Source organism: Pagrus pagrus (assembly GCF_965226575.1).
Source record: "Pagrus pagrus genome assembly, chromosome: 1".
NCBI classification, from domain to species: Eukaryota; Metazoa; Chordata; class Actinopteri; order Spariformes; family Sparidae; genus Pagrus; species Pagrus pagrus.
The window spans coordinates 18,798,374-18,856,573 of NC_140185.1; the positions used below are offsets into that span (position 1 = coordinate 18,798,374).

General features: G+C 40.0%; 5 protein-coding genes across 12 annotated transcripts; 1 reads left to right on the plus strand and 4 right to left on the minus strand.

Moving 5' to 3' along the window:
• Window positions 1-4,916: 4,916 nt before the first annotated feature.
• Window positions 4,917-13,951, plus strand: nkpd1 (NTPase, KAP family P-loop domain containing 1; the record flags this gene model as incomplete). The annotated part of the gene is made up of 4 exons (XM_084359758.1): window positions 4,917-5,055; window positions 8,272-8,600; window positions 9,226-10,611; window positions 10,984-13,951. The coding sequence occupies 4 exons, from the start codon at window positions 4,917-4,919 to the stop codon at window positions 11,269-11,271; spliced, it is 2,142 nt and encodes a 713-aa protein (XP_084215884.1). The 3' UTR covers window positions 11,272-13,951.
• On the minus strand, window positions 13,782-24,343 carry lims1 (LIM and senescent cell antigen-like domains 1). Of its 4 annotated transcripts, none has more exons than XM_084359725.1 (11): window positions 24,113-24,343; window positions 20,558-20,714; window positions 20,334-20,400; window positions 18,915-19,035; window positions 18,552-18,701; window positions 18,282-18,432; window positions 16,693-16,785; window positions 16,472-16,520; window positions 16,271-16,346; window positions 15,912-16,087; window positions 13,782-15,258 (listed from the first exon to the last, which is right to left on the minus strand). In XM_084359725.1, the coding sequence occupies exons 1-10, from the start codon at window positions 24,271-24,273 to the stop codon at window positions 15,949-15,951; spliced, it is 1,164 nt and encodes a 387-aa protein (XP_084215851.1). In that variant the 5' UTR covers window positions 24,274-24,343; the 3' UTR covers window positions 13,782-15,258; window positions 15,912-15,948. The 4 variants fall into 4 exon arrangements, with proteins under 4 accessions (XP_084215851.1, XP_084215853.1, XP_084215852.1 ...); XM_084359727.1 differs by lacking the exon at window positions 24,113-24,343 and adding an exon at window positions 21,733-21,936; XM_084359726.1 differs by lacking the exon at window positions 15,912-16,087 and having other exon boundaries at window positions 24,113-24,335.
• A 1,193-nt stretch (window positions 24,344-25,536) lies between these two features.
• On the minus strand, window positions 25,537-35,181 carry LOC311249115 (F-box/LRR-repeat protein 3-like). Of its 2 annotated transcripts, XM_084339866.1 has the most exons (7): window positions 34,788-35,180; window positions 34,284-34,677; window positions 32,143-32,347; window positions 31,383-31,547; window positions 31,150-31,272; window positions 30,071-30,242; window positions 25,537-29,374 (listed from the first exon to the last, which is right to left on the minus strand). In XM_084339866.1, exons 3-7 carry the CDS (start codon window positions 32,344-32,346, stop codon window positions 28,734-28,736), a joined length of 1,305 nt encoding a protein of 434 aa, XP_084195992.1. In that variant the 5' UTR covers window position 32,347; window positions 34,284-34,677; window positions 34,788-35,180; the 3' UTR covers window positions 25,537-28,733. The 2 variants fall into 2 exon arrangements, with proteins under 2 accessions (XP_084195992.1, XP_084195993.1); XM_084339867.1 differs by having other exon boundaries at window positions 34,507-35,181.
• Window positions 35,182-35,984: 803 nt separating this feature from the next.
• LOC311268795 (uncharacterized protein) lies at window positions 35,985-42,550 on the minus strand. The gene is made up of 5 exons (XM_084372654.1): window positions 42,403-42,550; window positions 41,850-41,882; window positions 40,838-40,870; window positions 38,368-40,625; window positions 35,985-37,080 (listed from the first exon to the last, which is right to left on the minus strand). Exons 1-5 carry the CDS (start codon window positions 42,429-42,431, stop codon window positions 36,125-36,127), a joined length of 3,309 nt encoding a protein of 1,102 aa, XP_084228780.1. The 5' UTR covers window positions 42,432-42,550; the 3' UTR covers window positions 35,985-36,124.
• A 1,213-nt stretch (window positions 42,551-43,763) lies between these two features.
• On the minus strand, window positions 43,764-57,131 carry tgfbrap1 (transforming growth factor, beta receptor associated protein 1). 4 transcript variants are annotated; one of them, XM_084358709.1, is made up of 13 exons: window positions 56,894-57,131; window positions 54,862-55,572; window positions 53,844-54,038; window positions 52,764-52,918; window positions 52,264-52,346; window positions 51,190-51,370; window positions 50,927-51,087; window positions 50,284-50,341; window positions 50,054-50,197; window positions 49,587-49,730; window positions 48,144-48,303; window positions 47,345-47,796; window positions 43,764-47,117 (listed from the first exon to the last, which is right to left on the minus strand). In XM_084358709.1, exons 2-13 carry the CDS (start codon window positions 55,556-55,558, stop codon window positions 46,929-46,931), a joined length of 2,619 nt encoding a protein of 872 aa, XP_084214835.1. In that variant the 5' UTR covers window positions 55,559-55,572; window positions 56,894-57,131; the 3' UTR covers window positions 43,764-46,928. The 4 variants fall into 4 exon arrangements, with proteins under 4 accessions (XP_084214835.1, XP_084214834.1, XP_084214836.1 ...); XM_084358708.1 differs by having other exon boundaries at window positions 54,862-55,577; XM_084358710.1 differs by having other exon boundaries at window positions 54,862-55,577; window positions 56,890-57,131.
• Between the last annotated feature and the right edge of the window lie 1,069 nt (window positions 57,132-58,200).

A 58,200-nucleotide genomic window follows, 5' to 3' on the forward strand; every position in this document is an offset into this window, starting at 1 on the left:
TTTTTCCATGGACTGAAAAAAGTTGGACAGTGAATGCCAGAAGCTATAGCAAGAATGGGGATTTTTCTACCTCGTAATGCTTTCAGGAACTACCCACTTCACTCCGATGCTGTGAATAGAGAGAAGATTGGGAGCAGGAGTACGGGGGTAACGGATTGGAAAAGGAGAATGGACGACATGTACAGCTCCATCTCTCAGAAATAATTTCGTCTTGAATGTGACTTCACTTCCTGAAAAGTGTCCAGCCTACATAGCCTCCAGTTATCAGGTGCCTTTTTTACCCTCCTCTCTTATCAGTGTTATAAAGTTTTATGGCACTGAGGTCTAGGGGGGGTAAAAGGTTCACCACACCTTGGCTGCAGCTGCACGGTCCTGTCTGTTTCCTGGATCCGTTAAAATTAAAATTCACGATGAGTCGAAAAAAAAGATCAGGACTGACATTTGGAGCATAACCAGGTAAGCTTCTTTCATCATTAACACACTTCTATCCAAGAAAAACACATCATTATTTTATGGCAGCTTATGGCATCATTACAGAAGTTTTACGGTTAGTATCCTTTTGTACACACTGATCAAAGGTCCTTCTGCCAAAGTTAAACATAAACTTTAAATTAAATAAAAGTCTGTGACTCTTTATACCTCTGCTACACTGTCTGTGAAGCTATTAAGCGTGTGCAGACAAGAACACAAAGAGCAAATATGTTGCCAGAAGGGAAAGACGGTAGTGAAAGCTGATCCCTGACACAGCGAAAAAAAGTTGACATTCCTGTTCTCATAACAGATGCCTGACCTCTGGAAGGGTGCACAATCAAACATGAATGTCAGGATATCATTTTAAAACAACTCACTTTAACTCATGTCAATCAACATTGAGAAAAAGACAAACAATCACTCATGTGTTGTGAATTTCTGTTTTTGCGATGTAAGCACTCTCAAGGACATTGGTGCCACACTGGGAACTTTCATTTTAGCTAAGAGGTGTGTAGTTAAAGAACAAACACCGAGTCATCAAGTTGAACCAGGTTTACTGAATCAGTGCTGTCAAATCAGTTGGAGCTCAGAAATATAGGCCTGTAGTTTGTTTTTTGGGGGGGGTTTCAGCTACACTAACTCTGCCAAGCTTTCTAAAGCCTTCACTAGTGTACTTTTACAACTTTGTCTACTTCTCTCTCAGGTTATTTACTGTAGAGATAGATCCAAAAAGGCTTAGTTGCAGCTACTATATTAGTGCTTTATCAGGTGGCCCATGTTTGTTCTTTAAAGTCTGTGTGAAATGGAAGGTGGAGTGTTATTTGCTTCCACATAATAACGTGTTTCCTGTAAAAATGGCAGCCCAATCGCCAGAATAAATGTTAGCTAAGTACGTTTCTGCAAGTTCAAACTGAGCCTTTCTTTCTTCTCTTTTCTTTCTGAACTTTACGTTTGTTTTGGTTGAATTTTCTATTTCCCTCTTGTCACAATGCGCTCTGGTTAGGTTTACGCTCAACAACCACTTAGTTGAGGTGAGGAAAAGATCATGGTTGGGCTTAAAATACCAGCTTTGGTCGCCATGATCACGGATTGAGATGATCCGACTCCCAGTGAACACCACAGAAAGGGCTGGAAATCAGCAGGCGGCTTATAACGCCACCTCTGTCCCTCCTGACGTCCTGAAAGTCAGCTAATAAACATTTAGTGTGAACGTTATATGCCATGTTTGCCACACATGGACGTATCTGTGGTTTACAGAAACTTAAAACTTGATCAGGCAGGAAGGGTCTTAAACTTTCATTAGCGTTTATTGTGCAGAATGTGAGTTTTGCCCCCGTCATGCAGCTACATGTCATTTAGCTGACTCTGTCTGACTGGGAGCTCCCAGTGAAGACGGCCGATTAAGTGATTCGAGGGCTCGCGTAGGTGAAAACCTAGCCTCTTGGCTAATTCTGGCATATTTACAGTATTGTTCATTAATATGCACATTCCCTGAGAAATAAACTGGATTTAAAAAAAGGAAGTAAATAAACAATCTCAGGAAACTCTGTAAATCACCAAGGGTTCAGGCAGACCATGCAGCCAGAGGACATTAGAGGGAAAACCAAAAAACATTGTCTCTATAAAATGTGATCCGTATCAGTGAACAAACCGAATCACTGAACACTCAGACAGCTTTCTGACATGAAATCTTAGCTCTGCTCTCTCTTGCTCGGATCGATTAATGGATTGATGGCGTCATATTATTGGTTGAAATTGGTGTGCACAAGCTTACATAAGCACATGTGACATTTTGTTTTACAGGAAGAAGGCGTGACTGGATTTGATAGCCTATAAAAATACAAAGAAATATACTGGCAAATGTTGGCATATATTGTTAAATAGGTGCAGAACATGACAGTAGATGTGATGTAAATGGCCAAAAAGTTGTTTTTCAATTCAGCTCAACTTTAAAACTGCTACTTAAGTGTTTCTACACCTTATCGTAGCCTGTGTTTGCTCCCTCCCTACACTGGGAAAGACAAACAGACGTGGCATGTCAGGAGTAATGACGCCTGCAGCTTTTGGGTATTGTGATTCCTCCACCCTCATCCTTCACACTGGCATGAGGAAGAGATGTGAAGGAAGAAGGAAAGAGAAACTTGTTGCTAAGCAGAAAGCACACGCGCACACACACACACACACACACACAAATACACGCACAGACCATCACTGCCTGCGCTAAGGTCCCTGCTGTTCCCTATTCTCTACAGGTCAGAGGGATTTTCTGTCAAAGCTTCAGGCCCACGACACAGTCATCATGTCTCAGTCAACAAAAGGTAAGTTATAGGTTAGCTGCGGATAATAATGAGAGGTTTGAAGGGCTCAGTTTTCACTTTCAGTTTCACAATGTGAGTGAAGGCATTAGAACTTGTCTGTGAACATTAACCTGAACTGAGTGTGAACGCTTATATTGTCTAAGGCAGAGACTTGCACATAATGTCTCCGTCCTCTGTTCCTTTGGCTGAATCATCTTCAGCGTCGGTGTTAATGATTCGTTTCTTTGAAAAACACCAACAATCTTTTTTCATCTATTGCTGGTCTTTATCATGATGCAGATGATTCAGCAAGCAGCCATGGTCACCTGCTTTAAGACTGTTTTGATTTCAATTAGCTTTCATTAATCAGTTAGCATAGAGCGTACCTACATGGAGGATTTCAGCATGTTTGGGTATGGTAAGAATGTTGAAACCTTTCAATGTGAATACAGATTTGGGTAGATGTTCAGTGTTTTAAAAATTTCAAAAGGATAAGTTCACCCAAAAATGAAAATTCAGTCATTATCTTCTCACCCTCATGCAGATGGAAAGTCCGCTGAAGTTTTGTAGTTCACAAAGCATTTCTCAAGCTTTACAGCAAAACAGAGCGGCGGCATTCTCCTGAACAACTGAAGTAGACGGACACTTGTTTTAAAACTTTTTAAAAAACAACAGACAAGACAAGATCACAAATATATTTACATCCTTTTAAAAGCTGAAATCTTCACTGTAGCTGTGAAGCTAAAAGCGCTACGGTGACCAGATGAGGATGAGTGAAATTTGGGACAGGGGAGTTGGGGATGGGTGTGGTCACCTGTTCACGGTGGCAATGAACAGTAAAACACATGAGAGTCGACACACATATAAAAATCTCTAGTTTATCAAGGCAGCAGTCATCCACAGGTGTTTCCCTCCCCACTCCTCCCAGTATACCTGCAGGACATTTTTGCCTTTTGGCTGGATGTTCACCACGTCATGGTACACAGGGCTCTATGTCAGCAATGGATTGTTTAATTTCCTCATAATTTTTTTTTTTTAATTCAACATCTTCATAACATCGATCTCGCAGTAGCTATTTGTTTTATTTGCTGCACTACTGTACACAGCTAAAAGAAAACCAGCTATAATTCATGTAGGATACGAACTGCTGTACGCGATGCAGAGCCAGCTGCAGGGTAACACTAAAAAAGTGTTCAACAATGATCAGTTTTTAATGTTTTATTAAGCTATAACTAACTCAAAACTGGTTTAGTCTAACTTCCGAGACAGTAGGACAGCAGTCAGGATTTGGGACAACTGCTTGTAATTCGGGACTGTCCTGAGTTTCAAATCCATTTGGGATCTCGGGGCTTCCGGAAACCTGGATTACACCAGACGGGCTGTATGGAGTCATTTAATATATTTTCTTCAGTTGTTTAGGAGAATGCTGCAATGCTTGTTTTGCTGTGAACCTCCATGAATGTTTTGTGGACTACGAAACATTTTTATTTCTGGGTGAACGTGTCCATTAACACTGCATTTTGCTGTTCTTGACTGTGGATCATCAAAGTCTCATACCTTTATGCTGAAGAGACATTTAGCTACTATATCACTGTTAAACTGAGTAATGACAAGGGTATAATTAAAACGGATAAAGTAGCTGTTTTTCTTCTACCCATTTTAATCCACATTGGCCTGTGAGTTCTTTTATTTTTAAATAACTCGACTGTCATTAACTTAAAAGACAAATGTTGCAAAAATGAACCAACCTTACGGCTTGAGGTTTTAGTATAATGGAGCCATCAGCCTGTAAAGTAAACATCATTGTGCACATTTGAATATTACGTGTATAGTGGCTTCTGCACACCAGGTCAAGGGCTCCATTTAACTTCCTTTTTTTCTGAGTGAATGCTATGAATGCTCACTTTGTTAATGCATAAATGAACATGTCATGTACCTGCACTGTCACTTCAGTTTAGTTCAGCATTACTGAGCTATAAGAACATTGTCGGTTTAAATTAGTCCTGTGAGCGTGTCGACCGGAGATCCAGTTCTCTCAGTTTTAACGGCAGAAATTCTTTGAATAGGTGTGTCAGATAATCTTTCAACTTAAGTTACCTCTAATGTGTTGTTCTATCAAGTTGATGTGAATACAAAGTGAAGTGTGAAATGAAAAATGTTGATCTTTCAGATGAAATTTATGCATCTGCGCTGGCCAAGACCCTGACAAAGGTTTCATCACCTGCAACTGTAGGACTCTACTCCGCATGTCAGAATCGACTCAACATGATCCTCGGACAGCTGGAAGGTTTGTAAACACTCTATCTGAACCCTAACATGTGGTCTCTTCGTCTGCTGGACGCTTTCCTTGAAGCCCTGTTCTTTAACCGTATCTACAGTATGTGGGTAGGGACTGTATGAGTTTATAAGGTCTTAAAAAATGTGTATTTTGGCGTCAAACATAAAAACTAAACTTGAAATGATTTGGATGCAAATTGTTTTTATGTAAGAGTATTTCTGTGTTCACTGTAAACGTGACTGCAAGGGCTGAAACTATGGTGCGTCGACTGTAGAAACTGCATGATAAAAATGTTGTTGCAGCATAGTATCATTAAAAACTGTAAACATACATATTTAATGCTTGCATTGACTTAGCCACTGCAGTCAGAAAATCAGTGAGCTACTTCTGAATGATCTGTGTACCACCTCAGAGCTGATTCATGCTTGAATGACTTCTTAACAACAGACTGATTGAAAGGTTTGTTGTATTTCTGCTCTGCAGGCCTGTAGAGGATCTCTTTGTTCTTAAATACACATCCCATAATCCTCCTAAACACTGTGCATGGCAAATAGAGTTGCACAATAATGTGTGCCCTCATTACACACTCCCAACACCATAATACCCTAAAAGTAATTAGTACTTACAGTTACAAAACACTGGTATACGCAATCTTAATCACTACAAATACTTTGGTGCAATCCCCTCTTAGATATATTCATAAAAGATTATATGATAATATGATAGTATGAAGGCTGATATTTTATATACTGTGCATTTTAACAGGACTCAACGAAAGCAGTGACACATATGTGGCTCAACCTATCCAGGTGTTTCACCACTAACAGAGCAAATGATCTGCAATCTGACATAAATCACAGACTACATATTACCCCAGAGAGACGCAATAAATTAGCTTAGATCCATCAAAGTTTTAGAGCAACACTAGTGAAAAAGAGCACTTAATGACCAGAAAGACTAAACAAAAAATTTATTTTAAAAAAGATTTAGAAAGGTTAAACAAACATTACACTGTGGACATTCTTGGCTTAAAGAAATCAATGATGTTGTCAAGGTTTGCTTCTTTCCTGTTTTATTTTGTAGATTATATCCTCACGTGTCATGTTGCACTTCCCACTTCCTGTCTTTGTCTGTTTTCCCGCTCTATTTCTGAGTACACCTGTGTCTCATTAGTTGATCACTTCCTGTGCATTCAAGACTTTCACTCTTTGTTTGTTCTTCTGTCGTCATCTTGTTTTCATCTTGCGTTCTTGTGTCTCTTCCCGGTCCTCGTGTGCTCCCTGTGTTCTGCATACGTTCCCCATGGCTTTACGGTTTGTCCTCCATTTTTGTTTTGCTGTGTAGTTTTCTGGATTGTCTTTGTTGCCGTCTTTTTTGGTGCCTGCCTTTTTTGTTAATCACATTTTGAATTTATTTAATTTTGGTTATCTGCTTTCATTAAAGCTCGCTTTCTGTTGTCTGCAGTTGGGTCCTTTTCTGTAAACCTGACAGATGTAATTGGTCAAACAGTTAAAACATTTCTCCTTCCCTTATGCATGCTTGGTATAAGTAATCTTAAAGTATCCCTCCAAACCCATTAAAACTCAATTTTGTTAAAGTGCTTGTTAGAGGAAACCCCTAATATTCGTGTTCCCTCCCCCTTTCGAAGCTCTGACCCTTTATTTAATAGAGGAACCTTTATAGTTTTACAGTGTTTGAAGTCTTATTTTCTGCCAGTGCTCTGTGGTCTGGCGTGGGGATAGTAGATGTGTTATTCTAAATGTATTGTGCTTTTATATGCATATCTTGTGCTGTAATGAGCCATTTTATCTGTCAGTTTTGATAAAGAAAATAGGCTAAATAAACAAAAAAGGATCCTGATAACAGGTGGTTGCCTTTAAAAGACAGTGTGCCCTTTCAGAGTCTGTACATAACAATCTCCTCAGTGTTGATCTTAACGCAACAAATGTAAACAAAGCAAACAGCATTTATTTACAGATGAAGTCTGCAAAAAACAGATCAACAGGAGCTTTAATGTTAAGAAGCACATTTTTGTTTTTGTTAAGAAACACAAATAAAGACAAAACCCATTAAATCACATTTTAAGAGACATCAAGATGTATCAAGTAAGTAAGAGTCTTCTTGCACATGAAATCTGTGAAACTACAGATTCTCATTTTATAGACAAGCGACATTGAACAGATTGAATAGAGCATGTGCTTTATTCAATGGAGGTCTCCAATGGAAAAAACAAGGTTAAGGTTGTTTTTTGTGAGAACCCAGAAGGTCTTGCAGTACAGGGCTGTCATAGTGATTATATATATATATATATATATATTTATTTTTTTTGTTTGTTTTTTTTTATTTATTTTTTTTTTTTCCACTGGTCATTCTCACAAAATCCTTCAAAGATTTCAAGCTTTGAACATTTTTAAAAAGACATAAAGAAGGCCATTATCCCTGAAACATACGCAAGGTCTAGGATAACCGTGCATCTTCACCTTAAGAGATATATTGACAATATATCACAATTTTATTCATAGTTCACAAAAAAAAATCCTTGAAAAATCTTGTTACTGCAACTGTCCAAAATCAATAATTATTGACAGGCCTGAAAAGAGTTACTTGAAACTTTGGGGGGGAAGGTTTTGTAACATGAATACTGTACATTAACTTCATTTTACTGATTTATCTCATTACTGCAACAATCTTCTTTATACAAATTGAAGCAAAATATTATTTTTTTTAATTAATTAATTTATCTCCCAATTGGCATGTGTTTCAGTAATGATATGCATGTTTCAGAGATAGATGGTTTCATTAGTGAGAATTAGTGATTAATGTCCACACAATATTATATCTTAGAAATGTTGCAAGACAGCTGAGAAACACTGCTATTCACCAACTCTATATCTGACTTTTTTGTTGAGCGTCTTGTCTCGATGTGAACAAATGAAAAAGCTCAATCATTTGCATATAATTATGTTTTTCTGCCGAGAAGTCTGATTATTTTCCCTGGAATAGGTGTTGGGTGTACTGCCATGATCAAAAACGTGTTGCTTTAATATTCCACATAACGTTCTGAAAACTTTCTATTCATTATCCCCCTTACATCCAAGCCAACCACCCAACATGTTGTTCCTGTCTTCCTATCTCTGCTTTGATTGATACTGTTTGTCCTTACATGTGCCCCAACCGGCTAAATGATTGATCCTAAATGTAATAATATGTCTTGTGTCTCTTCAGCGGACATGAAGGTGGAGACTTCAAGGATTGAGGAGGAATACAAGGGAAGATCACGTCCTCGCTCGGTTAACCCTTCATTCACGGGCTTTCTAGCTCTCATTGGCCGACTGCTCTTCTACAGGCCCATTTGGAATAAGGAGAACCAGCAGCACCATAACGTCAGGTTCATTTTTGTGCACTTTAGTGCCTGGCATTTTGCAGGTAGTGACCTGCTGTGGGCCGGGATAGCTATACGGCTGTTTCAGGCCATGCAGATGAGCTTCGGGAAATTACAGCTTGTGCTCTACCGTGTGGGTCAACATGATGAAGAAGAGGAAGTCAAGACGAAGGTGTGTGAATTATCTCAACTTCTTGTAGTTATTAAACAAGTCTACAGCTTGCCAGTGGCTGCGTGTGGCTGTACTCTGGTACAGCTGTGCTTTAAACTAAATGCATACTAACATGCTCACAGTGACAATGTTCACATGATAATGTGCAGCAGGTTCATCGTCTTAGTTTGCACAATCTGATATCGCCGTGTTGGTGTTGTTCCTGCAGCATCATTGCAACTAACCAATCATGTTTTAGTAATGTCATAGCGTAGCGACCCGAGGAAAAACACAGGAAAATACGTACATAGAAGAAGTTGACTTTAAATTCTCTATTTTTAGCCTTTAGCTAAACTGAATTGTAAATTTCCTAATTTCGTTCTTAGCAATTCCCAATACTTCCCGCAGTTACCGTTAAACTGCAAATTTTCAATGATTAAAAAACATTTTGTTGCCTAATTTTGATTCATGAACAGTTACTCACGAAATGATTAATTTTGAACGGGCACCCTGTGAAAGGGTATATTTTAACCCAAAGCATGCTTTCCTAAACCCTACAAAGTATTTTTGTTGTTTTAACCTGACCAAAGAGCTGCAGAAATGTAAGCTTCACACTTGTTCTGTGTTTTGTTTTTAAACATTTTAGATAGTGGAGGATGGTACTAACCATTGGAGGTCCAAAAAGGTTTGCTGCTGCCCTCTGTGGTTTCTCGTCCTGTCCATTCTTGTGGTACCGACTATCTTCCTGATATTCCTGTTTGCTTTTGGCCTTCCCAGCCCTGAGATTGAAGCTAGCCAGGCAGTGAATGGAACATCAGGCCAGGTGGGTGTGTTTGAGGGCCTGATCATCGCTGCGTTAGGAGTACCGGCAGCAAGCGCATTGAGGTTCATCTTTCTGATGGGTAAGAACCTCATCTTCAGCCAGGATCTGAACATTAGGAGGGGGATGGACAATGAGCGGATCAGCAGCCAACTGGGCTTCATGAACGAAGTGAGGAAGGAAATGTGGTTTCTTTCTTGCTTCATCCAGTTTATGGAGGTGTTTGAGAGGAGACGGATCCGAGTGGTACTGAAGATCACCAATCTGGACCGATGCTCCCCAAAGAAAATTGTCACAGTTCTTGACGCTATTAACATTCTGCTCTCAGATGAGGAAAGCCCGTTTATTTCCATTCTGGCCGTCAACCCAGATGTTCTTGTGCAGAAAGTGAACTTTGCAGATGGCTGCTTCAGCAAAGAGGACAGAGCGTATGCACTGTTAAACAGCATCGTGACTCTGGCCTTCACAGTCCCGCCGCTGTGCGACGATTCGAAGGGCCGTTTATTTTATGACCTCACTAGCAAGTCAAAAATCAAAAAACAGAGAACTGGAAGCCCCAAAATGAGATCTTCCTCGAATGCGTTTTCAGTGGTGACAAAAGAGTCAGATCTATTGCTCGTTGAAAAGGAGGAGGAGGTAGAGGAGTTGGTGAAAGATGAAAGGAATCTCTACAAGTACATGTTAGATGACACCATGTCGATGAGAAGAGTGATTAACTCCATCCGAGTGACTGTGATAATCATGAAGGACTTGGAGCTTTGTCCACCAGAACACATTGCAGCATGGGTGGTCTTGGCCAATCAGTGGCCCTGCCGCCTCAGCTGGATCATCCAGTGTGTAGAAGACGCTCAGCAGAGAGCAGACATTGATCGTGGGAATGTGGCCAAAATTGATGATTCAAAGACTTTATGGGAAGTCTTCAGTGAGTCCAGGGCTGAGCTGTATGTGATGAGTGCACAGATCGAGGACCTCCTCGAGCAGGATGGAGATCCTGAGATGTTTGAAATATTTCTCAAAGTAGATTTCAAATTCACCGTGAAGGACTTGAAGACATTTGAAGTGGCGACGGTGAACCTGGATCATTCAGTTAGGAAGGAGCTGGCTCGGATCAGAGGGACATCAAGACTGAAAGATTCTGGTTGGATGAGGAACCTAGCTCCTCTGCCAATCACAACTATCATCAATATGAATACAGAGGATGTTTGTGAAGAGGTAATACATTCATTTTAACTTAATCTTTAAGATTTCAAAATAAATGCTACAGAAAATACTTCTTGAGCAGCTCCTTATCAGAAATACAACTGAAGATCTTGTGTTCTCATGGCATGAGTAGTTTTCTGCACAGCAGAAGGACACAGCAGATGCAGTTACCCTGAGTTAGAGTTGTGCAGCCTGTCGCCTCCTCTAAAAGCTCACTGTAGCTGCTCCATGTTCCTGTACTCCCTGCAATATATAATATAAATACACTGCATTTCCTGTGAATCCCTTGTGCATAGGTAGGCAATTTTAATCAAGCACAGGATTAATAAGGAGCTTAATATTATTCCTGTGTGTTTATGATGCTGAACTTCTTCTTTTTCCTAGTTGGAGAGGATGGAGTTCCCCATTAAGTGTGTTGATATCATCAGAAGCAATGGCCTCAGTGGTTCTGCACTGGTCTTTGGTGATCCAGATGACCTTAAAGACCTCCTAGATATGACCTTCGGCGAATGGGCAACTTTCAGACTGCACTTCCTGGGCTTACCATCACACCTCCGACCACAATACAAGAACATGTCACCGTCACATACTCATTCTCAGAACCAGCTGCCTAGATTTCCTCTACATGTTGCCCATCACGTCTCTTCTAATCCCAACATGATAAACAGCTGAATGTAGGGAATCCATTCATTTCCAGTAGGTCTGATATCCTTAAAATTACGATCTGCATGCGTAGTATTGAAGTCACGATACACTAAAGACTTCATGGAAAATGTGTCAGTGTGTTACTAATAGATTTTTAAAGGTATAGTTCAACATTTTGGGAAATTTGCTTACTTGTTTCCTTGTCAAGAGTTAGATGAAATGATAATTACCACCCTCATGGTCTGTTTTTTTTTCTAGTGTTTTCTGATATTCACATTGACATGTGCTGTGTCTGTTTGATCTTGTTATTACTACGCCATTTTAATTTGTATTTTTTGTGGTTTAAGTGTTAACAAGGACCCCAAGAAGAATATACCTCTCTGTGGGAAGCTAGTGGGGCTCCTTTCTAAAGATAAAACATCAAGTCTATATGCTTAATATGAAGCTTCAGCCACCAACAGGTAAATATGGTAGGGATGCTACCAACACATCTAAAGGCTCAGTGATCAATGCATTATATCAGTGTGCCCTGCCACTGGTTTCCAGGAGTACAACAAGTGATTCCTAGTGAATACCTGACATTTTGATCCATTTTCTTTATGCATGGATTAAAAAAGCAAAGCACAACATGTTAGTCTGCCTTTCAGTGCGTTTTCTCCTGCTCCCAGTCTCAATGTTTAGCTAAGCTAAGCTATGCTAAGCTAATTGCCTCCTGGCTCCAGGTCCATTTAGCACACACACACACATGAAAGTGGTATCAATCTTCTTACCTAACTCTTGACAAGACCGCAAGTAAATGTATTTCCCAAAATAATGAAAAATTATTTCAAGTCGCTATTAGCGCACCTTGTTGTTTAACACTAATTTGGCTCAAACATGAATCACTATAGTTTGTCTTTAAATTAACTTTAAACCAGTTCAGTGGAAATAAGATTCCTGCTCAGCAGCACTGTTCTCAATTTCTCCTCCGACCGATGTCTCATGATTATGATGAAGCCAGCGCAACTTTTAAAATACAAAACCTGAGTGCTTTACTTCTCAGTCTGGGAAAGCCAGCGTCTCACTTGTCACTGCTAATGTATTGTTTAAATGTCTAAGTGCGTTCTCCTTTGCTCCCTCTGCCACTCCAACATATGGCCTCGTCACAACAAACCCTTTGAGGCATTTCAATTGATCACTCCATCCGTTCTCACCACGGGGGCCGATGAGTCATTGAGCCTTGATGCCAAATTGAATTGCATTCTGTCTGGTTTCAAATATTTATTTGTAATGAGTTGCCTGAACGGTTTTGGTTTATCGCCCTCTCCTCAAGACCCCAATTTTCCCAGCAAGCATTCAGTTATTCTTTTGAAGGCATTATGGTTTAGTCATGTATATTTGTGAATACACAGACAAAAATTAAGTATAGCTGTGGAGGTGATGGAAACTCAACAAGTCGAGTACTTGCATGGAGAGAAAAATCTGATATTGTTTTGCCAAATGCACTTCTCAGCTTTTGTCAACACAAGTGGTTTATGGTTAATTTCAAGACATTTTGATTAATATCAAAATTAATGAACTGGACAGTAAAATAACACTGAATTGATTTGGCTACAGGAGCTTATGCTGAACTGCTGTTGGCAAAAACGTAGTTGCTTAGAAACTATGTCCAATCATTTGTAATTACATTTTTGTTAACTTGAGGGAACAAGAGGTCTTTTATCATGGACTACATATTCCTATTATAGACATTTTTTTACAGCAGATATTTCAACATTTCACAGCAGGAACAGCAATTTCACAGCTTTAGTTTCAGGGCCTTGGTATTATGCATGCTCGCCCACTGTGACAGTTGAATATAGCCACTGTTAATGTGAGTAGCAACACCTGTGCTTTTATGTCCGCTTTTTCCTTTTATGAGACGACACTTGTTTTGTGTGCGTGTGTGTCAATGTGTTATAGAAGTAAACCGGCAAATGGAAAAAGGGTTTGGGTTGTTAAAAAGCTGTGAAACACATTACCTCAACACAACATACAGACCTATGGATCGTGCAACCTTTCGTGGGAAAATAAGAAGCTCCAGGTGTTATATTCACTCTGATTTACCGCTCTAGTAAACGTGTGATATGCATGTAAAGATGTTTATCTTAATTGAGGGGTTTTTCCATCATTAATTTAGGCTGAAAGGGGTACGATGTAGAGGGCTAACGGGAAGATGATTTGATTTGATTTGCAACTTGAAGTTTGACACATTCAACCTTGTTTACCTTTTTCTATTTTATTTGTACTGTGACTTTAACTGTAAGTTTATCTTTGAATCAGTGAATGTTTTTAACAAGGTCTGTGACGTGCCTATGCTAGACATCGTGAATGAATGCTACTTGTTTCAAAAAGCTAAACTTTGCTAAACAAAGTCGAAGTCAGAAAACATTAACTGAACATTTGTGTTGTTGTGGCGATCCTCTGATGCGCACACATATAGCATGTTTGCATGTATTTCAGCCTGAACATGTGTTACAAAGGAACATTTAGTGTTTCATCGATGGAAATTCACTATGACGTGTTTCAGAATACTTTATTGATCATTAAGCAGAAAATCAAATACAGTGTATGTGCTGCAGTTAACTGTAATTCTCCATTTCTCGCAAATCAATCAAATGTAAACTCTGGCAAATAAAATGCATGATGGAAAAGTCTTCCATAATAAAAATGCACATTCAAGCAGTTATTATTTTTTGTTGTGTGGCATTTCTCACAGCCCAAGCAATGTGCTGACTCAATGAGATTTGAATATCAAAGCGTTCTCATGTTAAATAATCAGCTGATGGTTAATTTCATCTGAATTCGTTTGAACCGTTTCCCTCAGAGAGTTGCAAACCTGGCTAAACATATCAGACTAACAAACCCAAGGCATTTACAGTACAAGCAGTACCTTCACACCAACATAAACACTGAAAGCATACAGTACATACTTACAGTCTTTACGACAATAGCTTACTTTAAAGACTCAGATTTGTATTTTTTGCCAACTCACTGTTGCTTTGAAACAGTCATGGATTAAACCTTTAAATTAAATAGTTACCCGTCAGGTTAAGCTGATAGAAAAGTGACAGGAGGCACCAGAAACCTAACAAGTCCCAAACATTAGATACCAACTTCTAATGTACATTTAAAATCACCTGTCAATATGTATTAGAGCAAACATATCCGAGGGGGGATTCCTCAAAACTTAGTAGTTCGTACATAAGTGTTACTCCCAAGTACTATCACATTTTAAGATTTTCTTGACATGTGATGTACTTTTTCCTGTTAGCAAGAAGAGACATCATTATATTATCGTAAAGAACACAGTGGTTGTTTTGTAAGTACTCACACTGAGGTATAAAAGCTGAACAGGTCAGAAGTTCAGATAGATATTTTGTCTAATTAAGATTCATTTATCGAGGCATAACTATATCATAACTGTATGCAAGTTGCATTTAAACCATTATTTGCATTTTAAGACACATAGTTTATATATTCAAGGCACACGTGTAATTCAAAATAATGCCAAACAACAATCTTTTCAAATTCCACAGTTTTAGACACAGCAGTTGGCAATACGGTCGTGGTAAAGTCAGAATAACTGGGACACCACGTGTTCCGTCTTGGGAAGAGTAACAAATTTGGACATTTTAGGAATGTAACAAAAAACAAAAAAACATTTGCGTATAAAAAAAAACTGCAAGAACATAAAACTTTCTCCTTACGCTCCTAGGCACATTTATGACAACACCACAGTGATATATATATTTATATTTTCAAATTCCAGATTTAAATGACTAATATTGATGTACTAGTATAATGCAGCAGTTCTCCTGGATATTTTACCATCACAGACAAGGTAGGAATACTTCCAGGTGGTTTTTGCTGGACGTAGCTCACTTGCGTCCCAAGGACTCAGCCAGCTTCTTGAGCCTTTTCTTCAGCTCCAGAGGAAACTTCTCATAACACTTTTTACAAACAGGCTTCATGTCAAACTCAACAAACTTGTTCCTGCAAAGAAAGAAAGACAGACCACGTCAGTATGTAAAATATGAATTACTTGGCTGTAGTCAACATTTACTTTGCAGATTTCTTTCCTACATGAATAATGTTAACTAATTATTGTTATATTTAGCAATTCTGTATTTGGTTGTGTTTTCTGCTGTCAAATCGATAAAGTTTTTTGTCTTTATTTTCTTGCTTTTGTCTCTTTTGGATGCATTTTCTTAAAATTGTTGAGTTTTCAGGGTACAAATATCTGCTCCTTCAGTTTTTTTCTGTTTCATCACTTTAGACTGAATCTTTGTGTTTTAGCCTGTTGATTGAACACAACGAGAACTGGCCCTGGACTCTGGAATGATTTGTTTGATTTTTACTATTTTCCAACATTTAATAGACCAAACAACTAATTGATTAATCACAAGATTAATTGGTAATTATAACCATTAGTCACAGGCCTACTCACAAGCATCAACTAAGCCAAACTCATGTTCAATATGCATGTATATTTCAGTGGTTTTGCACAAACACCATATACACAAAACAACTGCAGGGGGTTTCTTTTAACTATAGTGAATGAAAGAATGAGAGCATGCCATACTATAAAGTTTACTGAGTAAACAAGGAACACCACAGAAAAGGAGGAAGACAGAGATATCACCAACCAATGGATGGAGTGGTGACTTGTAAAGAATAATAACTCTACGGACAGACAGCAGGTTTTTTCTTGCGGTCTTTGGCATCACGCTCACGTCGGGCCAGGCGGCGTTTCAGCTCCTCGGGCATGCGATCATAGCAGTGCTTGCACACTGGTTTCAGGTCAATTTCAACAAACTTATCTCTGAGTTACCACAGATGCAGCGTGTGCAGCATGTAAGAGGAGAAATTAGAGGAAAAGGGGGAAAGTTGTGGCAGGAGAGTGAAACACACAAAGACTTGTGTCAAAACTAAGCTAGACGTTTAGTAGAAGTGTTACAGAAAACATAGGAATAAAGAAATGATCTACATAAGCAACATCACTTACTTGAGAGTGAGTTTTGTGTTGCAGGTGGAGCACGAGAAACAACTGACACACCAGGCCTTGTTGAGAGCAGACACCACTGAGAGGGTCACACAAGAAAAACAAGAAAACATTTTAACATTTAACCGTTTAATCTTCAAGCATCATTTTATGTAGATGACCAACAACACTGTACTGAATGAGCTTTATTATACGGACACTCACCATCGCCTTCAATCACACGGTTGCAGTGATAGCACACGTCGCCAAAGAGCTTGATAACACACAAACAAGGAGATACGGTGTTTAGACAGCAAACGCACATTTTATTTGGTGAAGCACTGAAGGGTTGGTGATGCTATTTCAATTTCTTGACGCTTCACCAACATTATGATGTCTGTCATGCCCTCCAAAGCCATTGTTTTCCTTGGCTCTTCTTTTCTCACCTGGTTATAATGAGTCTCACAGTAAGCCAGCCCCTTCCTCTCATAATGCCGATGACCAAGGAAAGGCTTCTCACACTTGGCACACACAAAATGCTGTAAACAAAAACAAATGTTGATGAGGGAAACAGGAGGAAGTGGATGAGAAGAGCAGGTGCCAACACACATGGGCACGGAGACGTTTACTTTCCAAAAATTGTTTTTAAAAAAAGTATAATAGGCTTGACCTATGGAGAAATATTAGGACAGTAATCCTTTAGTGTTGTTTTGTTTTTAATTACAGTTATCGCAACAGCGCTGTGGGGAAAGCACTGTAGTGTTCCCACAGTGTTTAGACCCAGTTCTACTTTTACCCTGCCTGCCAGATATGAAGTTCCTGAAGTGGTAAGATACAACATTAATTTCAGCTAATGACTGTCTTTAGTATTAATTTGACTGCTTTACACGGTTGATAGTCTTAAGCTTTTCAAACATTGTAAAATTCAGCAGCCACCAGACGGATGAACACAACCAGATCTGCTCCGCGCTGCCTCAGGAGAAATATTCTTTTTAAAAGTGCTCACATCGCTCCTACTGACTCAAATTAGCTCATTAACAGTGTTTTGGTTCTAAAGCGTTTTTTTGATGAGTTTCATTCTCCTGTGAATAAATAATGGTAACTAATCGTGAAATTCATTAAAGACTTGTATTCTGCTTCTGTCTGAAGGCGACATTACATCTACTATGAACTGTAAAAGGTGGTCAGTGTGACATTTGTCCACTATAAACCTGTCAGAAGTCTTCTCTTAAGGCTACTCCCTGTAGTCCAACTTGCAATGTGCAGAAGATTTTTTACAGAAACACAGAACGTTTTGTATTGATTACTGCCACATGATTTTGTTACCTATTCTTAATTATTTCTTTTTTTGTGTGTGTTTGACAGCCAATCTTATGTACCTCTCCCTGGGATTTGGGATATTTTCAGACTGCAAGCCCAAGTCTGTTTTTTGGCATATCCAGATTGATTTTACATTTTACAGTACATGTTCGAAATAAAGATTTCAATCAATCAATCAATTTCCACATTCATTTTGTGTCCCTCGCAACATGACACATAACAATGACCTTGAGTCCTGAGCAAGAGAAGAGCATCAGCATGGCTGAGAAGAGTCCATGCTGCTTCTAGCAGATCGGTATAAAAGACACACAGAGAACAAAAGTCTGTGTCACACTGTAATAAATTGTCTGCTCCACAACTTGATAGTTTGATTGTTTCGAGTGCGAGATACTCTTGTCTTGCAGATGTGATTTGAAAAACAAATCTGATTTTCCTGCTGTCTGAACATAGCCTTGGACAAATCAGCTTGGCAAAGATGATTCCCAAATCATTTACTTCACTCTCTGATAACTGAAAAAATTAATTGGCCTATCCTTACTTCTTTCCAAACAAACAAGTAAACTCCTAAAGGCCTTGCTTTGTTTAGAAGAAGGCAGAGAGAAAGTCAAACTGGCCTCAAAACAACAAAATGTAACATGTTGTACATTACTTTGTAAGTACAGGAATGTAAGTGCGTTTACTGTACTGATAAATAGTCTCATTCTTGTTCACAAACCTCCACATGCCACTGCTTGCCCATGGCATTAACAACACGTCCCTCGATGGGTCTCCTACAGGCACCACAGATTGGTACACCCATCTTGTCGTGGCAGGGCAAACAGTAGAGCTCACCCTTTAGTTCCCTGGCTTCAGCTGTCAACTCCTTCCTGTGAACAGAGAAACACCGAACACATCAGAGAGAGGAACCTGGCCTGACGTATATACTCTACAACTAAAAAGGTGCCGTTTTCTGTACTAAACATCAGGGCGGAGAGGTAAGACTGACCCGCAATTGTTGCAGTTGAAGTGGTCGGGGTGATAGGGGTCATTCTTAAAGATCAGCGGCTGCTCTTCAATGATGGCATGGCACTTCTGGCAGATATACTTGCCCAGGCCGCGAGCTTTCTCACGGTTATGGCACGGGCGACACAGGTGCCTGAGGTAAATGGAGAAAGGAGAACAAAATTTAGGGGTGTCGAGAAAGAGTCAGTGTCCTCAAATAATATTTTGACGTGCTCCGTGACAGCTGCTCGAAAATTCCATTATTTGTTCGAATGCGAGCGAGTCACGAGTTTGACGTGTGTGTAACCACCTGCTCCTCAGGCTGTCATAGTGTTATATTAAGACTGTAATAAGATGGGATACTTACCTACCAGCGTTTTTGACAAACCCCACGTCCGCAAGCACAGCCTGGCAAATGTCACAGCAGAAGCAGTCGGGGTGCCAACTGTTGTTCATGGCCTTAATGACACGGCCAATGATGAACTCCCCTGAGGGAAACCAGAAGTGAGGGATCAGCTTGAGGCAAGTCCAAGTTTGACTTCTCCAATATTTGTTAGGATTAGATGTTTTTTTTGGTTACAGTGCAGTAGATCCAAATGAGCGCTCCATTATAGAGTTTTAGTGTTACTGCTCTGCACTATAGTGCTTTCCATAGTGTCTCAAAGTGACAATTTGATGTCGAATTGTTCATAATTGTCCATTTAAATCAATTACAGCATGTCTGACTCTCACTGGATACAGTCGAGCAGTATTTAAATTAAGCTTATGTAGCAATCCAATGCATCTTGGGTGATCTAAGCACAAGTGGGAAGATCTAAATAAAAGTATGAATAGACTTAAAAGGTCAGTGGGGACACATCTGATCTCGCAAACAACGTATGGAGGTCAGGGCCACATATGTAATATAGTTCAATGGTTCCCAAACTGTGGCGGTTATAGAAGAGGAGGTGCTGTGAAGGCTGAATGCTTTGGTATAAATGAAATTCACTTCTTACAACAACTCAAGATGCAACAAGTACATTCCTGATCTAAAAAAAAAGTACTAAGAATGCCTGCGTGGCACTAACGTTATTTTTAACATAGGATATATACCCTCATTAATGGGCGTGATGCTCGAGATGGAAGCAGTGACACCAGAGTGTCAAATACACATCAATCCTGGAAGTCAAGCCCACGCTGTTTACAGATGTTCTGGCATATTATGATGATTCTACCCTTACATGAAATTATCATTTTACAGACATTAGTGGCGTTGTTGTCATTTGTTTGTGAAATGTAGCCACGCTTTGGACCGTTTCCTCTTCTCCCCCATGACTCCTTCTTGTTGCAACTTTCCTGCGGCAACAAGCAGGATCAGTGGATCAAACAATTTGTTAATTCCCATCGACATCAACTGAATTTCCATTGCCAAACAAATAGGCCAGGGTTTCATGTTCATCTCCACACGAGGTCCAACCAAGCCAAAACAGTCCTCTTCTATTGCCAGATGGCTAAGAGCAAATGTCATTTTGTCCAGCACAAATCAAATGGGAGCAGGGAAGCAAGTCTGATCACAAATAATCACTTGCATGTCTGAGAGGCTTTCTGGCACAAGGTCTAAAATGCAGTCCATCTCAAGTCGACCTAAATATAATCTAGTCTGAATATATCTGAATACAAGATACTTTCTTAATTTGGATCACCATTAGCATTGACAAAATGGTCACTAGTCTTTCTGGGGTCCACACAACCCCACAAATACGACATCCGGATGGCCTTTAAATTAAAGACACTTATAAACACTTACCACACTGGTGGCAGCAAGGGGCAAAGAGCATCTGGAAGTCATGTTCACAGTATTTTCTTCCTTCGAACTGTGAAAAGAAGATTATTATTCATTCACTCGAGAGAATCATTCAAAGCATTATCTAGATAAAATAGCACCCGACAAATCATCACCACACATGCAGTGTACAAAGTATGGCTCATCATTGTGTTTAATTGTGAAATGAATTATAGTGAGTGCCTTACCTCATAGAAGAGCCCCTCTGGGAACTGCTGGAAACACTGGGCACACACAAAGCACTGCTCATGGTACAGCTCTCCGTTGCTATTGACGATCTTCTCAGTTGCAGCAAAGCCACTCTTACATCGCTCGCAGGCCGCAGCGGCCAGGGCATTAGCAATGCTGTTACATGAGACAAAAAAATACACATTAGTGCATTACTTCCCCTGGGGTCCTGTGAAATGTTGGGCTGACAAATGACTGGGATGCAAGGCTGGAGCAGTGTTTATCATTTGTCACATAACTCCCACATGTACTGCAGCGCTTGTTTCAGCAGCTGTCACCATGGAGAATGGTAATAATATGTGAATCAGCTGGGGAACTCACTAACACTCATACTCTCTGCACAGTCATCACCTAATTTGGTCAAGGAATAGAGGTAGTGAAACCTAGCTGAGGGATGGGAGCAGCATTTTCTCCTCACACACACACACACACACACACACACACACAATCATCTACTAATAAACTGACTGGTTATAACCAGACTCAGATATCATCATTAAATAGTCCAATACTATGCCACAATCCAGAAGTTTCTATTAATCGTACAGTAAAGATCGAGGCCAATGCTGAACGAGAGTTAATGCGAAACCCAATGTTAAAATAAGGTAAACTAAAATAACAGGAGCTAACCCAACCAAAGTTAACTTTATGGTAGTTTAAGCTTATAATTCCCCAGGAAGTGCTTGTTGCTGTCTTTAAGTAACTTCAAAGTAATCCTGGTCATATCTGAGTGCTCGGTCGGTACCTTAAAGTGTAGGGGAGGTGAGTGGTAACAATTCGCATAATGTTGTGAATTTTGAATAGAGTTTGGCGACGAGTTAATTGGACTAACCGCTATATAGCTAACTAGCATGCTAACCCTACGGCTAGTTTACCTAGCTCCAATTTAGTGGAAAGCAGTAGCGTCATTACGCCAACAACTGTGAACTAACCTTTAAGCTGTTGCCATCGACCAAATCAGGCACCGACATTGACATTTTTTTGCTTATGACTAAAAATTTGGGCACATATTCTCGCGTAGCGGCTGGCTAACTTTAGCCCCGTGGTTAGCGGCGTTGTCCATTTAATATGACGTTAGCTTTAGCTTGTTGGCTAACGTTAGCTAGCTACTACCCGAGCTAATGTAAACTCTTACCTGCCCGTCATTCCAGCCACCCCCAGCATCACCCCTTGGCACGACAGGTTTAGAAACGAAGCTACTAAATTGACATAAATTGATGTGCTAAATTGCTGTCAAGGTTTTTTCAGGGGAGAGCAGACTTGTCCTCCGCCGTGTCGTCCCCTCCCAGCGGACTCTGCCTGAGCTGGCAGCGGCTTCAGGCCACCCACTTGGGGAGTGTCCATTAAAGTTTAACATCATCAACTCTCTGTGTCCGACACAGCACACTGTCACTCAGTGTGGACTTTAAAGAGCCTTCTTATAATTAATTACAGAAATAAAAGTTACACTGTGTCTCTGCCTAAGAACTGAAACAAATTCAAATATGTATATCATTGTTTTTGTTACTTCCACCCTTGATGCCTCTTTCCTTAAATGATAAATTACATTTTTTGTGTTGTGAATGATGAATGATGGATGTTAGTAGGGGAATATGATAAGAAAATGACTGTTTTCATCACATCCTGACTATTTTAATCAAATCGGCCTTAAAATATTCAATTATTCAAAACAAATGTTTTTTATAACTGTGGAAAAACTGATATTCGATTAAAAATACACGCCCATATGTGTAAACATGCAAAATGTCAGATATATCAGATTTTCATATCAGGTGGGTGTGTCAGGCAGTTAAACACACCTTAAAAACACTCTTTCTTAATGCTTTATTCGCCAAAAATGAAGCTCCTGGGCTTCTTATCATACTGATAATATTATTTACAATCGGTTAAATGGATTCATAGATCTCCCTCCCTATAAATCCAATATCCAGTACAGGTGGATACACAGTGAATGCCATCACAGTCACTCGGGTCTAATTAATCCACTCAAGTCAACTCATACAGTATAAAATAGCCAAAGTCATGACAAAGGTCCAAAATTCATGTTATTTTCTGCCAAACGTCCATTATTCATTACTCGTCTTCACATGTATGTCCCAACATTACAGCTCTGTTTGACATCTGACTCAAAATCAACACACACATAGAGGCTATAAACAACTGAATGACTATTTGACAATAAATAAAGACAAATATGTTCCTGTGAATGTTTCTCCACGAGGCTGTGAGACCCCAGGATGGCTGACAACCTTCATAAATCTGACCTCATCAGCTCAGCATCCGTAGCCTACCTGAAGTGCTACCAGCATGTTTCCTGTTGAAGAAATATCTCTGATCGTCCTTTTAAACTCTAAGACTTAAAATTTTAATCAGCTGCGGGTGAAACGGGAGACAGCACTGAAGTTATGTCTTTTATCGGATTTCACTTAATGGAGCTATTATTTGACTGTGTCCTGCTTCGCTTCTGCCTGTTTTATGTCCTCGTGTTTGCTGTTGTTTATATACCTGCTCTGAAAGCACTCTGCCTGGACAGTAAGTGCAGTATAAATAACATCTGCTTGCATTGTATTGCACTCTTATTCCTTTTGTCCGTAATGATCCAGCTTCCACAAATGGATGTTAAAAGCTTAACCGCATAATCCAGCCTTTACATGGTTAAATTAAAATGATCCATATAACCAATGTAAGGGAAGGGTGTAATTTTCTACTTAATAACATGGGTGATATCTACACAAGACGTTTTGCAGTGTTTTACGAGTATATTGGCCTCTGCTGCAGGAGGCACAGAGAGCAGAGTTACAGATGGCTATAAAAGCCTTACAGAGAGGATCATTTTAAGAAAAACATTGTAGCTCTGCTACTTTTGTTGGATCCACTTTCCCTATCCCTAAATTGTGAATATGCTCTGCAGCTGGAACATATGAAAATAATTTAATTTTCAAGGCTTCAAAGGGTTGTAATTCTATCAGGAAGTTATTTGCAAGATGATGGCATTTCAAGGCAAACACTGGGTCCACTTCAGCAAATCCGACGGAAAGCTTTTATACATATATAAAAAAGGATTTCTAGAATGGAAAGTGAAAGACCGATCTTGACCTCCCCTTATTGTCCAAGTATAACACACATATTAAGGGTACATGACGTCAACTGAGCAAACGTTACTGGCTGATGACGACTGTGATTATTGCCTGTAAGCAGACCTTGACCATTTTTTCACCCCTCTTTCAGACTTGTGTAAAGAAAACATACTAATTTTAGTTCCGATTTACCATGATAACACTGTTCATATAAACACATTCACTGCTTCAGTGAAGCTTTTTTTGCAATATCCAATTAAGAGAAGGTCTGTTATTGATTTGTTTAGCAGTTTAGCTGGCTGATTTCAGCCCAGTCTCCAAGATACAGTATTTTCAGTTAACATTTCCACAAACCACAGATTGGTTCAAATTTGTTACAGGCTACATACGATATTAAAACATGTCATATCACGTATACACACAGTACATGTTCGTTACCTCACTTGCACGTTGGATGTGGAGGGGATGGTGGTGGAGTTAAAGGCGACAAGGCTGCCAAGCCAGCGACCACAGTTCGAGTATGCGTTGCAGTATTTGTAAGTGCTGAACCACAGGGTGCGCTTGACAAGGGACCGCGCTGCTTCAACATTTGTAAGCATGACTCCAGTGGATACTTTGAGCAGTCCTCAGGTCAATTTCCAGCTGTGTTTGTGAGGACAAAAACAGGTATTTTAAGCTTAAATATGACATTTACCTGATACTTACCAAGTGGATATTGTGCTAACTGGAGCATAAGTGTAGTTTTGTGACAAGAGAGAAATTTAAATTAAATATCAAGAAATGTTTTAACCTATATGTTTTAACCTATATGTGGTTTTTCAGAAACTTATTGTGCTAACATTTGTTCTGGCAATGGGTTGTTGATTTAGTCTTAGAGTGCTTTCAAAATGACGCACCACTGAGTGTGTTCTGAGTAAGTAATCTGGGTACGTTCAGGAGTGGTGTGTCAAAATTCCAGATATTTTATTTTAAAAATCTGGGAGTAGATCAAGCAAAACCTGTGTGAAAAAGGCCTTTTTAGAAGCAAAGACTAAGCCATGATACAATTCAGGTTTTACCCTTTTTATAAGAAATTCTGTTGATACTGGCCCACCACTTAGATCGGACTGAAATATCTCAGTAACTACAGTATCCACGGCCCACAGAGGATGAACCCCTCTAACTTTGGTGATCTCCTGACGTTTCCTCTACTGTTACCATGAGGTTTTTTGTGGTTTTGAGTGAAATATCTTGACAACTATTGAACAGATTGCCATAAAAATTGGTTCAGACATTCATGTTCCCGCCAGGTTGAATCACAGTTACTTTGATAATCCTCTAACTTGTCATCTAGCACTGTCATCAGGCCAAACAATCAGCTGGTCCACTCCATAGTAAATAACCAAACAGTAAGCCTAAACTGTCCTTTATGTTTAATGCTAACCGACAAATGTTAGCATGCCAACACTCTAAGATGGTGCACAAGATAAACATTATTCTCGTTAGCATGTTAGCATTAGCACTTAGTTCAAGTCACCTTTGTGCCCGAGTGGAGCCTCACAACCAACAGTTGATAGAGGAGCAGTCTGTTGTTTGGGCACGAGGCATTCTTGTATAAATACACTGATCTAAATTCATTAAGGTTTAATGTGGAACAAAATACTAAAGGTGTGTAAAAATAATTACTCTCTGATAACTAATTTGATTTGATTTGTTTTCCATTCCCCAGTGATGTTTGTGTGACCATACTGCTAAATATTAATTAACTGAGTGGAGCTTCACACAAGTCCAGCTCCGCTCGGCTCTCTTCAGACTTGGAAATGTATTGAAGCAAGAAAACTGTGCAACACACACTAAAATAATAATACACTGCAACAAGCTAATTAAAGCAACTGTTATCTTTATAATTGAGACATGGCATACAAATTTAAACAGGCTTTTTTAATGTGGCTATGAACTTTACTCAAATATTACATGTCTTTTGGAGGTACAAGAGGTACAAGTACAAGAGGACACCTTCCAATAAATCTTCTCATTGCAATGCAGCCTTGTTTAACTAAAATACAAACAACACACTGTCACTGTATTCTCTAAAAAGAAAGAAAAACTGCAGCCTTTACTTGGCATATCGTTGAATATTACATTAATCATCTATAAGCACTGAATACAAATGCAGTTAATATTAACCAGCAGATGGCATGGTGTTATAAATACATAATAACATGTACTGTAAGTCAGTAAAGGAAAAAGTCCATTGCCAGGCGTGCTGATCGTCAGAAAAGTCAAATTAAGACATGATGGGTCCCAATTAGAGGACAACTGAAGAAAAAACTACTCTGAAGTAGTGATTTTTTTTTTACAGTTAACATTTGCAAACAAAATACACAAAAGGACAACTATAGACCCTGTAAAACAATAAACCATTTCTTAACCGAAGATTATGATTTACAGGTCTCTTTCATTGCACAGTCCAAGGGTGTCACCTTTCAACGAGTCCACAGGAAACAACATCCTTGATAAGTCCACCTTAACACATCTCTCTATTATTCATTCACTCTATCGCAACAAAACAATAGTGAGACATAAATATTTCATTCTTACACATTCAGGTACATCAACATTTAGCTGCCACACTGTCCTGTCTTCAGGGCTGCACAATGACCTCACTGAGACCAGGATTGTCTGAGATTAAATGTTTTGAGATCGTCTCAAATTGTCCAGGTGTAGTGAGAGTGTCGATCTTGAGAATGTTTTGGTGCTTGGTGCACAAAAACTAAAGGCAGTTTTTCCAAGTTCAGAATAAATCCCCGGGACTTGAAGCATAAGACAGTTGGTTAATGATCCAGGACTTAATACAAAAGACCAGACAATTGTTTGTGTATGACAGCCTGAGAAACCGTGTTGGTCGTAATTGTGCAGCCCTGTACTAGCATTTAAATCCCCAGTCCTTAATTATGTTACTATCCATCTTTGAGCTAAAGTCATAACAGAAAATATGTATATTGTGTGTTTGTCAGCTGATGATAACTGAAATTGTGATTAACCTTTTCTCTGCTGATGTTAAACTTTTAACAGCATAAGTTGCCAACATTACGGTGTCTACTTGCTCCCAGGTGAGAAAAGTCACACGGCAGCTATTTGTATCGTCAACAGGTGATGTATTATAAAGTGCGGAGGAGGTCCGGTTATTTTTAGACTTAGATAACTTATTTACAGTTTTCTGTCGCAGTCTGGTTAGATTTAGGCAACAGAATTACTTGGTTAGTAGTAGTTAGCAAACATTGTTGGGTGCAAATATCATTGTTAGCTATGGACACCTGGGTGCTAATAGCATCTGACTACACATTAATAATACATTTTGTATGTATTGAAAGACCTGCCCATCAATTAGAGAGCGCTCCACAGGGCGACCCTTTTTGTTTGCAACTTTAAGTACATTAAACTCAAAATAGGGTTGCAGCAGTTGGCTGGTTTTCAGTATACCACGTAAATTTGCGTGTCTACTGTATAAGTGTGAAGAATGATTTTGTAAAACCGTGATAGTTTCCAAGATGATTGTCCCATGAAAATCTCCTACCTCTAAAATATATTTTACAAATGCAAAGCCACAACATATCCCTCTAAAGGTAAACTATTGTCTATTATTGTGCGATAAAGCAAGTTTGGTTTGTCCCAGAAACTTCCCAAAATGATTTGTATGTGTAAAATATCAATAATCAAACAATCCCTCTGCAAATTTAACTTGTAAAAATGAAAAACAACAAAAGCAAACAAAGCAAAATTCATTAACTATCAAGGGTGACTCGTAGAATTGACAGATTTACTGATCGCTCAAGATTTACCATGATTTTGCTGCAGAATCATGAAGCGAACTTCATGCCTACATGGCATTGCAACTCATTTTGCTAAACCTTCATCAGAATAAAAGTGCATCAGTGGGATAAATGTAAAGATATATGATGCCCACAATCAAAATCTCTCCCTCCCATTTTGTTTTGAGATAAAACACTTTGATATTTACAATTACAAGAGGAACACGGGTCAGGCTATTCAGAAATATAGCGCCTTTACATTACACAAAAAATATGATCAAAGCATCACTCTGGTATATACACAGTATATACAGACTTGGATGATTATGGCCAAAGGAAATCATCACATTACAAACAGCTGTCCTTAGAAAATGGGTCATGAACTGTCTTTAGCTTTGTCCACATCAAATCGGAGGACCGAGAAAGAGACAGTTCAGTTTCTAAATGAGATGAAACACATTCAAAGGTGTCTAACAGATCGGATGCAGGAGCAGATGACACATGAAGACCAGAACCAAACAAAAACGTATGTATTCAATCCTCGTGTGTTATTGTAGTCATGTGATCAACCACCCACTTGACTTTCCCTTCACGATGAAATGTTTTCTTATTCTTGTACAGTCACCATGTGTCATTACTTGGGTCTTAAAGATGGGAGCTGTGGTGATTTTAACTCAATATCTACAAAACACATTAGCTTATAATGGTGATCATCTCCATTTTCTAAACTTCCACACACTTCTGTTGAATGTATCTGAATGTCAAGTTACTTTACTGAAAATAGACGCTTTAACCGTTATATTTATGATTTCTGTTAGGATTAGTATTCACGCCCACTCATACTGTAATATGACAAAATGTTTATGCATCTACGTGCATATAATGCAGCAAAGACGTGTGGAGTCAAATAATAATTATTAATTCCCAATAATTCCCAGACATTCCTGTGTCTCCCCTGATAACTCCTAAACACTACGTCTAACCAATCTGCATGGTGTCAGAGAACAAAGTGCTAAATGTATGATGCCAACAAGACAAATAAATTGAGATATAAATACATATAAATATAAAAATTGTATGTGTGGAACAGAATGGTGAAATCGGAATCTATATTATACATTTAATCACATCAAATTTCAAAGTGAAGTAATTTCTTCATGTGCTCGGGGGGGAAAACACATACTTAAGTGTCTGGATAAGGGCCTTTCTCAAACACAACACACAGTTAAACAAAAACCTGGACACGACTTTGACCTTCTCTTGGAGCTCTACCAGGTAGGCATCATGTCTGGGAACCAGACGCGACCCAAATGCTTTGATACCTCCCAGTGGATATCATCCAGCCCATAGCGGTGATCCGGGACCAGTACCTCCTCCATGATGGACAGCTGCGTCAGCCTGTCTCCACACATCTTGACAAACTCCACGAAGGCGCTGCAGGATACTTCGCACTCTCCCAAGCCGATGGCCGACAGCTGCGTGCAGCGTTGGGCGATGCGGATCAGCTCTTCATCCAGCGGCCGCAGCCCATTGGCGCACACCACCAGCTCGACCAGACGCGGGCAGGTGAGCCCGACGCGGCCCAGCACATCTTTACTGACAGAGCGGCCAAAGTACAGATGCGTAACGGGGATTTCATCGCGGAAGAAAGGGCCGAACTCGTCCTCGTAGAGGAAGAAGTACATGACCAGATTAAATTTGGGAGAGTGGCGCACCATGGCATCCCAGCTGCTCTTCTTGATGGTGTGGAACTGTTGGCCGGGGTTCTCGCTGATCACATCGATGCGGAGGTGCTCGAGATGAACGTGCTTCTCCGAGGAGAGGGCGATGAGAAGTTCGTCACTCAGCAGATGGTAGTTCAGAGCCAGTTCCCTCAGGCCATGACACTGATCAGCCACACACAGAATGCCTGGGATAGACAGAAAAGTAAATTAGAGGAGACTATAGACATACACGGTAAGTTTAAGGCAGAGAACAGAAAAAAGATGAAGCAATGTTGGATGACACTTTACAATCTACCGGTAATACCTGAGGTCTGACAAAACCGTGAGCTTGTTCAAATCAGAGAGTCAAACATCAGTTTACTACAGCTTTTCAATATATCAGATACATAAACTTCTCTTTAATCTTTAACCATTTGTTTGTTTTGGGTTTTGTTTTCATTGTCTCTTATTATTATTTCTGAAGTACTTATTTTTAATGTATTTTTATGTCCCTGTAGCATTTTGAATTGCCTTGTATCTGAATGGTGCCAAAGCTTTCAAACTTGTTTTATGTGTTCTTTGTCTTCTTATTTAAAAAAAAAAACAACTGTAAAACATTCATTTCAATATTAATGTCCATTCATATCTAGGATCAAGTCATCCAAGTCTCTTGTAGAAAATTATCTCCTTGACTGCTCACAAATGTGTCCTCTAAAATCAAGTCCAGCTGCTGAAAACACAACAGGGGTGAACCGATTTTCGAGAAAGAACAAAAGGTTTCACCAAATCTGTGCAGTGTCAGTCATAATTGTTCTTTATCATTCAAATTCTTATCAATAATTTTTGTACTGTAATTAAATCACCAAGATCCTTAATATCCTTCTCCTTCTGTTGGTCAGTACCTGCAGGTGAAACATGAGGGCAACTGCTCATTTTCAGCAGCTTGAGGGTGTCGCTGTTATTGGCCACCAGGACTTTGAGGGAGGGGTCATCCACCGGCGTGTCATCAATCTTCAGGGAGGACAGGGACTTGGAGTTGACAAAAACCACAGTCAGAGCTGAGATGAAGTGTGACTGTTGAACAGAGCAAAAAGAGAGAAACATTCGGTCATCACTTTTCTTTAGTGAACAAAGTGCCAGTTTTATTAAACAAAACACCAAGCAATTTGAAATGCAGACTTTGCATGCAACCGCAGTCTAGTTCCACTATACATGTGTGTTACTGCCCTCTGCAGGTGGCAGAAATGTAAATTTATCAGCCTTGTGTGGATGTATGTGCAATTTTGTGTATTATACAAAACAAAACAGACACCCACTCATTAAAACATGACTCCACAGCACCACCAGTAATCAAAAATTCCAGTGTATCTTTAGATTATAATCATGAATTAAAAACAAAACATAATTGTGCAGCCATCCCAAATATTCCTCCTATGTAGCATAAAGGAGTTGAAACTAAATTTCATTTTGCAACCAGTTTTGTAAAATGACAAATAAATTAACCTTGTACCTCGTTATTGTTTTTTGTTCCAAGAGTAGCTGTCCAAGAAAATATTTGAACTGACAATCTGGAGAAATTAGCAGGATTTTAAAAATGTTTTCAAAAATGCTGTAGTAAAAGAACAAAAAAGTCAGGTGTCGGCCAATGTATTTCAACGAAGACAATAGAAACTGTCCCGTTTTGAACAACCTTTTATGGCCTTCTAATTTTACAATTTGTACTTGAAAGCACCATGAAGTCCCTGTCAGTGCCCACACGCTTTGCTCTCTAAAGTGATATACATTTCAGTGTTAATGAGGTGCACATGAATGTACCATGAGGCCATGTCTCCATGCCGTATATGCCATTGGTGCTTGGAGGGTGTTCATTTCAGTCCTGATCACTGGGTTTTATGAATCTATGTCGGATCGTTCAACTCAAGATCAATTTGAATCAGCCCTCATAAAGATGCACAGAAATAATGATCTTGCTGAGGCTTACCTTGGGCAGCTCCATGAAGCTGGGCCTGGCTGTAGAGATGAGCCCGAGTGTTTTCAAAGAACAATTCACAAGCTGAGAGAGGATGTCGCAGGCAGCCTCTGCAGACTCTCTGCTGCTGTCCACCTGAGCAGCACAGAGAGAAAATGAAAACCCAGCGACACTTTAAGTCGAACAAAACATTACACACTTCTCTTTATCGCATTAACCTGCTCAGCCTTAAACTCAGTTCATACCTTGAAGCTCACATACTGCAGGTGGTTGGAGTGCCTTTTGATTATCTGCTTGATGAGGTCTGGGTGTGTGGCCTTCAGGTAGGAGCTGGCTGGCTGATTCAACTCGAACTCAAAGCAACGCCACAGCTCTGGCATGTGAAAAGCCTGGTTCCAGCCCCGGCACACCTGTGGTGACACCAGTAAATTAAAATCTGATTTACGTCATCTGTCTCTCTCAGAAATCTTCTGATTGGGTGAAACTTAACAAACCTGCTGGTAGCAAAATTAATACTTCGAGCGCTCACTGCTTAGCAAAAATCGTTCACAATTAATCTTATTTCTAATTAGCATTACTTTCCACTAGAGAGCTTCTGGCTAAAAAATGCTTGTTGAATACCAGAGGCCAGCTTACAAAACGTGACTCACAGCAGAGAACAGACACCATTCATCTCCCCTCAGGCAAGTGGCCTTCACAAGGGCTCACATGTCAGAAAACCCAGACTTGTTGGAGCAGAAAAACACTAGGAATGAGCCTATGTTTGTGTTCAACCCTCCCTGTTTCATTGTTAAGAGCCCAACCGACTAAGAACATAAGCCAAAACAAACAAGAAAGAAAACCATCTTTTTATTTCCAGTCTGCCTTGTTATTTCATGCAGACATGGATAAATACTGCAGACATGGATAAATACTGCAGTCTTAAAAAGGATCAATATAAAGAAAATGACAAATGACAGTACTGCTTCCTGTGTAGTGATTGATGGCTCATTATCACATGAGTACCTGAGAAGCGTAAGCCCTATCCAGGAGAGGCAGGTACTGGAAGATGTGTAGCAGGATCTCCTGTGGCAGACACTCCCAGTAGGCTCCCTCCTCCTCCAAATCTTTCTCCCTCCTCTGCTTGCGGGACCGTTTAAGAGTCTCCTGAGAGCCACTGCTGGTGCCACCTCCGTCCTCCTGCTCATTCCCTTGCAGACCTCGTTTCATCCTGGGTAAACAAACAGAGGAGGAGTGAACAAAATCCAGATGGTCGGCCCAAGTTGACTTTGTAGACAAAGAAACTCTTGATTAGCAGTATAAATTATGCAGGGCCTCTTCATCACCAGACCTGACATGCTTGGCAGATTAAATGTCTGTTAATAACAAGCTAACAGTCCATGTCTGGTAGATTGATGCATTCATATATATATCTATGATTTGATACATGGTTATGGAGCTGCACCTATTTTGAATATCAGTTAATCTTTTAATTATCTTTTAACTTTAATTTCTAAGCCATTCCTTGTGAGTAAAGCGGGAAATCCTCACATTTTTGAGAGCTGTAACTGACAAATGTTAGTGATTTTGATTTGATAAATGACTTCATGACAATTAACAGACTTCTTCAAGTTCCTCATTCATTTTCTCCAGAATAATCAATAAACCATCGTAGTCAGGGTGCAAAATTAACATTTCTTTCCACTGGCCAAATGGCTAGTGAATGTTCTCATTTTACCAGGCACTCAATAGACCAGCATTGTTTTTAAGATGGTGAGTGAAACAAATCTACCAGCCACTTGAATTTCTTACCTACAGTCCAAGCGATATAATTTTTGGGGCTGATGGCGATATTTGGGAGTAAACATTCCAATATCGATCGCTATATCTGCCATATACATGCCTTTTTTGCAGCAATTCCTCAAATGTTTGTAACGGAGGCAGGATATTTTACAGTTTAACAGCAAAGTTTATTGACTGATATGACATCAGTGGGGTGAAAAAGTAAACTTAGGTGGGAATTCAATTTTAAATTACGCCAAGTATCTTTTAAAAGTTTTCATACCGGCGCAAGTTAGACAAAATAAACGCAGATACCAATATTGACCAATATCAGCCAACAGATACATCAGTTGGGCTTTAGTTTTACCACCACTGGTTGGTGCCTGGTGCAGATTTTGTGCCCTGGTTGTGCTGCTTTGTTACTCTTACATCATTTTGTTATTCTTAAGAGAAAAGATGATGAAAATTGTGTCTCCACATTAGGCCAAGTATCATTAGACTGATATATAAAAGTATCTGCCTACTAGGGTTGCACTAGGATACCGGTTTTAAGGTAAACTGTGGTGAGATAACTGATGAAAATCATTTGCATCTATTACATCTATGGTATTGAGTTCAACAGCATCATTGTTATTAAAGATATATATATTTTTAAGTTTATATTAAGTTTCATTTCTGTCACGAGATTATACTGTTTTTATTCCTTTGATTAAGAGTCATTATAACGAATAATAATAATGTAAAACCATAAAACAGATCTTTTCTGAGATGGTTTTCATACCGTGACAGTCTCAAACCATTGCAACCCTACTGACTGTCTCTATTTATTAGAGAGGGTCAGCTGAAAGGAAGGGTTGCTGATTGATTTTCCCACTAACATGCATGCTAAAATTACTGACACTGTGATATCATTTGGAAGATAGCCCTCAGATTATTGTGTCGTTGTACTGTTCAAAGGTTAAAAACAAAATGTAAACAAGCAGGTGTGTTTTGAAGCGTTTGGCTCTGCTTCCTGAGGATGAAAACATTGGACACGCCTCCTTAAACCAACACCACCGTCTGATCAGCCTGATATAAACTTCATAAGCTACGAGTTAGCTTATGTTAGCAAAAACTGCATTTAGTTACACATTTTTTTGTTGTTTTTGCACATAAACAGCGCGATGTTGCCGACGTTTAACGACAACACGGATGGTTAGTTACACAGAAACACGTCAGACCAACCAAGACAGGAGTTAGCTAGCCTAGCCGAACCGGGGCGTTGCATCTAGCTAACTACTTAGCAAACAAGTTGTTGTGAATATAAAGTTCAATGTTTTTTAAAAATGTTTTGTTAAACAAGTAGTCCAAGTTCTCAGCTGGTGTCCCCACCGTCCTCCTCTTACCTGGCTTTCACCTCCGTGTCCTGTTTATGAGAAAAGGCGATCACTCAACGTCAACCGGGACCGACACAAGAAAACTGCGTTCGAGCTAGCCGACCGATCAAACACATTGGACCATAGGACAGCACAGGTGTGTCGGAGGGTTAGCAAACGCTGACTAGAAGCTTTTGAAGCGAGTTTTTAAAAGCGTGTTTTCCTTTTCCGAGCGCCTGACCTAGTTTCTCACCACAACGCTGCTTCGGCAGTTTGCCTCTCTGTCAGTTAAAGATGGCGTATGTGTGGCTGCTCCGTCGGGCCGAGTCAGTGGGCTGGCCGGCCTGCAGTTACAGTGAACCACCGACAGGGGGCGCTGTTTCACTCAGACGGAGGCGTTCCCCATTTCAAATCTCAGCTCAGGCTGTGTTATTCAAAAAAGATAATGGACTGTCATATTGTACAAAGATGTAACCACACAAACTAATGATGGTCAATAAAAAACAACCGTTTGAGACAAAAACATCACTTCACCGATGTCGCTGATGTTCTGCAGATGGGTACCAGTGATGTTCTGGGCGGTTTTAATCACCCGCTGTGGAGCCTTCCTGTCCTGGGCAGTGGATGAACCATGCCAGTTTGTGATGTTCCCAGTAAGGATGTCTTCTGTTGCTCCTCTGTAAAAGTTGATCTTGCTTGCAGGATCTTAGCCTGCCTAAGTTTCTGTAGCCTTTGCATGCTCCACCTCAGCTCCACTGATGTAGACAGGGGTGTGTCTTTGCTGCCTTTTTTTGCTCATGTTCGATAATGAAATCATACCCGATAGATAGAGACAATAATATGAAGCCAGTTGCATTCATTGATTAAACTAGTGTTGTAAAAAGTACCTAAATGTCATACTTGAGTAGAGATAAAGATATTGTGTTAAAATATTACTTTGGTGAAAGTGAAAGTTACCCATATGAATAGTACTCAAGTAAAAGTCTTAAAGTATCAGATATTAAATGTATTTAAGTATCAAAAGTACAAGTTAAAGTAATTATACATGTATTTTCAGGTATATACTCTATACCAGGGGACAATCAATTAACAGCATGGCCGATTATCAGATCCTATATTCTGCATTTTCCTTTTTATCAGAGTCAGTGTTTTTTTTGTCTGTTTGTTTTATCCGGTCGCAGATAAATTTAATTAATTTTAAAGTGTTGCCTGCTGAGCTCACCTGGTAGAGCATGGCCCTTTGATGCATGTCTCACCCCCTCTCCTGCCTGACTCTAATAGCCGTCCTGTCTACATAAAGGCCAAAAAATAATAATCTCAAAATGATCAGATCGAGCATTACATCTGCAAAGAAACAAGCAACTAAAGTTATTGAATAGTTGTAGGGAGTGCAATATTTGCCTCTAAAATGAAGTGTAAGGTAGCAGAAAATGGAAATACTCAAAGTACCAATACCTTAAATTTATACTTAGGTAAGGTACATGAGTAAATGTACTAAGTTACATTCTGTCACTGGACTTTACAAGAAGATGTCAAGTTTTGCTGCTGTTTCTTATGTGTGTTTCTTCTCCCGCCAGGTCCGAGACAAAGTGGAGCACACACATATTTTAAAGGCGTTTTCAGAAATGCAATCAAGTAAACCATGACAATGTAACTAAAAATATAATATCGGCTCCTTATGTTTACACATTTTTTGTAATCTGATTACATAATCGCAATTACACAAAATAGTATCACTTTATACAACAGTTTATAATGGGGAAAAAAAGGCATATTTACAAAAGCACATTTACAAAAGCACATTTACAAAAGCACATTTACATATATACATGGAGTATGAAGTGTATTCCAGCCTCTATCATCCCAGTCAGTCAGGTCTCACTGAGTTGTGTGGTTTCACACAGGTAGTGCCGTTTGCCAGCACAAATGATGTCATCCCAGGAGTTCAACCAACCCTTCTTCTCAGTGCTTTTTGGTGGGACAATTGCAACACAGTCCTGTCCCGCTTGGCTGCGGTCCCAGGAGGCCATGGCATTGTTTGGCTCACCACTCCTCCAATAAGTCACCTTTGGATGGAGTCTTTGGCCAGTGACCCAGAAGAAGTCATCCTCCGTCACCATGTCCTGCAACCCGATCCACGCTGAATGGAACCACTCTTCAGGGTGCTGCTGTACAAACTGAAAGGTCATGTTGGTCAAGAACGCCTGGTCGTCGGCATTAACAACCACAGCCATGTCAGCCCCCATGTCAAGACAGTTCCTGCGAGCCTTTTCCCACTTCTCTGCGTCTTTGGACAGGAAGAAGCAGCGTGAAGTGTGCTCGACCCAGCCAGGCAGGCAGCGTGAACACTGCAGTGTGTCCCTGTCGCAGAGCCGCCAGAGGAAGGACAGCTTGCTGTCGAACAGGATTGATCGCTGGCGTTTGTTTTTTTCTTCCAGCTGGTGCTGGTGCATGGTGTTCTGCCGTTCAACATCTAACAGCTGGCTGATGTTGCGCCGTGCGTCCTCTAGGAGCAGGCTCAGCTCTGTCTTTTCAGCAGACAACAAGGTGAAGTTGTTCAGAGCCGAATTTAGAGATGTGGTAAGTGCTCTGTTCTCCACTTCCAGTTTTCTCTTCTCTTGCGACATGTTCTCCAAGAGCAGGTTCAGCTCTGTCTTTTCTTTCATCGTGTTCTCCAGGAGCAGGCTCAGCTCTGTCTTTTCTTTTGTTGTGTTCTCCAAGAGCAGGTTCAGCTCTGTCTTTTCTTTAGACTTGTTCTCCAAGAGCAGGTTCAGCTCTGTCTTTTCTTTGGTTGTGTTCTCCAAGAGCAGGTTCAGCTCTGTCTTTTCTTTCGTTGTGTTCTCCAAGAGCAGGCTCAGCTCTGTCTTTTCTTTGGTTGTGTTCTCCAAGAGCAGGTTCAGCTCTGTCTTTTCTTTCGACTTGTTCTCCAAGAGCAGGTTCAGCTCTGTCTTTTCTTTGGTTGTGTTCTCCAAGAGCAGGCTCAGCTCTGTCTTTTCTTTCGTTGTGTTCTCCAAGAGCAGGCTCAGCTCTGTCTTTTCTTTGGTTGTGTTCTCCAAGAGCAGGCTCAGCTCTGTCTTTTCTTTGGTTGTGTTCTCCAAGAGCAGGTTCAGCTCTGTCTTTTCTTTGGTTGTGTTCTCCAAGAGCAGGTTCAGCTCTGTCTTTTCTTTGGTTGTGTTCTCCAAGAGCAGGTTCAGCTCTGTCTTTTCTTTCGTTGTGTTCTCCAAGAGCAGGCTCAGCTCTGTCTTTTCTTTGGTTGTGTTCTCCAAGAGCAGGTTCAGCTCTGTCTTTTCTTTCGACTTGTTCTCCAAGAGCAGGTTCAGCTCTGTCTTTTCTTTGGTTGTGTTCTCCAAGAGCAGGCTCAGCTCTGTCTTTTCTTTCGTTGTGTTCTCCAAGAGCAGGTTCAGCTCTGTCTTTTCTTTGGTTGTGTTCTCCAAGAGCAGGCTCAGCTCTGTCTTTTCTTTCGTTGTGTTCTCCAAGAGCAGGCTCAGCTCTGTCTTTTCTTTCGTTGTGTTCTCCAGGAGCAGGCTCAGCTCTGTCTTTTCTTTCGTTGTGTTCTCCAAGAGCAGGCTCAGCTCTGTCTTTTCTTTCGACTTGGTCTCCAAGAGCAGGCTCAGCTCTGTCTTTTCTTTCGACTTGTTCTCCAAGAGCAGGCTCAGCTCTGTCTTTTCTTTGGTTGTGTTCTCCAAGAGCAGGCTCAGCTCTGTCTTTTCTTTCGTTGTGTTCTCCAGGAGCAGGCTCAGCTCTGTCTTTTCTTTCGTTGTGTTCTCCAAGAGCAGGCTCAGCTCTGTCTTTTCTTTCGACTTGGTCTCCAAGAGCAGGCTCAGCTCTGTCTTTTCTTTCGACTTGTTCTCCAAGAGCAGGCTCAGCTCTGTCTTTTCTTTGGTTGTGTTCTCCAAGAGCAGGTTCAGCTCTGTCTTTTCTTTCGTCGTGTTCTCCAAGAGCAGGTTCAGCTCTGTCTTTTCTTTGGTTGTGTTCTCCAAGAGCAGGCTCAGCTCTGTCTTTTCTTTCGTTGTGTTCTCCAAGAGCAGGTTCAGCTCTGTCTTTTCTTTCGCTGTGTTCTCCAAGAGCAGGCTCAGCTCTGTCTTTTCTTTCGTTGTGTTCTCCAAGAGCAGGCTCAGCTCTGTCTTTTCTTTCGTTGTGTTCTCCAAGAGCAGGTTCAGCTCTGTCTTTTCTTTCGACTTGTTCTCCAAGAGCAGGTTCAGCTCTGTCTTTTCTTTGGTTGTGTTCTCCAAGAGCAGGTTCAGCTCTGTCTTTTCTTTTGTTGTGTTCTCCAAGAGCAGGTTCAGCTCTGTCTTTTCTTTAGACTTGTTCTCCAAGAGCAGGTTCAGCTCTGTCTTTTCTTTTGTTGTGTTCTCCAGGAGCAGGCTCAGCTCTGTCTTTTCTTTCGTCGTGTTCTCCAAGAGCAGGCTCAGCTCTGTCTTTTCTTTCGTCGTGTTCTCCAAGAGCAGGCTCAGCTCTGTCTTTTCTTTCGTTGTGTTCTCCAAGAGCAGGTTCAGCTCTGTCTTTTCTTTAGACTTGTTCTCCAAGAGCAGGTTCAGCTCTGTCTTTTCTTTGGTTGTGTTCTCCAAGAGCAGGTTCAGCTCTGTCTTTTCTTTGGTTGTGTTCTCCAAGAGCAGGCTCAGCTCTGTCTTTTCTTTCGACTTGTTCTCCAAGAGCAGGCTCAGCTCTGTCTTTTCTTTTGTTGTGTTCTCCAGGAGCAGGTTCAGCTCTGTCTTTTCTTTCGACTTGTTCTCCAAGAGCAGGCTCAGCTCTGTCTTTTCTTTCGTTGTGTTCTCCAAGAGCAGGCTCAGCTCTGTCTTTTCTTTCGTTGTGTTCTCCAAGAGCAGGCTCAGCTCTGTCTTTTCTTTCGTTGTGTTCTCCAGGAGCAGGCTCAGCTCTGTCTTTTCTTTCGTCGTGTTCTCCAAGAGCAGGCTCAGCTCTGTCTTTTCTTTCGTTGTGTTCACCAAGAGCAGGCTCAGCTCTGTCTTTTCTTTCGCTGTGTTCTCCAAGAGCAGGCTCAGCTCTGTCTTTTCTTTTGTCGTGTTCTCCAAGAGCAGGCTCAGCTCTGTCTTTTCTTTCGTTGTGTTCTCCAAGAGCAGGCTCAGCTCTGTCTTTTCTTTCGACTTGTTCTCCAAGAGCAGGTTCAGCTCTGTCTTTTCTTTGGTTGTGTTCTCCAAGAGCAGGCTCAGCTCTGTCTTTTCTTTCGTTGTGTTCTCCAAGAGCAGGCTCAGCTCCGTTTTTTCTTTCGTTGTGTTCTCCAAGAGCAGGCTCAGCTCCGTCTTTTCTTTCGTTGTGTTCTCCAAGAGCAGGCTCAGCTCTGTCTTTTCTTTCGACTTGTTCTCCAAGAGCAGGCTCAGCTCTGTCTTTTCTTTCGTCGTGTTCTCCAAGAGCGGGTTCAGCTCTGTCTTTTCTTTCGTCGTGTTCTCCAGGAGCAGGCTCAGCTCTGTCTTTTCTTTCGTTGTGTTCACCAAGAGCAGGTTCAGCTCTGTCTTTTCTTTCGTTGTGTTCTCCAGGAGCAGGCTCAGCTCTGTCTTTTCTTTCATCGTGTTCTCCAGGAGCAGGCTCAGCTCTGTCTTTTCTTTCGTCGTGTTCTCCAAGAGCAGGCTCAGCTCTGTCTTTTCTTTTGTCGTGTTCACCAAGAGCAGGCTCAGCTCTGTCTTTTCTTTGGTTGTGTTCTCCAAGAGCAGGTTCAGCTCTGTCTTTTCTTTCGTTGTGTTCTCCAAGAGCAGGCTCAGCTCTGTCTTTTCTTTCGTTGTGTTCACCAAGAGCAGGCTCAGCTCTGTCTTTTCTTTGGTTGTGTTCTCCAAGAGCAGGTTCAGCTCTGTCTTTTCTTTCGTTGTGTTCTCCAGGAGCAGGTTCAGCTCTGTTTTTTCTTTGGTTGTGTTCTCCAAGAGCAGGCTCAGCTCCGTCTTTTCTTTCGTCGTGTTCTCCAGGAGCAGGCTCAGCTCTGTCTTTTCTTTCGTCGTGTTCTCCAGGAGCAGGCTCAGCTCTGTCTTTTCTTTCGTCGTGTTCTCCAAGAGCAGGCTCAGCTCTGTCTTTTCTTTCGTCGTGTTCTCCAAGAGCAGGCTCAGCTCTATCTTTTCTTTCGTCGTGTTCTCCAGGAGCAGGCTCAGCTCTGTCTTTTCTTTCGTCGTGTTCTCCAAGAGCAGGTTCAGCTCTGTCTTTTCTTTCGACTTGTTCTCCAAGAGCAGGTTCAGACTTTGCTTTTCATGCATCTGAATGAATAGGATGCCGGCCACAACACAGAGGAGCAGTATCAGAACCCCAATCACAAGGGCAGCTTTCCAGCTGCTTTGCCGTCTCTTCATCCCATTTGGTTCCGTCTCTTCTTGGTCATTTTCATGTATAGCTTCTGAGGCAGTTCTTTCCTGTTCTTGAGTTTCACCTCCAAAACTATGAGAAAAAAAAGGCTTATGCTTAATAGTTTCCCCTCACAAACACAAAAGGTGCATCTGTTGTTTACAGTTGGAAAGAAATTAGATATTAATACCTGTGTACAATTTTAAGTAGAAAATCTCCCTCTCAGATATTTTTTCTTCCTCCAGCTACATTTTTAAATCAGAAAAGATATCTATGACTTATATAAACACTCCTGATTACATTACCTCAAGTTGACTTGTTCTTCAGTCATGTCTTGTCTGTAGAAGAAGAAGAAAGGGGATCAAGAAATGTTACTTTAAATCACACTGTCAGGTAAATGCCACATTTCAGTATCAAATTGGTCTATAAATTCAAAAATGATTTGACATGCAATTTTGATGTCCAAAGCCAAAAAACACGTTAAAACATGTTAATTAAAAAATACAATAATTTCAACTGCCAATATACAACTTTTTTTGCAATAACTTATAATCCTGGAGTAAATACTGATTGCACAGTTTAATGGCTGTAGAAAAAATGAATCCGCATATAGATTGGTTCTCTATAAACCTTGCTTTCACTATGCTTTTCGGTCTGCCACTGGGCTGGATTTTTCGTTATTGATTGTTAGTCCCATTGAGCCATCAGGCGAGCTACATGTGACACATTCATCACCTGCAAAACTGGCAGAACTGAATACATTATATGTTAAATTAAATTAATATAAGTCACCATACAATGCTTGTTATTTTATAAAATCGACATATATGTTGATGTGTAAAGTAAGATATGGTTTTATACATAAAGTACATTCAGATCTCTTAAATTGTTGGATATTTTACTTTGATTGGACTGCATTTTACTGTCAGGTTCTGGTGCAACAAGGGCCTACAAACAAAATTGGTTACAAACAGTAGTTTTTTTCCCTTTAAATGTAATGAATGATTGGACATTCATTTTCATGTATAGCTTCTGAGGCAGTTCTTTCTTGTTCTTGAGTTTCACCTACAAAACTATGAGGGAAAAAAAAAGGCTTATGCTTAACAGTTTCCCCTCACAAACACAAAAGGTGCATCTGTTGTTTACATTTGGAAAGAAATGAGATATTAATACCTGTGTACAATTTTAAATAGAAACTCTCCCTCTCAGATCTTTACTCGCTAACCTAACTCTACATGAGACACTCATGTAGTTGGTCTACATTTTTAAATCAGAAACAATATCTATGAGTTGTATAAACACTCCTGATTACATTACCTCAAGTTGACTTGTTCTTCAGTCATGTCTTGTCTGTAGAAGAAGAAGAAAGGGGATCAAGAAATGTTACTTTAAATCACACTGTCAGGTAAGTGCCACATTTCAGTATCAAATTGGTCTATAAATTCAAAAATGATTTGACATATTGCATATTTGATGTCCAAAGCAAAAAAAAAAACATGTTAATTAAAATTAATCCATTTTGTGGATATCATTATTGCTAAGATATTAAGTAAGTTAATCATGCATGTTTCATCTGACCAGAAACTGGGTTTGTTAATAATGAGTAGTCTAACATATCAATCTTTGCTAGTACTTTTCAAAAATATCTTTTATTTAAACTTTTCCCCCTCACAATAACAAAAAGTGCATCTGTTGTTTACAGTTGGGAAGACATTACAGATACAATTTAGCATAGAAACTCTCTCTCTCTCTCTCTCTCTCTTACATCTCTACCCAGTAGTCACATAGCAGATTTTTTTTTTGTTCCTACAGCCACATTAATAAATCAAAAAATAAATATTAATGGTTTAAACACTCATGATTACATTACCTCACTTGGAAATCTTCTGTGTCGCCCATTTCTTGTCTGTTTCGGTGCGTTTCTTCAGGATTTTGTGTTTATCAGTACGTATAAGTAGTTGAGCCAGCAGATATTTGCATGTGTATTTTTGTATTATCACATGATTCACATGAAAAGTGATGAGTTGCCATAGCAACCTTGAATGCCTTGGATTCGTGAGATCACGTTGCTCATATCACGCGAGATTTGGGGTAAATCACGTCCGTGAGATTACTAAACTAGTAACAAGGTTTTATTTTTTGTTTTCAGTGGTAGTGAAAGAGAGGAAGTGGAGATATCAACAGGCGTCTGTAACGATTTCTCACTAAAGAGTAGACTTCACTGTCTGGTGCTTGTTTATCGGGTTGTGAGCCGTGTAGCTAGCCATTAGCCATTAGCAGCGGTGTACTCAAAATGAGTTGTGGATGTTGGGATATGGGTTCATACATGCGTGTGCATGGATATTCAAAAAGTCAAATGACACTCGCATTATTTTTGAGGACAACGAAATAATCACAGAACACAAAAAAAATCAGTTGCAAGCCTATGCTAGCCAAACTTGTTTACTCAAGTACTGTACTACTGAACTAAATGTAAGGTTCTTGTAATAAAGTATTTCATTTTTTTCACCCAATACGTTTATTTGACACTGACAGCTTTAATACATGACCTGCTGTACAGGTCAAGATTTTACAAACAAAACACACAAGTTTATGAAATGATATGCATCAAGTTGCACCTTCCTCCGATGCCCCATTCAATTGTGCAGACATTTGTTTTAAAAGAGTATCACCATATACAACAGTATATAATGTATAATAATGTAAATGTTGTAGAAGACTCACAGGACATTTTTCAGAATTATGAATACTTTTTACTAATAGTAACTCCACGATCCCTGGAAATAAGCCTTGTTTGGGAGTACCTCATTTATCCATTATACAGCACATAGGTAAACAATGCCCTAAGTGACCGATGAAGATATTTATTTTCAGCAACAAAAGACAAAAGTTGGCTTACTGCTGTATAAGGACTTGTTTGTTTGTTTCTGTATTTGATTTTTACATGCATGGATGAGTCAGGAGCCAGCCCCACCACCTCAACACTACTACAGGTCTGTAGCCACTGCAATTATGAGATGAGATGTTTTTTTACTGAAATCCATGGTTTTACTTTGATCCACGTTCAGAAAAACGTTCATTGCTATCCAATAAAATACCAAAGCTAATTAAACAAAAATTCATCAGCATTCCCTCTTTTCTGTTACCACAATTTAGCCGACAGGACTCATTGACAAAATCTATTACAAGAGCAGGAAACACAACATTAATCTGCGAAATTAAGACTCCGGGTTGATATACACTTTCATGTTTATTAAGGTGGGACGGATTTACAGTTTGTACACCCCATCCACATCAGCATTGATTTAGAAAGCGACAAACAGGTACAAATGCAGTATATACATATCAGTATATATTTATAAAATACAATAGCATTTTCTCCACACAACTGTACTGTATTTTTTAAATTATCTGAAGTCATTAGGACGCCTTTTTTAAGCAAGCTACACTTAAACTGTTCAGACAGAAAGATGCTGTGCATAAGCTGTGAATTCCTGTCATGGAAAGTGAGTCAAGCCTACAGTATCTACAATATTCAGATCTCCATGTTAGAAAAATAGTCCCGTGTTTGCACACAGTTCCCTACAGAAATGGGTGGCAATCACAGAAGGCTAGCATCAACAGCACAGGCACCAGAGAAACAAGCCAAAACCCACAAAAGTGATGTGTTAAAGAAAGTTGGACAATTGTAAATGAGTTAAAAGTAAAACAGACAATTAAAAATAAACATTCGAGGAGACAAATGTCTCTGTTGTTTTGGATTCTGCTTCCGTTTGCTTTCATTTTTACTCAGAAACTGGCAACACATAAAACTATAGTCCATTGAGAGTTGATTTTGGGAGTACTGACAGATTTTGTCTTTTTTCAAAACTAATCCGGATGCACATCATTTACAGAGTTTGAGACGGGTAAGGATTCATTTTCATCTTGAGTGTTAAAAAATGACAAGACAGAGTTACACATCGATTAAACTTAAAGTGTAATCTGTGTACAGCAGCTTTGCTAAACCGTGTTTAGTTTTTGTCAGGGTTTTCTCTCATTCTTCTGCCACCTCCAATAACACAATTTTTAAGAGTGAAATAGTTTGACATGAACCACTTTTTAGCAACGCATCACTTAGGAACATGTCCCTGTAGCTACACAAACACTTTATGCACCTGCAATTAGTTATGTCCTTCTGCAAGAAACATTTATGAGGTTCAAGCTGCACTTTATTGTAATCTGACACGTATACGACATTTGGAAACACACTGAAGGACAAAGCGGCGTCCTGTGGTGACAAGCCTGTAATGAATTTCAGGGCTTCGTTATGATAGAATATGGCCGACTTCTGTCGCTTTCCGTTTTTGAGAGGGGTGTCATGGTAAAAAGGTTAAAGCTATAACTCCAACACTCTGGGAAGAGGGATTTATGAAAGCTGAGATGTGTCAAGCAGAGTGTTGTTCTTGGGCCATCATAGACGTGGATGATATAGGTTTTGTATGTCACATTTTTACTTAGGGGGGTTATGTGCATTATGAGACGATAGTTGTCTTTGACAGTTTTCAATAGGTGTCATCTTTGTCCACCTCAGCCACCTAATCTGGAGCTTCAGTGATGTTTCCTTTTAACCATGACTTGCTTATGTGTTAATGGTCTGTGGTTGAAAAATAGATGGAATAAAAATGGAACTGGGTTGGAGGACTTTTTTTTAAAGGTAAAGCACACCATGAAATTATTTCTATAATGTTCTCTGGTTTCTTCCATTACTTTTAAATATTTGACACATTACTGCCATCTTGTGGTCAAATACGATTTAACTTCTTTAATGGACACATCTTTTATACATCTAAATTGATAGTAAGCACAGATAAATTACAATGATCTCTTCTTGTGACATACTGTGAAAATGTTTATTCATATGTTTGGAACAAATTATGTCCTTGCACCTCCTCAAGAAAAAAATGTTTTCATGGCCCTGACTTCTGACACTTGTTTTACGATGCAGGATTCAAATTAACTTCATATTTAGTCGCTGTACCCTGGTCAGACAAACCAAATTAATCTATGGCAGCAGTGGACCCTCTTGAATTATTTCACCTGTCACTCACCAGACAAAATTCATACTTGATAATGATGTGTCTACTGACATAGTCTCAGTAAAGGTAGGTAAGGTAAAGGTAAAGGTCCTTGATGCAGACTGAATTAGGGATCCGATAACTGATAGTTGAAACCAGTATACATTTGCAGTAAAAATAAAAATCGTTAGAATTGAGAATAACCAGTGACCGAATGTAACTAAGAACAGTGAGGTACTTGAGTAAGTCCATTTTGCATCCACTCCTCTACATTTATTTTTTTACTTTAGTTACTAGTTACTTTGCAGAGTCAGATTATTCAGTATTACTTGATGTGTAACCAATCGGATTGTGTTGAGGGCGAGACGCTGAGTGAAACTACAGACAAAGAGAAAATGCTACATCAGAACTAAAGAAACGCATTTTTAAATTAATTTATTTTGTCGGCATTGGAAACCAGAAAATAACGATGCCGATATACCTAGATTGAATACTGAATCCCAAATTAAACTTACTGATGATGAGTGGAGCAATGTAAGAGTTCATGTAGTGTTTGCGCTGTTCTTGCTCCACAGACGATGCACAGAGAAAAGGAAACCAAAATCTAAATGTGTTTGGATCAAGTTGTCACCAATTGAAATACTGTGACTACAACATCAATTGCCCTTCTGGCTGAGGGGAAAAAGAAGACATTTCAGAGAGTAAAAGACAGACAAAAGAGACTCCATCAGTACTGAAGAGCCTTATTAGTATTTCACATTATAACCTAACACTGCAATATGCAAGTTAGGACAATATTAATACAATATCCATATGCGGTGATCAGACCAGAACCATAAGAGTGGTAAAAACTATGCATGCGTCAGAAATATTTGCAACAGGTTTCAAATATTGCGAGTTCTGTAGTTCAAGCAGTTTCTCAAATTCAGGTTCCAAACTGTTCAAGCAAAGACAAGGACCGGTACAGCACTGAACCCAAACATAAGCACAGGAGCATGTCTTTAACCAATTCACTGTTCGCATGAATTAAAGGGCCGGGTGGCTTAGCTGTTGTTTTTTTACTTCTATAAAAACTTGCAGTCTCAAAGTGTGGTATAATTGTTGCACAGGAATAAATAGATGAAATCATCCGTTTCTCCCTTGCACTCTCACTCACATACACACTTGCAAAGCTTTCTTTGTGTTTCTCATCAGCTTCATAGCAGATTCTACTATGGCAATGACTGCTCTGTGCTTATTGTTATTCCCCCCCAGTCTCGGCCAACCAAAAACTGAGCAAGTCCTGCTTTTGTTTGGTGCCTCTGATCGCAGATCACATTGTAGTTTCAAGGGTCAAGTCTCACGTGTGGTTGCTGCTATTAGTTAACTGTCTCTTTGTAGGAGAGTCTCTTACTCTCTGGGCGACACAGTGAGTGTGGACGGGCACTCCACCCGGCAGACACACCACGTCAGGCTCGCTGAAGGTGTTGTGGCACAGGTGGCATCCCTTCTTTTCAGACACAATGATTGGTTTCTTCCGCTCTTTCAGCTGTGGGGAAATTACATTAGAGTTACATTGATGGTATAAAGTAGTAATGAGCACCAAAATAAGACACTACAGATGCAGAAATTCTTTTCAATAACAAATGCAAAAACAAAAAGGTCATAATCTAATAAATGATGGCGTCAAGGCCTGCAAAACAACACACTGAACAATTGCAGCAATTAGAGGAAGAAGTACGTCACGTTTGTTGTATTATGTTGTGTGTTACTCACCCTGTCGTGCAGCAGTTGAAGGTTTTCAGAGTGGGATAGCCCCAGTGCAATCTGGGAGGTGCGGCAGGCGTGCATGCTGGCCCTGACAGCTCGACTCAGAAAGGGCCGCAGCAGCTGCAGTGACCAGCCCTCAGGGAGCATCCGCAGCACACGGACTGCATCGAACACCTCGCCGTGTCGATTTAGAAGGTCCACTGCTGCCATCTCCAGGTCTCCGTCGCCAACTCCTGCTGCTGTCTGGTTCCCGTCTAAATACACCCCCAAGAGGAGGTGAAATAGCTGCTGTCTGTAAGCAGAATCCCGACTAGACGAGGCCCACGTACAGAAGGCCTCAGCGGACGGGAAGTCTCTGAGCTTGTGTACCAATATGTGCAGTGCTTTGTCATGCTCCTCCAGTTTTCCATGTAGTGTGGCACGCTCTAGCAGCAGTTGTTCACAGCCCTCAGTCTTACCTAAACAGAGCGAAAGGACTTTAACATTAAGGGTCAAAACCTGCAGAATAATCTCTCCAGCCATTTTTACAATCACATGCTGTCAAGGGTATTTCAGTAACCATTAAATTGAGAGTCTATTTTGCATTTATGGTGCCACAATCATAAAAATTTGTGTCAAGTTTAAAGTGACAGTTATCAATTGTACTATGACAAGATAAAAAGCAATTACAATTTAATAACTCATCAAAATCTTCAAAGTTCTGGCTAAAATGCTGCAAAACAACCTTCATCAAAGTTTACACAAAAATAAGAGAGATTCATTTTTAAAGTAAAACATTCAAGTGGAGTGGCATCTTCAGACTCACCTAAAAGATACTGTACACGGTAAAGGTTGGACTCCCTGAGCAGGGCTTGGAGCCTCTCTCTCGCTCTGGTGAGCTTCTCTTCAGCTGTTGGCGACTCCGACATTAATGACAAGACCCTCTCCAGGTACAACACAGCCAGGTGTGTGTGAAACTTCTCTTTCTGTGTTCACAAACATCGGAAAAAAGAAATTCAATCAACTTTCCATTAGGAAGGCAGGAAAATCCCTCTTAACAGCCTTCTAAAAATGTTTTAGATGAATTGCAAATATTCAATTAGCTTGATACTTCATCAGTCTAACCAGGTTTCAATTGTGGTCGAACACAAAGTGTTTCTGTACAATCAGCAACCGATAAGGAACTACTGGTAGCTACACCCGCGGTTTGGGCGTGATGACGAGTGAGAGGAGCGACTTTTCATATGAAAACAACATCAGCTCCTTTGGAGGTTAGCATAGATGCTGTTTTAGCATCAGTAATATCTGAAATGGAGAGTATATTTCATTGTAATAAGAGCAAAAAAACGTCAGTGAAGGCTTTTCTCAATGGAAAAGATGTTTTTGTTCTTCTCTCAATATCTCATCAGCTCGTGATAGACAGATGGCTCATTTAATCACCTGGAAAGTGTGCTCTGAAAGTGCATGCCCTTTTCCAAACTGTTTCTAGCATCTTTCCAGATGGTTCTGTGTAACAAACCATCTGCCTCGTCAGGTTAATAAGCTTGATTCAGTACTGTGAATAGAAAGTTTCAGCAGTATGTACCTTAATCTGACGGTTTATTACGATAGCCTGAAAACTACAACACAAAAGAGCACTAAAAAAGAAACCGTGCTTGAGGTTGGATACCAAAAGGAAACCGTCGCTGTAACCTAATGTACCGGATAAGTCTTTGGCTGACATGACCATGATAGTGGCCCTTATTCCCCAACTACAACTAACAGATCAGGCTGTGATTGTACGGGGCAGCTTCTAAGTGTGGAGCAGGACACTTGTGAGAAAGAGCACTGCTCCAACAGAAAACATATTGGTTAAATTGAGTATTAAAAATTCATGCAAACATTCATCTGTGTTTCAAATACTTATTCTTCGGTTTCATCGCTCCTGGGAGGAGCAGATATTGAGGGTGTACAAAACCTTTAAAAGGCAACATTATTCACCTAGCTCACAGGTCAGGATTGTAAGAGGAAGTCAAGGGACAGTGCTAACCACTGAGCCTCATGTGAGCAGTTTCATATTTAGTATGTGGTGAAACGTTTGCAGTCCATATAAATGTATCAATGACAATAATGCAATTTGGTACCTAGGAGAACTGATACTGCCGGTAAATTCCTATAATCATCGGATTTGGATCGACTACAACACAACATCTCTGGGACGAGCGCAGACTTTGTGTTTTGCTACAGTTCTGACACATTTGTCGATAACAGCTGGTGTTATTTGAGTTACCTGTATTCTTCTCTCCAGCACCAGATGTTCCAAGTACAGAAGCAGCGCCTGGCTGTGCTTTTCTAGGTATGTGATGATATCATCAGGGTTCAAGTCCGACTGATCTTTACTGCCAGGCCTCTTAGTGAAGATGTGGATACCTTTCTATGAACAAAAGAAGGAAGAAAGGAGGGAGGAGAAAACAACAGAATATAAAATACCTGACAACCCACAGTGCCACAAGAAAAGACATAATACTTAAAGCCTGTTTAAGCCCTCTTGGCTTACTCCTATTTGCAGTTGTTTTATTACTCAATGAGCATTCTCCTTCAATAAATAATTAAATTTAAAAGAGAAAGAGAATGCCACTTGTTTACACTACCATTAACCAGTTTAAAAAACAAGTTAACGTCAAGTCGACAGGCAATAATAATCTTTGCCTGATAGCAGTTACAGTTTTGAGGTCATTTAAGCTCCTGGTAACCTACGGTGGGATCCTTCCGCAGGGCCCAGTCTGCATACTTCCATACGAGATCAAGACTAGAGCAGGAGCACAGAAAGTCCACAATGTACTCATAAAGGTCTGATCTTGTAGAGTCCTGAAGATCTCCATCTACCACACGGATCCACAACTGTCAGGAAAACAAAGGGAATATGTTAAATCCCTGGTACTGACTCTTCTCTGACAACCAGTGACAGTTACTTTCAGCGTACATACCTGAAGTGCTGCTGAATCCTGGCCATTATAATGATAGAGCAGCCCAAGTGCAAAATATCTAATAGAGGGGAGAAAAAAAAGCCTGAATGAAGCAGAGTGTCTCCCTCAAGATTATATTTTTTGCATATAAAGTAATTAAATTCACTTGACTAAACTGGACACAGTGGTGAGCTTAAGCAGGGTGATAATTAACAGCAAGGGGCAAGGGAGAGTATTTATCCAACAAAGCCCTTTCTGAGACAGTCCCTCTAGGAATTTGCACATTTTGTGACCACAATAATTAAAATTATACAGATTCCCATAGTGTCCACAAGAGACGGCTAATTACCACAGTTTTAAGCATGATGAGACATGATTAAATTGAGAACAACCAATTCACCCTAATTACTCTTTATCAATAAAAGATTACATTTAGCGAGTCCAGATTAAAGCCACAATATCAAGATGTGTGGATGCCGTTACTGTATCAAGCTGAGGAAATGCAATGTTAGCTTAAGCTTTTAGTGACAATGTGTCCACGTATACATGTTGTACCAAGATCTTATCCGTTGACAGGGAAGATTCATGAGTCACTTATAATCATACATTTCTCCCACAGTGAAGAGCCATAACATTTCTAAACCAAGACTAATAATATACACACTTGTGGTATTTCTCCAGCCATGGGACGCTGTCTGCTAACAGGCAGGCATTCTCTGAAGCTAGCAGGTCTAGAAGGCTGTCATGGTCCTGCTCAGCATACAGCTTTAACAGTGCAGTGTCTACGTCCTCTCTGCAGCCGTTGGCTACCTCTGTGCTTCGTACCTGCGTGGAGATGTAGAAAAACGGTATGTTATGTGTACGATCTTAGGAGAATTCAATGAAAGATTAAATGTAAATTAGATATTGAGAGTAAACTTTGTTTACCTCTCCTAGATACGTGATGAGGAATCTCTTGCATCGCAGCACTTTTTCCTGGTCACCCTGTGCCAGGTGGTTGAGATCTGCAAACTCGTGGAGAGGAGGATGGCAGCGTGTGAATGAAGAGGAAGCTGGCAGCAGCAACGGGTAGAGAGAGATCAGCTCCCGCACATCCAGCTGACCCTTCCTGCGAGTATAAAGGTGGATTGAGTGAGGCAGCCAATAACTAAAGGCCAGAAAGTAGAAACAGTCAGAATTCACACGACATCTCAAAGCTTCAAATCCAAAGTTTCACTGCCTGTGGCCTAACTTTTTAAACAGGAAACAACACAGGACTGAAAATATAACCTAGTTAGCAGAGGTCATAAAAATCATGCAGATGTATAGTTGTTGGTTGTTCGGCGACATGGGTGTTCCTGAAGTCTTAAGAAATCGTGTGTGTTCTGCAAAAGAGGTTATGAAATCAAATAGATGGAAACTAGAAAACAATAAGAGTTCGTACAGCTTTTAAAGAGGACAAATTCAAGCACTATTAAGGTACATGTCTAGATTCTCACAACCTATATTACCATCTTCTAAATTGCTACAATAAAATAATTTTCAATAAAAAGAAAAAAGTTTACAGAAATCCTTTAAACATACAGAAATTAATGTATATCGTCACTTCATTTATTTTACAAAAAAACAAATGCAACAACAATATTTACATTTCAAATATGAAAGATTTTTGGTTTATGTGAGTGATTTTGGAGATGAACACCACATTATGTTGGAAATCAACCATTTTTCAAGAAGCACATTCACATTCAAACATTAAAATGAGAGTTTTCTAAAATGTCTAAACTTTCTACGAACCCTGAAACATGACTGGGACAATATCAATGGTTACACAATTGCTGTTCAAGGTTTAACAACTGATTCCAGCTGTGATTTGAGTTAAACTCTTGAACAACCACAGTTAAATATGTGCTTGCATGCCAGAGTCAAAAGCAGTCAGCAATAGAAGTTAAAATGAAAATAGCTCGACTCAAACCACAGCAAGTTTAACCCCAAAATTATGAATCAGACTACGACTCTTACCTGAAATGTTCTTTTGCTTCTAGAAACTGAAGCTGTCCGAACTGAATGAAACCTGCCTGCTGGAGGATCCTTTTGTGCAAAATCTGTAAGTGAAAAAAAATAACAATATATATGAGACAATTGAAACGTCATCACATCAAAAGAACTTCACCGCACGCAATAAGAAAAAGCAGAGCATGCATCTTGTTTGAAGTGAAAAGTACCAATAATTTAAAGCAGTAAGGGTCTCCAGGAGCTGCAGAGGAAGTAAAGTGTGAACAGAAAGAGGACTGAGGAGCTGAAGTGGACCAGACAGAGAACTGAGTCCTCTGAGTCAAAATCCCTTTTTCGTTCGTCCTTTTTAAAAAGGTCCAGGAGTTAGGTTTGTTTAAAAGTGCCTACATGTGAAAAATCCTACAGATTTTAGTCCTTTTAGTAGTTATCATAATATTCAATATCATTCCATGTCCCATGAATCACACACAACATGATAAAAGTCAAACCAACACACTGTTTGTTACCTGGAACTTGTCTTTGGGAATATTTCTCTGTGCTCCCTCAGTGAGGATGAGAGCCTCCTCCACTCTGTGACCAGCCAGTAAGTCCTGGATCTGTTTCTCCAGCGGCAGAGGTACCAGGACGTACACCGCTTTAGTGGAAGCCAGAATGACCTTTCCTGAAACAAACAGCACTCACAGGTCACAACTTACACACTTTCAATACACATGGTGATATCACAAGTCGCTTGTTTACACTCAACCAACAGACTGCTTACATATAACCCTGTGTCTTACATTTATCATTTAAAATGCTTAAACTCTAGACAGCATTAAACTTCATGTGCATTTCTCATTCATTTCAATTATTGCAAGCAAACAAGGAGTAACTAATACCCTTCAAAGACACAGTTTACAGAGTCAGCTCAAGACTTGCTTCAGTTTCTGAGCTTCAACTATAATTGACGCCAACTGAGATATTCTCTGTAACAGGAAAGGCCCCAGTCATCAGCTCTACTTTGCCTTCAGCCACTTTGCGGCAAAAGGTTTTGGTTTTCAGTCCAGCAAGCCAAAGCAATGTCTCTTTCTATCCCTAGATGATTTAATAACCAAGGCCTGTTTTCCAATTCCATATTTCAGGGAAGTGTGCGCACCATACTGTATGACTTCACTTCGTTTTTTATATGAGAATTCAAGGGGAACGCCACTGCTCAAGAGGAGCTCCGAAAAGCAATGAATTTCAACAATTGATGTCTCTTGAGTAAGCATTGGTTGGTGCTGAAGGCTACAAGTTTGAAAGTGAAAAATATATATACATCATGAGGGTGTGGCATTACTACTAGCATGACAAACCAAATCCCTGACTGAACTGTCGGTGCTTGAATAAATAGCCGCAAAGTTTCACAGGAGGAGACATGATCTTCTTTTGCATCGATTTTGATACTCACTTCACACAAGTATCTATTATCAATTGAGCTTGTTGCCCTTTGTGACCGTTTACGACGTAAATGAATAACGGCAATATGCAGCATGAATCAGATTTTCACTCCTGCCTCTAGTTTGATTTGAAATGAAAGTCCTTCAGAAAGCAAAATGTGAGGATACCTTCAAAGTCTTGCAGAATGTGTCCATCCCTGAATGAAAGGGTCTGTTTTAGCTGCTGGTCCAACATGCTGTGGATGGTGATGAAGCTCTCATCCAAAGCCACCACATACGGAAAACACACAGCAGCACCGATCACGCTCTCTGACCAGTTGACTGGAGCCCGCTGAGATACACCTTCTGCATTGGCAAACATTCCTGGAGAAGGACATGGATAAACAATTTAGAGGATAAATAGGACTATTTTCAACAAACATTGTCTTTTAGTCAAGAAAAACTCAGCTTACATAGTTATTTTTTTATTTTATTTTCTCATGGTTTGAATGCTTTGTTTTTCTATATACAGTACATTCACCATCTTGTTATCTGTTATTGCATGTACATGTTACTTTATTTGATATAGTTTAAGTTGTTGTTTACATCTTTCTTAAGGAAACTATGGAAGGCATGATCAAAAAAATGCTCATAGCTTTTAAAACGTTAACAAAAACTTTCATATCCATGTTATTAATGTGTACACCATCACATTCAAGAAAAACTGCCAATAGCAAGGACAACAAGGACTACAATTACTCATTAAGTACATTCATATCACATTTTTGTTCGTACAATAATTCTTAGTAATATAAATAATACATTAATTAATTAATTAATTAATTAATTAATTAATTAAAGGTATTGATGTATAGATTAACCAGTTAAAAAATTTTTAATATTTGAAATTCATATTATTTTCTGCTTTATTTGACACCCATTATGAGTCGATGGGCTTCCTGGCTACAATTGCTAGCATTGCTTACTGCAGGTCCGATGTGCTGACTGAAACACCAGTCTCACATTTTTAGATTTTAAATACTGTCTCTATGAAAACATCTCCCGACAGCTGTCTAATGCAGGCAAGAAAAAAATATTCAAGACTTTTGTAAATTAACTTCAAGACTTTAACACTTTTTTGAGGGAAATTAAACTCTTGTTAAGACTTTTAAAGACCTGCAGATACCCAGTTTTAGTTCTGACTTACCCAGACCACCAGGTGCTGCTAGGAGGAACTCTTCCCGGCCAATCCTCTTCACAATAGGTCTCCTGTCCTCGCTGTTGTAAGGAAAGAGATCTTGGGAGGCTCCTGTGTTGTAGTTCAGAATCATGTACTGTGTAGCGAGGGCCAGGCACAAGAAGTAACCATCCAGACTGACGGCGCAGGGCTGCTCAGGAGTGCTCACCTCTTTGACCAGCTGCACTCTGTCCTCATACACCATGTAAATCTGCACCGTCCGCCGCTTGGAGGAGAGCACACCCATTTCCACACAGAACGGATCACCGTTCACCGGGTTCTCATTAATGCAGAACGCCGTCACACCCCTGATCTTGGCTCCACCGCCTGCAGCCGAGGGGACAGTCTCCAGTGTCACCATATCGACAAGGAATACTATTCCATCACAGAGCACGATCAGACGCTCCAAAGCAGAGGCAGCGCGCAGCTCAGCGACTGGTTTCTTGAGGCCCAGATATTTGTGCAGCAGCTTCTGAGCCGAGTAACTACGTTTCCCTTTGGAGGAAGTGACCTCGTCCAGCAGGAAGTGATGGATGAAGCAGTCGTTGGTACCCAGGTACAAGTGCTTTCCACAACATTCAATGCACTCGATGTTGATGCGAGCCTTGTCGCCCATGAGGAGCTCTCGCTCCACAGCGGGGACAAGCTCAAAAGCCTTCACACTCATCTCGACCAAGGCATCTACACTGATGATACAAAAGAGACAGGCATCAACAGAACTGCAGACAAATTACACGGCAAAATATATTCCTGTGATACATTATTCATTAACAGGATATACTGAGGCTTTGGGTGTGTCACTCATACACAACAAACTCTGGATCTACTCTGCTTTTAGGCAGGTCAGGCTGTTACTTGTCTCTGACTGATTTTGCTTTGAATAAGTGACGCATGTGAGTGCAAGTCTTACAAAAGTTAATTTTTCCCAATATCATAAGGTTTTAGTGAGTTGTTTGGGCAAAACATCACAAGCTTGTGAGAAAAATGTAACATTTAATAGCTTAAACAATTAAATGCTGAATAAATACCATGAAAAGTCTTGTTTGCAGCCTTATATATGTATATTCTGGGCACTCTATAATGATGTTTAAGTTAAACTTTTCCTGCCAGTCTTCGCAGTCTGTTTGACATAATAGATTACAGTTCATGTTTACCTGTCAGGTGTATGACTCAGCTCAGGGACTGTCAATCAATAATCGTCAACATTGTGGTTGTTTTTTGTTTTGTTCTTTCTTACCACTATGTAATGCAAGATCAACATATGGACTGGGAACATAAGTGTGTGTGACACTTGAATAAAAATCCTACTTGTGGCTTAGCCCCCATTGCTATACAGATAATACATCTCATATTTTAAGTTAAAGATGCATTTCTTACCTTAGCAATAAATGTTAGATATCTTCAAAGTCTGTCTGCTCCTTTTCTACTATCTTATAAGGTAATGCACATCTTCTGTGTGATGTGTATGCATGCAGGGTCTAGCTAGGGTTGCTTTTTAACAATTTTGAAAAACATTAGCTAACATCACTCTCTCATGTAGCTAGGGTTGCTCAAGTGGTGACAGCTAATGGCGTTAGCTAACTTGTCAAACTCATAAAGACTAACGGCGGTGGCAAAGGAAAAGTTCCCCGGTAACACTTATTGTCTGGAGCAGTGCTATTTTGTTCATGGAGTACTGGAGACTAAACATGCGAGGAAGTCGTGGTTGCTTTTTTAATTGAATTGGTAGCTTCTGGCCCAACTAGCTAAGCTAACGTTAGCTTGAATAGACTGTTCTGCAGATGCCGATGCTAACAAGCTAACCAACGCTAAGCTAGATTTTCAATGAGGCTACTTATCGCTTACATGCTTAAGTACGGGTGTACAGTTGCGATATATGTCTGTCCGAATGAAAAGGCAGCTAGTTTCCAGGCGGCCACCCCTCCCTGGAGGTGATGCTGTCCGCACCAACTCCCTCCCCGGTTTCTCTCCTGGAGGAGCTGGCGTTAGCAAGCGTACCTACCGCTGCAGACAGCGCTCAGGACGGCAGGCCGGACCACCACCAGCAAGCGAGCTTCACAACTTCAAAAACAGCGGCCACGACATACACGTACGGTCAAACATTAATATAGTCATGGTGCTCGGGTTGCCGCCTCAGCGACAAGCGAAAAATATGGCTTGAATGATTGCGTTAGGGCTTCCTTGTCCAGTGTAAACACCGCCCATTTGCACTGAACTCTCCGATGGTTGCAGGTGATGCAGGGGTGCGTTCAAGACCATCCAGCAAGTGGACGGTTGTTACAGACGATTTGTCAACACATTGGAAACTGACTTAATATGTCTCACTACAGCAGTTATGTGTCAACTGTGAGCAGGGAAAGCACAAGTGTGTTGAAGAACATTAATGATGACTGCCTTCCTTCCGTACAGTCCAGGTGTTGTAGGCTCGCAGACTCAGTAACTTTTCTTAAATCACTTCTTAAAACCCACTTTTATTGACTTTCTTCTATGTGAAGTAGGGATAATCTCTATTATCAGCTATTTATCAGTATCAGTGAAATTTTAGCTAATAAATAGAGCTAATAATATGAAGCCACTTTGCTTTCATGGACTCAAAAGGCACAACATTTGCAAGTCACTATTTGCACCCTAAAAGTTGGTTTGTAATCCACCAATAAACCCAGAGAAGAAGCAGATGAGGCAGAAGAATATGGACTATTAAACCATTCATCTTTGCACACTACATCTGAGCCTTTCTTACCCTCAGGTGAGCATAAACAACAGCTTAGAAACTCATTTTAAAATATAAAAATGTTAATTGTCGGTTATCTTATCTCTATCGGCTGTGAGAAGCAGGTTTATTATCAGTCATCAGTAGAAAAAAGTCCATATCTTGCATTCCTAATGTGAAGTCATCTTTTTTTATTCCTTTAAGTCTTTCTATCCTTTTATTCTTTTCACTGTTATTATTCTGTCTTTGTATTTGTATCTAATTCCTCTTATGTGATGTCGTCCTTTTGTCATCCTTTTATAGATTTTATTTTTTCATTTGTATTTAATTGCTTTTATGTGATTTTGTCTTTTTAATTATTCTATTTATCTTAACGCTGATTGTTTTAACATCTTAGTCTGGACATGTCTCTGTTTGACTTGACTGTTGAAAGCACTTTCTCTCTGTTTTTAAAGTAGCTATGTAAATTAAATTATTGTTGTTGTTGTTGTTGTTGTTGTTGTTGTTGTTGTTGTTGTTGTGCATGCCGGCTCACTGGATTAGTTTACTGGGACACTAAATGAAACTGAACAACTGCTACTGTGATTATTTTTGTTGCA

What these genes read in the sequence shown, in the direction of transcription:
- tgfbrap1 (XM_084358709.1), bottom strand. Translation starts at nt 55,558, where the DNA reads ATGAGTGTGAAGGCTTTTGAGCTTGTCCCCGCTGTGGAGCGAGAGCTC. An exon ending in CCCTGCGGAAGGATCCCACC is followed by an intron (nt 49,731 to 50,053) that starts GTAGGTTACCAG and finishes TTTTGTTCATAG; the next exon opens with AAAGGTATCCACATCTTCAC. An exon ending in TTCAACTGCTGCACGACAGG is followed by an intron (nt 47,118 to 47,344) that starts GTGAGTAACACA and finishes ATTTCCCCACAG; the next exon opens with CTGAAAGAGCGGAAGAAACC.
- LOC311249115 (XM_084339867.1), bottom strand. Translation starts at nt 32,346, where the DNA reads ATGAAACGAGGTCTGCAAGGGAATGAGCAGGAGGACGGAGGTGGCACC. An exon ending in ATAGGGCTTACGCTTCTCAG is followed by an intron (nt 31,548 to 32,142) that starts GTACTCATGTGA and finishes GTGTCACCACAG; the next exon opens with GTGTGCCGGGGCTGGAACCA. An exon ending in GCTTCATGGAGCTGCCCAAG is followed by an intron (nt 30,243 to 31,149) that starts GTAAGCCTCAGC and finishes TCTGTTCAACAG; the next exon opens with TCACACTTCATCTCAGCTCT.
- LOC311268795 (XM_084372654.1), bottom strand. Translation starts at nt 42,431, where the DNA reads ATGGGCGACACAGAAGATTTCCAAGTGAG. An exon ending in ACAGAAGATTTCCAAGTGAG is followed by an intron (nt 41,883 to 42,402) that starts GTAATGTAATCA and finishes CTTCTTCTACAG; the next exon opens with ACAAGACATGACTGAAGAAC. An exon ending in GAAGAACAAGTCAACTTGAG is followed by an intron (nt 40,871 to 41,849) that starts GTAATGTAATCA and finishes CTTCTTCTACAG; the next exon opens with ACAAGACATGACTGAAGAAC.
- lims1 (XM_084359725.1), bottom strand. Translation starts at nt 24,273, where the DNA reads ATGCTTACAAATGTTGAAGCAGCGCGGTCCCTTGTCAAGCGCACCCTG. An exon ending in CCCTTGCTGCCACCAGTGTG is followed by an intron (nt 19,036 to 20,333) that starts GTAAGTGTTTAT and finishes GGTTTCCCTCAG; the next exon opens with GGGAGTTCATCATTGGCCGT. An exon ending in GTGAGACTCATTATAACCAG is followed by an intron (nt 16,521 to 16,692) that starts GTGAGAAAAGAA and finishes TGTGTTATCAAG; the next exon opens with CTCTTTGGCGACGTGTGCTA.